Here is a 72,089-nt window from a genome sequence, read left to right as displayed (position 1 = left end):
ATAATATCTTTCAATATGTAAATATCCTGGACAATTTGTCATTGAACACCTGCAATGTCAACATTTTTCAGAATGCCATTGGTCTTTTATTCCATTCCACTACTGGTCAAATCCTGCAGAGTAAGGCTAATGAATATATCCACTATTTCTAGCAGACAAAGAAGAGAAGACACTTGGGTCTCCTGCACTACATCCATGCAGGATACAACTATGGACTTCCATGGATAGTCTATAAAGGAAATGAATGTTATGTGTTGCTGGGTGAGATAAGGGTTCCCATTGTAAAGCACATGAAACATGTACCACCAGTGAGGCTGGTTGATTGCTCAACACCAACACTGTGGGCACCTCATCTTTTGAATGTGATAGACAAAGCTATTCATTTATTATTATTTTCAAAAACAAAACAAAGCGAAAACCTCTATAACACCAGCATTAAGAAGAAAATATGCTGGCACTGCGAAGCACAAAATCAGCAATACAATTACATCCATAAAGAATAATAAAATGCATAACTGATGCATAGATCAGATTGCTACATCAACATAACTGGATAACACCTCAGGGAAAGCCTAAATGAGCAAATATATTTTAAGTAGATGCCTAAATGCCAGTATTATAGGTGCCTGTCTGAGGTTCATTGGGAGAACATTCGAATTGGCGGGTGCTATCACACTAAAGGACCTGATCTTAGTAGACTTTTACTGAATCCTGGGAGCATCTCCTCCAAAACTCATGTAGAGCTTCTTAAACGGGTACTTTTATCTACTGTTGTGGGCACTGCTTCCACTCCTTATATGAGATGGTACAAAGGTATATGAAAACAGCTCCTTTCTTTCTGTTAAATGTACATCATAACCACAATACCGCTAGCTGTGCAGCTCACCAAATTATATTCAGCCAGTAAGTGTAGTTTGATATTATAAGTTAATAAAATCTCCTTGCCTTGAAACCCTCCCCCCATTGTAATCTCTGATCCTGGGCAGAAGAGAAAAAAAATCTAGTATTCGTGATTCCTGGGTGGTCAGATTTAAGTATCAGATTTTACAATAGGTTTTCTGTGCAATGTTAAGCAGGTCACTTTCTCTGCAGCACTTTTGCCATCTGTAAAATATGGATTATATGACACCAGACACTGCTGCCAGTAATGGGCCCCTAGACATGGAAATGGTAAGGCCATTCCGTATCCTGTCACGGGATATGCACAGAGCAAAGATGGTGCCCAGCAGTATCTTCTCATTAGGAAGCTGTCTTGTACAACAACAACAACAACAACTTATTATTTATACCCCGCCCATCTGGCTGGGTTTCCCCAGCCACTCTGGGCGGCTTCCAACAGAAAAATGAAATAAAATAATCTACTAAACATTAAAAGCCTCCCTAAACAGGGCTGCTTTCAGATGTCTTCTAAAAATCTGGTAGCTGTTTTTCTCTTTGACATCTGATGGGAGGGTGTTCCACAGGGCGGGCGCCATCACCGAGAAGGCCCTCTGCCTGGTTCCCTGCAACTTGGCTTCTCGCAACGAGGGAACCGCCAGAAGGCCCTCGGTACTGGACCTCAGTGTCCAGGCAGAATGATGGGGGTGGAGACGCTCCTTCAGGTATACTGGACCGAGGCCATTTAAGGGCTTTAAAGGTCAGCACCAACACTTTGAACTGTGCTCGGAAACGTACTGGGAGCCAATGCAGATCTTTCGAGACCAGTGTTATGTGGTCACACTGTTTGCTAATCTCGGCCAATGTTGTCCACTCTGGCTGGCAGCAGCTGTCTAAAGTCTTAAGCAGGGGTCTTTCAAATCTCCTTTTTACTGGAGATGCCAGGGATTAAACCTGGGACCTTCTGTAAGCAAAGTATATGCTTTGCCACTGGGCTCTGGTCCCTCGTTGCTCAGATGAATGAGCAAGCCTGGCCTTTAAATGAAGACTTTAAAGGAGTCAGGAAATATTTCACTGCTTGTGTGGCTGCACACTCCCTGCAGTTTCTTTCTTTGGCTAGAAGTGGATAGTGATGTATAGGCTGATTTCTTTTCTTCTATCCCTCAAGTTGCCTGTTCAAGACCAACTGAGCATTTGAGTCTTTGACTTCTGCAGAATTGGAAGCAATATTCTGGGCAGATACCTACCCTATTTGCACAAGGCCCTCTTCTATTTGTTTATTTAATACTATATTATTTATTTCACACACACACACACACGCACACTGCTTTCCCCCTCCACCCAAGAAGCTGCTTAAAGCAGCTTGGAAGCAAGAAATACAAAACATAGAAACAACAGCAATCCAACTATTAAAACACAAATTTGCAAACTAAGATCTGCGCCAAAAAGAAAAGAGCAGCACTTACGTTCAGCCCCTTAAACAGCAAGAGAATAAAAACATTGTTTAAAAAGGAATGTTTTCTATGGCCAGAATAATGAAAATAGAGAGAAGGAGAAACTAACCTCTTGTAGGCAGAGTACCAGGTTCAAGGGGCACGGACACAGAAAAAGCCCTCTGCTGCATTGCCATCAATCTTGCCTCAAAATGCAATAATACTTGCAAGCTGCGGATCTCCCGATAGGCAGATTCAAATTAAGAGGAGATGGTCCTGCAAGGAACTTGGTGCCAAGCATAGCAAAGTTTGTAGGTAACAACTGACACCTTGAATTGCATCCAGAAAGGGGCTGGAAGTCAGTAAAGCTGATACAAGTAAGGGGCTCACATGATCCTAAGACTTTGCCCCGGTCAAGATCTTTGCAGCAACATTCTGCAGCAATTGAAGTTTCCAGGTGGTTTTCAAGGACATCCACACCACACAGCTGCATGCTACTCTCAGAAGATCAAAGCACTTGGCCAAGAACATCAAGTATCAAGGACAGCTGTTTCATGTAAGGTTCTCCAAGATCCTCATTTTCCACTCTGAAATTCATTTCTTCACATTTCTACATGTCTGTGTTTTTTTCATTTAACCCTCACAAAAATTTATCAGCATTTTTGTGTAAACCTTTCTTAAGAAACGTGATTTTGTATTCAGTTTTGGTTAAAATACACAATTTTGCAAGGTATTTCCCCTAACAGAATGTATTTCACAACCATGTGCATTTTTATGCACACTTTACCCAATTATTGTTGTACACTATACTTGGCTGGAGAACTGCAGTGGAAAATTTGGAGAAGTGCAGAGTTTGAATGACAGCCATGTTTTGGTTCATGTATAATTTCAAAAAGTACCACTTTGGGAAGTGCACCTTCAAATGCAAACTGAATAGATTTTGTTCCCTATCCCTAACAGGCACAAACCCTTGGGAGATTTTGCCACCCACTGAATGCATTTTTATTCCAACAGACCTTCCTTGAAGGATAATTCTGGCTTTAGACTTTTCAGGACGCAAGGGAGAAACGTGCTAAGAGGAATGCACGCTTGGCAAATCCACACCGTGATCAACTCCCGCCTGGAAACCAATGTCCCCACTGTGGAAGGACATGTGGATCCAGAATTGGCCTCCACAGTCACTTACGGACCCGTTGTTAAAACCGTGTTTATGGAAGACAATCTTACTTGGCTACGAGTGATTGAAGAAGAAGAAGAAGAAGAAGAAGAAGAAGAAGAAGAAGAATTCTGGCTTTGCCACTGTCAGTTTTGGGACAATGGAATGCTATTTAAAAGGTTTATAGTTGATCACTGATATATTCCATTGCAAAGTATTTTTGTTTTGTACATCATTTTGAGGTTCTTTTGAATATAAAGAATTTTTCTACATGAATACTACATACAATTTTCTACATACTTCCACATACATAAATACAGCTGCTGTAATCTTTTTAGCTTGGGGAAACTCTCTGGAGGACTGCCTAAAACAGGCCAACACTCCCCTAAAAAAACACCACCAACAACAACATCATCATCATTCCCAGGCCTATAGGAGCTTGAAAAGAGAAAGAGGCTGGCGTGGAGAGATGACAGGGTGCAAGATGGTGGCAGCAATTGCTTCATCAACAGATGATGGCAGGAAGTAAGTAGAGTTGCTGTGCTTCTCCTCTAGCCTACATAGTCTAAGGAGAGATATCAGATCACTGCTACCCAGCATACAGGGGACAGCTCTCATAGCACACTATGGATGAAAGGAGGCTACTTGACAGTATCTCTGCATCCTCAAATTTCTTCTCCTTTTATTTGGTCAGCCCTGTTGATTTCTCAGGGGGTTTCTTCCACATGTTTGACTTGTGAAATTCACCAAACCCGAAAAGGGAGGCTTGCTCTGAAGAGTCCACAATCGGCTGCAGTTTCGACGCTGTGTTGTCATTATCGTGACCATTTTACGTGGCATGGATCTCCTTGCTCTCATTAGAGCGCTCACAGGTACTTACCGGAATATTTCTTGACAAGAAAGAGGCGTCAGATTTTTGCCAGTGACATACTTGTCAAGTTTGACACAATGGTGGAGATTGGTTTATTTTTTTATTTATCTTCTAATCCCACATGCCTCTGTTGCTGCCATATCCCTTAGTGGCTCCTCTTCTTACAGCCAGGTAGTTATACGAAGGATATGACAAGGGATTTCAAATGGCGCACAATTAAGGTTCAGAATGAAGAATACAGAAAAGCAAACCTGGCTTCATTTGCTTGGCGCTTGCGAATCTTCCTTTGGGGGCCTTGGGTTTGTTACTATCCCAATAAATAATTTCACATTAAATAGCTATCTTTTCAATAAAAAAATAAAGGTTAATCATTTTGTAAAGTTAGTTCTAATAACTGAAAAGCTGTCAAGGAGCAGGGGTTTCCAAAGATGGGGTGCAACCTTAGCACCATGGGTTGTATCCAACTAAGAGTAGATTCACTGAAATTAATGAACGGAAGTTAGTCATGGCTATCATTTCAGTGGGTCGACCAAGAGTAGGACAACCCTATCCTGTCCCCCATACCCTGTCTCTCCTCACTCTTTAGTGTGCACGTGAAAGAGACTTTCTGAGAAGAGCACTTGGAAGTACTTATTCTACAGAACGGAGCGAGCTGGAGCAAAAACCAAACTATATTTAACTTCTTCTCTTTTAGCTGGTGAACAGCATTCTTGGAAAGATGCTCAGAGAACACCAGCAGCGAAAGAATGCAGAGTAGTTTTAAAGAAACCCTGAGCTGCTCTTCATTCCCACTGGAAATAATGAATTGGCTGCACTGGAAATCTATATTTTTAGATTACTTATCTGCAAGGTTTCAGAGAACTGAATATGCAATTAACTTTTCATACTTTCAGAATCAGCTGTACTCTTGCCATTCAGCTTACCTTTGCCTTGCATGATGAGCTCATCATCACACCCCAAAGCAAGACAAAAACCTCCTTCAGTAGACAAAGGGAAGCTTCTTAACTTGAAAAGGGACAGGATTTGGTTCTTCATTTTGCCTGTGGTGGTGTTGACTTTGAGCAGCTTTCTCCAAGAGCTCTCTCTCTCTCTCTCTCTCTCTCTCTCTCTCTCTCTCTCTCTCTCTCTCTCTCTCTCTCTCTCTCTCTTCTAATATAGCACCAAAGAACCTAGGAGTCATGGTATTAAAAAAAGAGAGATACATTTAATAAACACAGTTTGAAAATGCTAGGTTCTAGTGTGTTTTTAAACCTGGATAATTAATTAAGGAATATTTACTTTCACCAAAGAAGTAGCAATTTGAAAGCTTGCTTTTGAAATGCAGGACAAAAGGCTTACTAACAAATGCAGATGACTTCATGAAGATAATTCAAAAGTCAAAATGCCTCATTCATTACACTTCACACTTACTGCACAGCATAATTTTTTCCCTCTCAGGCTACACAGTACCTTCACTCCTGCTTTCACTTAAATGAAATGCCAATTCTAGCTCTTAGGTAGAATAGCGGTGTTTGTTTTGCATACTTCTCTTTATGGAGGTTATGCGGGAAAGAAGAAGGAAGAGCAGGCATTTTAAGAACTTTGAAAAGCAGAATTACTCCTGCCCAGAGATGGAAAGAAGGCACAGTCCCTACCAGAGAAGAATGGCAGATTAAACTGATGGACTATGCAGAAATGGCAAAAAAGACCCAAATAATTAGGAATCAGGAAGATCAAAATTTCAGCAAGGAATGGGAAAAATATATAATTTACCTTAAAAAAAGAAAATAAAACATTGTAAGTAATTAAAATTATTAGTAGGATTGGAATGATGCTTGTAGTTAAAATTTGGACTATAGTTCTATCTGAGATTTAACAGAATTAGATTAACAGAAGATGCAGGAGAAAAAGTTAGCGGAAGGACCCACAAAAGTGGAGAAAGGAAGTCCAGGGGAACATATGGAAATTGTTTTATTTGTTTGCTTGATGACTGTTTTGTGTGTGTGTGTGTGTGTGTGTGTGTGTATGCAGAATTACTCCTTGTATAATTAGAGTTAGGTAAAACTGAACTGAACGAAGCAAAGCAGGTCTCAATCTTGTGGTCATACTTTCCCTTTCTCTCTCTCTTCAGAAGCAATACTAACTGAAATATCTGTTACTCGTTTAAATGACCCAGTCTTCAGTTCTCCACATTTCTACACCAGTTTGTTTCCACCCGCCCTCCCCTCATGAAAATTCTTCAGCGAATGTCTCCTAATACAGTGGTACCTCGGGTTACAGACGCTTCAGGTTACAGACTCGGCTAACCCATAAATAGTACCTCGGGTTAAGAACTTTGCTTCAGGATGAGAACAGAAATCGTGTGGCAGCAGCGCAGCAGCAGCAGGAGCCCCCATTACCCAAAGTGGCATCTCAGGTTAAGAACAGACCTCCAGAACAAATTAAGTTCTTAACCCGAGGTACCACTGTATTTACATTGGTATGTAATTCTGCCTCACATACACATTTGCAAAGCAATATCACCTGAGATAAATAATTTTTATGCATGCTTTTTATGCATATTTTATCCTAGTGCAGTCATACCTTGGTTTAAGTATGCCTTTGTTTGAGTATTTTCAGTTTAAGTACTCCGTGGACCTGTCTGGAACGGATTAATCCACTTTCCATTACTATCAATGGGAAAGTTCGCTTCAGGTTGAGTACGCTTCAGGTTAAGTACAGACTTCCGGAACCAATTACACTCATATCCCGGGTTAAGTACACTTCAGGTTGAGTACTCCGTGGACCCGTCTGGAACGGATTAATCCAGTTTCCATTACTTTCAATGGGAAAGTTTGCTTCAGGTTAAGTACGCTTCAGTTTAAGTATTCCACGGACCGTCTGGAACGGATCAATCCACTTTCCATTTCTTTCAATGGGAAAGTTCGCTTCAGGTTAAGTACGCTTCAGGTTAAGAACAGACCTCCGGAACCAATTGTGTTTGTAAACTGAGGTACCACTGTATATGCCTTTTTTTTTGGTACGTATTACTTGGCTGGAGAATTGCAATGCAAAATTCAGAGACATGAACTGTGTATTGTTCCAGAAAGTATGAATTAGGTAGGATTGCCTGTAAATGTCAGCTGAATTGAAGTTATCCCATCTCTGATTTCAGCCATGAAATTGAAGGGGAAAGTATCAGAAAGAAAAGGACAAATTGCGGTCAGATAAGAAGTTTACAACCCTATCCAAAGGCCACAATGAAAAACAGTATACTTTATCCAACACTGTCATTCTGCCTGAGGAAGACTTCCACTTGCGCAACACAACCTTCCATTCTTCTTCTCTCCTGTGCATCTCCATGTGTGTCCACAAAATCTGCTCCAGAGGGTTGAGGTGTTGACCCCACTGAAAAATAATATTCTCTAATCAATAAAACTGCCACCAAACCACTCCATTATTGTGTCCCATATTAAATGGAAGAGTTGTAAGTATTACAGTATGAAAGCAAAAGGCCAAGCTTATCCATTAATCTAACTGACTTCTCTCTAGCTTCTCAAATGCATAAGAATTGAATGCAACAAGTCCTACGAGTTTAAATAGAGCTCCCAACATAAACCCTGGATTATCTTACCCCCTTTGAGTAATTTTGTGTGTGGTCTATTATTATTTATTGAATTTGTATATCACCCATCAATCTCAGGGCAGTTCACAACATAAAATTACAATATAGTCTATTCCTTGTTCTTTCTATCCCTGCCATGTAGAAACCACTCTGTTCTCTCAACACAAATCTCTCTGCTCTAGCTAACATCTCTCACGCTGAGCTGGTCTGCATGTTGAGTCATTTTAAGACCACCTAGGAGCATGAACCCCTTCCCCCAGATTACTAATAAGATTATTCTATGGCTGCAGAGATACAGTGATTTGACCTTGTAAACCAAAAATTGACCCACTAATTAGAGGAGAAACGGTTTTGCCACATGGATTCTCAACTTTATTCAACTTTGTTTCACTGGATAAATTTGTTGATACATCAGCATGCTTACCAGGGAGTAAGTCCCATTGAACTCAGTGGAGATTGGTTCCAAATAGACATGCATGTTAAAACTCTGGTTTCAATAAATCATGCTGGGATTTTGCAGCTCATTATTTGTAAAAAGAAAATTTAAAAAATCCAAAAGAAATGCTGTACTAATTTTTCACACTGAAAAATAGGGTTGCATGGAACTAGACACCCTGACTTCATATTTTCTGTAAGTTTGTTTCAATCACTGCCTTTGTTTGAACAAGTATTGATGCAGTATTGAATGATCTACCCACTGGAGAAATGATCCACCCACTCTGAACAAGTGTGTATTTTTCTATAGCTATTTATTGGCTGCCCACTACCATGGGAGGCCCATTTCTTATGGTAGTAATAATTTTAAATTTCCCAACATTCAAAAAGCACCCAAGAATTGGGCTTGCTGCAGATAAATAAATAAATGTGACTGCCACTATCCGGTTGGAGCTCTGATTCACCTCCTGCCAAATACAGCCAAATCAAAGCAACTTATTTCAAGGTGGGTGAGCACACAGACCTCCATAGCTCAGAGTTCATCCCACAAGTCGTGAATAGGGGCTTCTGTAATTCAGGACTGAAATTATCACAACCCTAGAGAAAGAGGGAATTTATGACTCGTGGCCTTCCCAATTTGGCTCCTGAGTCAACCTGCCCCCCCCCACCTGATGCCATATGTAGTGCCTGGTGTGGGGCAGTTAAGGACAAGGTTGTTATTGTTTAGTCGTGTCCGATTCTTCGTGACCCCATGGATCAGAGCCTGCCAGGCACTCCTGTCTTCCACTGCCTCCTGCAGTTTGGTCAAACTCATGTTGGTGGCTTCGAGAACACTGCCCAACCATCTCGTCCTCTGTCATCCCCTTCTCCTTGTGCCCTCAATCTTTCCCAGCATCAGTGTCTTTTCCAGGGAGTCTTCTCTTCTCATGAGGTGGCCAAAGTATTGGAGCCTCAGCTTCATGATCTGTCCTTTCAGTGAGCACTCAGGGCTGATTTCCTTCAGAATGGATAGGTTTGATCTTCTTGCAGTCCATGGGACTCTCAAGAGTCTCTTCCAGCACCGTAATTCAAAAGGGTCAATTCTTTGGCGATCAGCCTTCGTTATGGTCCAGGACATGGTTATGAAGGAACAATTGGGAGCTTAGGCTGTGCTTGTGCATCTTCCTTTGAAATGAACTCACTGACAATGTCAATCAGCTGACAGGTGTTGACTGTGAGCCCCACCAGTGGCAGTAAGGAGTTCTTTATTGCATGCCATCCAATCAAAAAAGGTAAAGTTTGGGGAAGTGAAATATGGATAAGGAAGAACAGCAGCGATGTATACTATAAGCAGTTGCCAACATCACTACAACATGTTTGCATGCTTTATCTGTCTTTGCAGGGGTAATGACATCCATGCCAAATGTGTCTTTGCAGCTTGCTGGATACTAGCAAAGGCACCAGGAAATAACTGAGTGGTGGCAGCCAAATCAGAAAATGCAGAATTAAAAGGCTAAAAGCCTTTCCCATTTTTTTAAGTAAACATCGTCGGGATGTATGCAGATAATGGAAAAAAATGGGGTAAGGAAGACAACTGAACAAAAATGCCTCCAATTTGCCATCCTATTCACAAGTGACAGGTTTTTTGGGGGGAGCCTTTCAGTAACAGAGCTCTGGCATTTCCCCTCAAATGACCTGTATGCAGTCATTTTCTGGCAGTACTGTTTCCTTAGAAGGTTGCCAGTCACTGCCAGCTGGGAGGAGCTCTGGTGCTACTGACTGCAGTAAAGTTGGTCCTCTTCTGCTCAATTTCCCCCCTCATTTTGGGGGACAAGAATATTGCTAGTATCCAGTTTTGAGCCAAATGTTTTCAAACAGGAGCTTTCAGTTCAGTCCGAGTCAACAGAGTTTAACACTGATGAAAGTAGTCTGACTCCAAACCAGCAGCACCACTCTTTACCACTGGAGGCGGAAGTGAGGAGAACATATTCTTCTTTATGAAATTCATAGATTGTACAATGCTGGGCAAAGTCAGTACAAAACACGTTCCTGCTTTCTTTTAAGAAGACACATCCGTATAAACACTGGTATAGTTTCAGACTGCCTTATTATTTAAAAAATTATATGGAATTAAGAAAGCAACAATTCAATGGATTAAAAATACAAAAGCACATTGGAGGTGCTTTTATGCAACTTGCCTAAATTTACCCTAAAACATGGACGAGCACCTCTGGCCTAAAAGCCAAATTAGGCCCCCTGGGTTGTGCATCAATGGGATCAATAATATGGAAAGGTGGATTTTGAGGAGGAACTTGAGGAAAGAACAGAGATGGTGCCATGTACATGTAAAGCAGGAGTGATGGGCAGTGTAGTTTAAGGACGCAGAAAACATTTGGTTGGCTGAGGGTGACAGAGTGGAGGTCAGACAATGGGAAACAGGAGTGAAAAAATAAGGTGGGGGCAAGGTTGTGAATAGCTTTAAAAGAAAGGACAGAATTGGGAAGCAATATTCCCCACACACTGCAGTAATCCCATATTGGTTTTATTTTCCTCCATAGTTGTTAGGTGCTGTTAAGTGTCAAACTCTGTCACTGATTAGGACAGTTGGCCAAAGGAAGCACCTTCAAATTTGCCAGTCTAATCAGAAAGATACTCCACTTGGGCTATTGTGGGAAGAAATAATATCTTCCCACCAGCAAACTCTTAAAATGTTAGGAAAAGTACTAAACAATCAAGGCAATGAATGAATGAATGGATAATCAGTGCCAGCAATGCTCTCGCTGGTGAATGGGATAGGACTGCCCTTCAGCACAAAAGGTGTGGTTGGAATTTTAAGGACTTGGGTAGATGTGTGCTTTGTTGTACACCATCCTCGGATCCTAATTCCTGCCTCATGAAGATGAAAAGGATCTCATCATTTCTACCCAGAAATAATGTGAGGGAACTTTGTTTTTCTTTATCCTTTTGGACAAAGACCTGGACAAAAACTTTTTAGACAAAACAACACATAAGGTACTTTGTACTTTGCTTCTGGAATACATTGGCTCCCAGGTATAATTAAAAGCTATTATAATCATCCAATAAACAGCTCCCAAGTGGAAGTGTGTGGCGAGAACAACTGTGCTTCTGAAATCATGCTTATGCTTAGCAAAGCCTTATCTCTCAGCTGAAAAGGACATCTGTCTAAAATACTGTAAACAAAAATATGAAGGTTGCCTGGCCCTTTTGTCATGGGGATTGATGGCCATGATCTGCACCGAATGTTGTTTAAGCACAGCACATTGAGAAATAAGCAAGCACCTGCTTTTAATTTCTTTGGAAATTGTCAAGAACATATATTGAGATTTATTTATTTGTTGCATTTATATTCCAACTTGTTCTCCAAGGAGCTCAAGGTGGAGTACAGGGTTCTCCCTGCCCTCAACTAATCCTCACAACAATCATGTGAGGTAGGTTAGGCTGAGAGACAGTGGCTGGACCAAGGTCACCCAGGAAGCATATTGGTCAAGTGGGGATTTGAACCCTGGTTTCCCAGATCCTAGTCCATCACCCTAACGGCTAAACCACAATGGAATATATGACACATACATGCCATAGAATCATAGAGGAAGGCAGGCTCATGTAGGCCATTGCTTGATGCAAGAGACCCAGAGCTACAGCATCCTCAACAGATTGCTGTCCAATCTCTGCTTGATGACCTCCAGCAAGGGATACCCCCCCCCCAAAATCAGGTAATATTATATTGCATATAGTACATTATATTACAGGACAGATTTGGTGACTATCCACGTGTTCTTGATTTTTTTGGAATTGGCAGCATTTACATATGACAGTATTGACATCTATCAAATTCTGGACCGTCACTGTAAGATGCACATGTGCACATGCACACTCACAGATACACTGCTAGCTCATCTTCACCATTTGCAACCAAGGGCTGGCATGAGAGACTAGGGAGAAAGGACTGGTGTGCCTAAGGGAAAAGGAAATAACCCAGAATTTCAGAGCTATTTCTAAGTGTATCCAACTGAGACAGAAAAAAATAAGGGGAAGCAGAAATATATGTGTGTGTGTGTGTGTGACCAAGATGTGCTATTGAAACAGCACCAAAATCCTATGCTGTCTGGAGTGCTAATGAGCCCCAAACTTAACAACAAACCTTAGCGTAATAAGCATATTTGCATAATCCAGTTTTCTCCCTTGCAATTACAGATAGCAAAGTCTTGCGTCCATAAGAGGATAGAGATTTATTTTACACCACCAAAAAGAGAAATAAGTGGGAAATGGCACTTCACGAAGGACGGCCTAGGGGATAAAAAATTAAAAATGACGAAGAGCAACTGCCAATTTACCGATAGAAGTCTCAGCAAGGGTAAATAAATGAAGCTTAACCGAGGTTAATACAGAAGCAGAGTGTGTAGAATTTAAGTTTTCAGGAATTGTATATCTGGAGTGACCAAACGTTCTGACCATGCCGGCTATACACAAATGACTGTGAAGCTGTAGATACACATTCTCTCCTTTTACACACACGTTATATATGCTAATAATGCAAATATACTATTAAATTATTTACAGATTGTAAAAAAAAACCACAGGATAGATAGCCAGTATATACAAACATTTTTAGGGAATGCTGGAACAGGGGGGCAGAGGGAGCCAGACCAAAGGGAGGCTGAACTTCCATCCCCGATGCTGAAGCAAGAAAAGACTATTTCAGTCAAACTACGTAATTGACAAAGAAGGGAGAGAGGTGCATACTTTTTCTAGGATAAAGCAAATGGATGCACCATCTTGCTTGCTCTGCCTTAGGAGCAAAGTTTTGCTGTTGACAGAGGAAAAGAGCTGACCTGCACTGAGCACTAATGTGTGAGGTGAGAAAGATCAATATTGTGCTACAAGTCTGATTACATATGGCCACAAAACTGAGCATTAAGTAACCGTGTGACAACCATGTGATTTGGCTAGGCAGCCCCTGCACTTCCTCCTGCTTGTGCCTTCTTGTGTCAGGAACCAGGGAAAGTGAACATGATGCCCGTGGGGGAATCAATTTGCACAGGCCACTGAAGGATGTGGTAGAATTTCAGATAGTATCATTTTAACGAGCAGGGAGAAAGAGCCATGGTTTTGAATGCTCCCTATACAGTAAATTAGCACATACAAAAAAGAAAAGAAAAGGTTTAGCATAGTCTCCCTACTTGCTGTGATCATTTACTGTCAGCAGGAATATACTACGCTATGTAGTCTTCATAATACAATCTCCATCATTTAATCTCCTCAGTCTACCATCTTATTGTTTGTGATGTGTAGATTGTCTACCAGTACTTTGGAAAATGGGAGTACAGTCATACCTTGGTTGACAAACACCTTAGCAATCAAATGTTACGGCTCCCGAATGCCGCAAATCGTGTCCTCCCTCAAAGAGGGCACGTGTTGTGGTGAGACCTGGTGACCAAACCCTTGTGTTGTGGATGGGTACGATTGAATAGCCACAACACCCGATTGGTAGGTCCCTTGATGCTGGGTTTTATCTGACCACTGGGACGCTAGCCAAATAGATCAAGGGACGTATATACGCCAATGCACGTGACCTTGAGCTTTCTCTCTTGGTCAGTGCATCGGAACACCCGCCCACCTCTCCCTATATTTAGGGCTTGAGCACTTGACCTTGCTATGCCATCGTGTGTCATTGGGACAGGGGCATGGCAGGAATTTTCCCCACTTGGCTGATTGACTGGTGCCATTTGGGTTTCGCCTGCTGCTAGCAAATCATCACAACTTGTAAGGTTGCGGATAGGCTCTGGTTCAGGTGATAGGGATGGGGGAACGGTCTCGGCATGCCTATGTGAAGGGGTATTGTGTTAAAGGAATCCAGGGACTCAATGGTTTGGTCAACCCTGTGAGGGATTGTGTCCGTGCCTGAGTCCAGGGGGACATCTGGATGGTGGACATAGCATGTCCCCGGCTTTCTGCCATTCCAGGTGTTCACCCTAGGCTGATCTATGGTAGAGCCCTGGGTCAGCGCTACCTGCAACGGTGCAGGGAGGTAGTCGAACCATAGCTTATGCAACCACTCACTTGCTGTAATAAATAAAGTTGTGGCCTAAATTCTTCTCCAAAAACCAAACCAAAAATTTGAGTCTTGTGTGAATTTCTTTAAGGGGGAGGTTTAAAGTTTGGAACACGCAAACCCAGAAGTGAGTGTTCTGGTTTGTGAATGTTCTTTCGGAAGCCAAACATCTGACGGGGCTTCCGTGGCTTCCGATTGGCTGCAGGAAGCTCCTGCAGCCAATCAGAAGCAGTGCCTTGGAAGTCGAACGGACTTCCGTAACGGATTACGTTTGGCTTCTAAGGTACGACTGTATCTGGCCCAGAACAATTCTGCCCCTGATATTTACATTGGCTGTGTGACCTGATAAGGAATTTGAGGTCAGTTCAGTGAGTATCAACTACGTATGTGCACAAAGTGAGAAAAGACTTTCTAAGTAGCATAGTTGGAGAAAACTATCAGTTTGTGGACACGAGTCTCAGAGAACTTGGTCATTGCCCTGATCACTGCCAAAGCCATTCCAAGCTAGAGGATACTGGACTTGACTTACTGCAGCAACTCTTATGAATGCAAATTTTTAGTAATCTGATCTGATAAATCTGAACCTTCCTTTATGAAGTGGGATAATCTAGCATCTGGGGGGGGGGGAGAATCCTCTCCCTCCTAATCCTCGTGTTTGTACATCCCTCGCAGCAGTCCTGTGCTGTGAACTTGACAACAGAAACCTCGCTGCCAATTTGTATGCACATCCCGGCCCTGCCAACCAATTGCCACCCCAATGGCTTCTAATGCAGATCGATAGATAAAAAGAAAGATTATGATGGTCTATAGAAAGGCAGCGAGTCCTTGCATTACACATATGACATGAGCAGGCAGCAGCCGTTCAACCATTTTGACCAGGAAACCTTGGGGGTGGGGTGGGGGAATCCATCTGCTTGGCCCCAGTGAAACTAAAGGGAAGGAGCCAGGTTTCTTTGATTAATGTTGACTACACACAGAAGCCTTCACCTCAGTCTCTATGGGTTTGTTCTCATTTGGGTAATTGCAAGATTTGTTCTACAAACATTTCTCGTGCGCTTTTGTGTATGTGTCTTCTCTCCCCACCGTCTCCATTGCATTGCTGTTGTATGGCTCCTCATTGCAATTCATCCGCCTGTCATTTTCGGGTGTCACTGCCTCCTGCCATGCTGATTAAAAAGCAAACAAAAAGAGAGAGGGGGAGATAGGGAGGCAGAGGGAAAAATAGCTGTATAAATAAAAAATTACACTCTGTCACATTTGGAAAAGGGACCTGTGTTCAAAACAGCTATTTTTATTTTACATTTTAAGAAAATGCCTGTTTCCTGGTTATTACAAGCTTGGAAGGGGAAGGAGGTGGGGAGGAAGAGAAGAAACAACTAATGGCTTGTTTTTAGTGATTAAGTGGTTAATGATTTAATGAACTAAAAAAAAATCTCATTTGTTGCATCCCTTGGATTTAGAAAAAAACCTCAAAGAGCTGATTTTCTGTGTACCTCAGTCCAATATTGCTACCTGCTGGGATATGAACACAATCTCTAAATAAATTGCAAGTGGCCGTGGGCAAATGGAAGAGTTTCTCTTTGATCTTGCTAGAGAGAATGAAGTCAAATGTTCAATCAATCAATCAAATTCATAACTTCTAGCTACAATCGGCCTGACAACAGCCTATTATTTATTTTTAAAATCATATATTTCATTATTGCAAAACACACAGGCTCTCATGGGGGTGGGGGGGGAAGGACTAAATTATTGATAAGCCTTATATGTGACTGAGTTTGTTGTTTCTGACATGCTTGTCACTAACTATTGTCAGGAAGAATTTACTAAGCTGTTGAGTCTGAAAAGTTGGCAGTGAATGTGTGTTGTGCCAAATTTAAACTGGGTAGAGTAAACTTTAATGGCCTCTTTCTTATAGAATTCCTAGTTGGTAAAGACAGCTGAAGGCAGAACAGCTTTCTAGTGTGGGGAAAAAACATACACACAATACTCTTTCAAAAAAGAGAGAGAGAGAGGGAGCAATAATAATCGCTCCCTACCTTTTGTTTTAATTGCTGGAAAAGAGATTAGTTTGTTCTTTAAAACCTATGTACCTAGAAGAGGCAGGATACTATTAATTGATTTCCACCTTTCTGGAGAAAATCGCTCTCAGTTTGGAGAAGAATTATGAAAACCAAAACGTGGAGACGAATTAACCAGCAAAAATATCTCAAGGGTCTCTCTTTACTGGAGTATCTGTCAAAAGCAGCAGAACTGCTGCAAAGAGGTGGTGAGGAGAGAAACACTTTATAAAACAACAAAGTAAGGAGATTTACCTTGGGCACATTGGCAGAGGGAGATGGGGTGTCCACAAATGCATTAAAATGGCTGCTTGCAATCTTGATTAAATATGGCATTCCTAACCTGGGGTGACCTCTAGATGTGTATGTTAGCGATTTTGTGAAGGGCAATCCATTTGTATTTTTATAGAGCATCCGGAGGAATAGATCCTCCATAGTTATCCAAACCAAATGGGACGCAGGTGGTGCTGTGGGTTAAACCACTGAGCCTAGGGCTTGCCAATCAGAAGGTTGGCGGTTCAAATCCCTGTGACGGGGTGAGTTCCTGGTGCTCGGTCCCAGCTCCTGCCCACCTAGCAGTTCGAAAGCACGTCAAAGTGCAAGTAGATAAATAGGGACCACTACAGTGGGAAGGTAAATGGCGTTTCCGTGCGCTGCTCTGGTTCGTCAGAAGCGGCTTTGTCATGCTGGCCACATGACCTGGAAGCTGTACGCCGGCTCCCTCGGCCAATAATGCGAGATGAGCGCCGCAACCCCAGAGTCGGTCACGACTGGACCTAATGGTCAGGGGTCCATTTACCCTTTACCCTAGTTATCCAAATAGCATTTCAACACTTAGTATTGGGTGGGGTGGGGTGGCTGAGAGCATTGCATTTGTATTCTCTCAGCGGAATGTAGTGCTGCGGCAGGACGCCTCTGGTTTACCAGTTGCTGGGGAAGAACAGTGGGAGATAGCTCCCTATTACCCTCATGTCCTGATTGTAGGCTCTCCAAAGACATCCCAAATTTGCAATGGGATGATGGGGTAGATAGGCCTTTACTCAGATCCAGAAGTTCTCTGCGAACTGGAATATAAGCTGTGGCCATTTGAATTGTTTCAAGTTATACTGGCTTTGCATACACTTTAAAATGCTATCAACTAGGAAAAGTTAACCGTTGATTCCTCTTAAGCAGGCATCCCCAAACTGTGGCCCTCCAGATGTTTTGGCCTACAACTCCCATGATCCCTAGCTAACAGGACCAGTGGTCGGGGATGATGGGAATTGTAGTCCAAAACATCTGGAGGGCCGAAGTTTGGGGATGCCTGCTCTTAAGGAAGTCTCCTGAGTTGCCAGTGGATAGTGGCAATGCAGCAATGCATCCATATACAGTGGAAGATGAACTATGTTACTGCACACTGATCCTGTTCGGGATTTACCATAATGTTCATCTCTCCGATAGAGCTATTTGCCCTATTCTGTTAACATATTCTGAACTTCTGAGGCTCTTTACCTATAAATAAAGCGGCAACGTTAGGCATATTCAGGCATTTGCATGGCGGCACTCACAAGCTCCACCTCCTAACACCCCTGTATGTGTTGCTGTCCCACACAACCATCGAAATCAGGTGGTCAGAAAAGCCTGCCCAGGACTTCTGCTTGGCTTTACATGCAAGTAAAACCCTCAGTAAAGCTAGGGAGCATGATAAAGCCCCCTGCACACCTTCCCCATTCAAAATAGTACACACAATGATGCTGGAGGTGGGCACACCACTGCCCCCCATCCACACTATGGACATTTGTATCAGATTATATTGTTCTGTTCTGAACGCCTTTAGACAAAACTCATACACAGAACAACAACTTCACACGTGGAAGAATGGAAGTGAGGAAGATACAAAGAAGTTGTAGATAATATAATGGTGAGAGATAAGTGTTGTTAGAATTAGATATAATTGAGTAAAAAGAAAAGACATAGTTGGGAATGTAAAGTATTAAGAATGAAAAGGTATAGAAATAAGTTAGTATTAAATAAAATTTAGATATTATGTAAGATTTAGAAATTACTGTACTAAAGATGATTTATAATGGAACGCAGTAAGAGGAGGAATGAGGAAGTCAATAGATTGGAAATAAGGTATACAAGTGAGAATTTTTGATTTTTATGTTTTTTGTTCTTTTATGTGTGTTTCTTGTATTTCTGTATTTTTGTATTTTGTATTTTTGTATTTTTGCAGTTTTATATATTGTGTAGAGGGTGTTTTGTAGATGTATTTTGTTGTTGTTATAAAATCTTAATAAATATATATATATATTTTAAAAACTTCACACGTGGAAGACAGACATCCTGGCCAGGGCCACAGATAACCCACCTCTGTGGTAGGGCATCACATAAAAATAATGCACACACAGGTAAAATCATGACTGGTTCCAGGTTTTGTGGGCAAAGTGCCATCCACCAGTGGGCACCCTTCCTGTGCGGTCCTTGCTGCTGTCATGGTGAGGGCAGAGTTCCTTTCCCTTGATCCTATCACTGCTGTAGAGACAGGTAAGCAAGTAGGCACTGCAAGGAAGAGGAGCACAGTTAGGCTCCTCCAGGGGTTTGGAATAGGCCCCCTTCCTGGAGTGTGGGTCTCTGCAGGTGCCCATGATAGCCGGACTATAGTGATGGATTGCCTGGGGGCATTTTCATCCATTCCAGATTCAGGCTCTCTTTTCCTACTGGAAGTATGATTAGGGTGGTTTAATGAGGACTGAGCACTTCTTGTATTATGCTAAAGAGGTGGAAATGATCTTGTAGAAATAAACATGTAAGCACCACTAGTACAGCCCAAGGCAGGCTTCTTTTCCTTTCTTTCCTGCCAATGTTGACAAGGAATTCAAAGAACGGCTCCATTTATTTCCCAAGTATTTATTTTCCAGGACTTTTCCGGTGAAGGGGGAAAAATACCTAGTGATTTAGAATTCTAAAGGCAAAAATGAAGCCCTGTGATAAAACTCTGAAAAAGTGAACACAACAAATCTGGGATGCATTCCTTCAATAGCAGTAGCATCCTGCCACTACAACATGGCCTCTGTGTTGTCATTGGATTTTGTCACAATGAGATAGCTGCAGAAAATGTCAGCAGCAGGTAGTTTCTGGGGAAATGCCCTTTCATCTTGTGTAGGCAAGTGATTCCCAAATGGTATAGTCCATCATCGTCCGCTGCAGGATTGTGTGGGAAATACATGGCAAAAAGGTAAAGGCTATAGTAACATCTACATCCACTCCGAATAGATGTCACTCAATGTTGTGTGTATTGTTGTTGTTGTTTAGTCGTTTAGTCGTGTCCGACTCTTTGTGACCCCATGGACCATAGCACGCCAGGCACTCCTGTCTTGCACTGCCTCCTGCAGTTTGGTCAAACTCATGTTCGTAGCTTCGAGAACACTGCCCAACCATCTTGTCCTCTGTTGTCCCCTTCTCCTAGTGCCCTCAATCTTTCCCAACTTCAGGGTCTTTCCCAAGGATTCTTCTCTTCTCATGAGGTGGCCAAAGTATTGGAGCCTCAGCTTCACGATCTGTCCTTCCAGGGAGCACTCAGGGCTGATTTCCTTAAGAATGGATAGGTTTGATCTTCTAGCAGTCCATGGGACTCTCAAGAGTCTCCTCCAGCACCATAATTCAAAAGCATCAATTCTTTGGCGATCAGCCTTCTTTATGGTCCAGCTCTCACTTCCATACATCACTACTGGGAAAACCATAGCTTTAACTATACGGACCTTTGTCGGCAAGGTGATGTCTCTGCTTTTTAAGATGCTGTCTAGGTTTGTCATTGCTTTTCTCCCAAGAAGCAGGCGTCTTTTAATTTCGTGACTGCTGTCACCATCTGCAGTGATCAAGGAGCCCAAGAAAGTAAAATCTCTCACTGCCTCCATTTCTTCCCCTTCTATTTGCCAGGAGGTGATGGGACCGGTGGCCATGATCTTGGTTTTTTTTATGTTGAGCTTCAGACCATATTTTGCGCTCTCCTCTTTCACCCTCATTAAAAGGTTCTTTAATTCCTCCTCGCTTGCTGCCATCAAGGTTGTGTCATCTGCATATCTGAGGTTGTTGATATTTCTTCCGGCAATCTTAATTCCGGCTTGGGATTCATCTAGTCCAGCCTTTCGCATGATGAATTCTGCATATAAGTTAAATAAGCAGGGAGACAATATACAACCTTGTCGTACTCCTTTCCCAATTTTGAACCAATCAGTTGTTCCATATCCAGTTCTAACTGTAGCTTCTTGTCCCACATAGAGATTTCTCAGGAGACAGATGAGGTGATCAGGCACTCCCATTTCTTTAAGAACTTGCCAAAGTTTGCTGTGGTTGACACAGTCAAAGGCTTTTGCATAGTCAATGAAGCAGAAGTAGACGTTTTTCTGGAACTCTCTAGCTTTCTCCATAATCCAGCGCATGTTTGCTATTTGGTCTCTGGTTCCTCTGCCCCTTCGAAATCCAGCTTGCACTTCTGGGAGTTCTCGGTCCACATACTGCCTAAGCCTGCCTTGTAGAATTTTAAGCATAACCTTGCTAGCGTGTGAAATGAGCGCAATTGTGCGGTAGTTGGAGCATTCTTTGGCACTGCCCTTCTTTGGAATTGGGATGTAGACTGATCTTCTCCAATCCTCTGGCCATTGCTGAGTTTTCCAAACTTGCTGGCATATTGGGTGTAGCACCTTAACAGCATCATCTTTTAAAATTTTAAATAGTTCAGCTGGAATATCATCACTTCCACTGGCCTTGTTATTAGCAGTGCTTTCTAAGGCCCATTTGACTTCACTCTCCAAGATGTCTGGCTCAAGGTCAGCAACCACACTACCTGGGGTGTACGAGACCTCCATATCTTTCTGGTATAATTCCTCTGTGTATTCCTGCCACCTCTTCTTGATGTCTTCTGCTTCTGTTAGGTCCTTACCACTTTTGTCCTTGATTATGGTAATCTTTGTACGAAATGTTCCTTTCATATCTCCAATTTTCTTGTTTAATGTTGTTTAATGTTGTGTGTATACAAAGGCAAAATTCCATTAATGGCTCTTCTTAAGACAGCATTGAGAAACCATATATATACTCTTAACCATATATGCTCTCAGGGCTGTATGGGGTGTTAGAGGAGGGGCAGTACCTCTGGTGGGAGACACATTACGCTCATTCTGGGGATAGTTTATCCACCTCTGGTCCCTACCCTGCACTCAGCTCTCACCTGTGGCTCTTAGAAGCATGTGACAACATGCGATAGCAGCCACAGCCCGGGAACGGCTTTGACTGGCTGGCTAAACCAGGTGAGGATAGCCAATGGGTCTCAAACCCTCAGTGAATTAGGGACTTCCCCTGCATGTGGAGATAGGCTTCGGTGGATTTAGCAAACAAGACCAATAGTGGGTTCAAAGGTCAAGAAGGCAGTTTCTTCACCTGCTGTAGAGGGAAGTGCGGGGCAGGTGGGGTTCATTAACCTGGGAAGATGACCCATCTAGGAGAAGGAAATCTCTTTCTCCTTAGGCTTTTCTCTCTCTCCTGAAGATTTCCCACAAGGTAGCGGAGGTTTAGGATCAGTGAAAACACTACACACACCTGAGTGGAGTCCCTAGGACTGCTGGAAGGGACATTGTACGCCTCATTCTGGCAACTCCTGCAGCCAAGCTGGTGCCAAAAGTATTGTGCTGCTTTCCTTTGGACCACATCAGTGAGCCCAAGAGGGAGATCCTGTCGTCTGTGGAGCCCAGGATCTTCATATACACGGCCCAGGTTGCGCCCCAGGGAGGTCACTTCAGTGCTGCTAACACAGTGGTTTAACTTCACCTCTCAGGATAGATGGATACCAACTATTCTCAGCCAAATTGGTAACTAATTAAGCATTCTCTTAACAGGCAGAATATAGAATAATATTTGAAAACCTTCTCTTGGACCTACAACATGATAAATGTTTATAAAGTTATTTAAAATAATCTTGGTCATCCATACCCTTCCTCAAGCATAATTCCAAATTAATGTCAAATTTGAAGGTGCATAATTCATACAAATGCATACCTTGATAAGGACATTTAAACCAACACAAATGGACTTACATTGGGGAGTGCCACATAAAATCCAAAGCGTACCCAAAGGGTTATCGTGTATGCCACACACAGAGAGACAGAGACACTCTTTCAGTTTGAATATGAATGATGTGAATTTTCATAACAAAGATCCTAATTGGAACCAATGTCCTAATATATCAGACCAAAGACATAGGCAAATTACGTTACATTATTTCATTATGACACACATGGGTTCGATTTGTTTGGGGTAAAAGGCTGCCAATCATTTCTCCCAGTGGTGGAATTAACTTGAAAGCGACAAAAGGACAGTGTCTTAAGTACATTAATATGTATAACCTGAACTGAAATCAATGGGACTTCCCACGATGTTCAGACAAATAGCAGCATTTGGGTGTAGTTTGTGGTTGCAAGTGCTAGGATCTGTCACACACCTTTTAACCTGGGTATTACAGGGCATAAAGGTAAAGGTAAAGGGACCCCTGACCATTAGGTCTAGTCGTGGACGACTCTGGGGTTGTGGCGCTCGTCTTGCTTTACTGGCCGAGGGAGCCGGCGTACAGCTTCCAGGTCATGTGGCCAGCATGACTAAGCCACTTCTGGCGAACCAGAGCAGCGCACGGAAACACTGTTTACCTTCCCGCTGGAGCGGTACCTATTTATCTACTTGCACTTTGACATGCTTTCGAACTGCTAGGTTGGCAGGAGCAGGGACCGAACAACGGGTGCTCACCCCATCACGGGGATTCGAACCTCCGACCTTCTGATCGGCAAGCCTATTATGACATTCATCTGAAAATGTATGGAGGGAGAAGAGCTCCCTATCCTACTCCACACCCATTTGCCCCATCCACAATGACTGCATACTCAACCCTTCATGCACTGGGCAGAAGATCTGAAGAGGGATTCTTAACACATTCAACTTACAATAGCCGTCATGATCAGGAATCCCTTTTATGGAGGACTGGTGATGATACAGCGAGTTCTAAGTGTGTTGTCTTCTGCTGTTTATGCGTGAATACATTACAAGCTGAGTAAATTGTAAATTGTGGATTGAGTAAACTGTAAATTCATGACGAGGCCTGGAAACTTCTCTTGCCACTCCATACGTCCAAGTCAGCTCTCCTGGAGCCATAGCTGCCAAGTCTCCCGTTTTCCCCGGGAAATCCCTGTTTTTCCAGCTGTTCCTAGCTGAAAAAACGGATTTTTTTTGTTTCCCCCCCGGTTTATTCTGGCGCGGCGGCCATTTTGGAACTGGGCAAAGCAGCATCAAAAGTCACTTCTGAGCATGCTCCGCCCAGTTCCAAAATGGCGGCAGCGCTACTTCCAGTCTGCTATTTCCGGCCCGGTCCCTTATTTCTCTGACAGCAACTTGGCAGGCATGCCTGGAGCTGGCCTCCTGGTTCATAGCTGTTTCTCTGAAAGGGACAACATGCCAGGTATTGAACTGATACTGTAAAGATTGCACTAAGCATGTTGATCTCAGTGCATGAAGGCCAGTGATGCAGCTGGTGGAGATGGAGATGTTGGCTGTAACTTCAGATGCAAACAGTGATTGCTGTAGTATATTAAGGAATTGCTTCTTTTCTGAAAAACAGAAACATGTAGCAAATGATTGATACAAAATAAAGTTGTTTTACTGCACAATCCTATACATGCCTACTCAAAAGTAAGCTCAACTGAGTTCAACAAGACTCACTCCTAGGTAAGGTAGAATTGCAGCCTTAATATCATACAGTGCTTTAATGTTTATATTTTACTCCAATTGTCATTTAAAAACAGAACAATTATGAATAAAAGAACAATGACAAAACATTGGGTTCATTTTCTATTTCTTTTCCTGTACACAGGAAAAAGTAAACACCAAATGCTTATGATTGTAACCCATGTGTGGAATTATATTGAAATTTTACAATAAATCCAATTCCCCCCCCCCAAAAGAAATCTTAGTGTTCTGCTGAAAATCCATTAATGAGAAAAGAAATCACATTTGAAGATTATCAAAAGAAAGGGAAATTTTGGGTGAAATTCTCCTGGGAATGATATGAGTGGTGTTTTTGTTATTGTTGCACTCACCTTAGTTTTGAGTTGGTTGAAGGGTTTTGTGAGTGTTCGCTCTTTCATTCTACAAGTAATCTCTTGGGTGGCCTTTATTCTGTAACCTTGGTTGGCCATGCTTTCTGACAATCCCATGCTATCTTCAACTGGGATTTCCTGACTGGAAGACAGGAAGTACAGAAAGGCTTACAGTGAACCTGATAGCTGTTTGTTATTGTTGTTTAAGCCTTTTTTTACTGTTAAAGAAATTAGTGTGGATATTTTAAAAAAAGAAAAAGAAAAAGGAAGCACTTCCCTTTAAAAAACAAAACAAAACCCAGCATCAGTGAGTATACTGATCACAAGTGCCTTCCTGCCCTTCAGTTTAAACCAGGCATCCCCAAACTCGGCTCTCCAGATGTTTGGGGACTACAACTCCCATCATCCCTAGCTAACAGGACCAGTGGTCAGGAATGATGGGAAATGTAGTCCCAAAACATATGGAGGGCCAAATTTGGGGATGCCTGGTTTAAACCCATGGGAAGCTACAATGTTCTCTCATGGATTTTTTCAGATCAGGAAGCATGTTCAAAGTGCAGTCTGCAGAGTGCTAGAAAAATGTTTAATAGAAAGAAAAACCACACACACAAACCACCGTCAGTCATTATGTAGTTATAAGGTAAGCTCAAATCTGCACTTGCCAAAATTCAGAAGAAAACCTAAAGGAATTCTGAAGCACCCTGAGATTGAGGCAGAAAAAAATTGAAGCCTCTTGTGTGGGGGAATAAAACTTTCAGGAAACCGAGGGACAAGTTTCGGCACACTACTAAAAATAATCACCCCGCCCAACTCACAATGGCTTAATATAACCACACATCATTGCCCTTAATAAACATTTAATTGATTTTATAGGATTTTTTCTACATATCTAATTGAGCTATTTTGGTATACAGGACTGTTGTTTCTCTAGTGGACACAAAGAAATAAGTGTCTATGACATGTTAGAGGGGCACAAATTAGCTCAATGATCCTTTATGCCTGCCAACAAACAGGGTGTGTTTTGGGCAGTCCAACACTTTGCATAAAACGGTATTATGAACAGCAGAATGTTTCGCTTTCATGTAGAGACTCAAACCAAATTTGGATTGAAACACAAAGGGAAAACACATTTCTCCTGACATTTAATGCCGTCCGATGACATGCAGCATCATTGTGTTTTCTTTTATGATGCAAGTTCTATAAGTGATACCAGTTGTCATCAAACATCATAAAAAGCTAAGCATGCCTCAAGTCATCAATATTTATTGTTGTTTTTCAACAGAGCCCTGGTTTGAATTTGGTGCAGATGGGTTTCATTCCCCCCCCCTGGAAAACGTAAACCAGCCCTATCTAGTGTTGAGTGTCAAGCTGGAAAAGATCTGCCGACATGATGCAATTGAGACGCTTGGGCCGCTGAGGCAACAAATATCCTCTCTGACACTTAGAAGTGTGGGAGGACAGAATAAAGTTGATGAACTGGGGATATCAAATAAATATAGGTCTCTCTACCTCTTAATTCCTCATTCAATTATTCATTGTGCTAACATGGATATCTCATCGGTGACCTGTGCCCTTTCAATTTCCGTCAAATAGGTATAAGAATATTTATCAACGTATCCAGCAAACAGGTATGCAGGCGGTTGTACGGAATCCCCAAACAATTATCACAATTGGCAATAGAATGTGCTATTCCTTTCCTCAAAAAACTAGAAGCAAGGACCATACACTTCCTACAATAGGCACAGAGCAAAATAAGAAGTGCTGCTGTGGTTTAAACCTAAGGTAAATACAGCTCACCATTATGATAGCTTAACCAAGGTTTGCATGTAATCAGTTGGTCATATTTTTAATCTAACCAAAAATGAAAAAGAAACATAGGAAAAAGAAGAAATCATGAGAAAAAGAAGAGCCGCCCAGAGTGGCTGGGGAAGCCCAGCCGGATGGGCGGGGTATAAATAATTGTTGTTGTTGTTGGTTGTTGTTAGCCCAACAAGACCAAAAGCAATGGAAAAATGTGGCTAAAAATATTGTAGACATATGGATGCAGACACGCATATGCAGAGCAATCTTAACCGTGGAAAGGCAGTGTAACACAGCCCAGCTTTACTTAACCCAATTCCAAACTCTTTTCAGGAGGAAATTGACTTATACTACAGTACATACTGCTTTTGCCAGCTAAGTTCCACCAAGTTGATGAATCACATGACTGAGCTGAAAGGGTTTTGAAAGAGGTGCAAATCTCTCCTCTCCCAGTCCTGCCCCAACCACACCCCTAAAATGCTCCTTTTGGGGATCAGGTTTGCCAGCTTACATTTCACCCGCTGAGTTTGTGCGAGGGACTTATTCTGGCACATCTCAGCTGAGGTACAGGTCCTACCCAAGATCCAGGAAAGCCCAACCTCTGCCAAATATAAAATCGCTCATCCCAGCAAATGCTGGGTTTGGATTGCACCATGATGGGTTAACCAATAGGGCCGTGCATCCCATTTGGCTGATTCAGGGGGATCTGGGCATCACAGCCCCAGATTGCCATGTGTCAGGTAGCCCAGTGCAATCCTGAGTTGTCAGGGGTCAGGGCATCAGGCAAGAAAGAGAGGCATGCATTGGGCAGGAGGATGCAAAAACCACAAGAAAGACCATGAACTGGCTGCATCTTCCTGGGTGACGGTAGGGCTGGTGTGTGGTGGATGTCTTTGGATGCCAGGCTGCAGTGTGCAGGTTGCTTCATCTTCACAATGGGTCTGGTCAGAGTGATCTGGGGTCCCTTGACTGGGGTTCTGGGTTGGCTACCCTGTGGATAGCCCTAGTATCAATGCAGTACAAATAGTACCGGTAGCTAAAAAACATAAGCAATGAAAGAAGATAACACTCCAAAAATGTTGGTAAATAGTAAGAGTATAGAACTTCCAATTCTGGATTATTTTGTACAAATGTTCCAGTGCCAATTCCAGTTCATCTCAATGACACTTCCACAGCAGGGAAGTATTATTTGTATTATTATCCTGTTTGTTGACTGGTTTACTAATTAATCCATTGGCTTGAAGTGGCTTACACACTACACACTTAAAAAACACACAACCCAAGCAATGACTAACCATACAAAAATAGAATAATTGACCTATGATGCTTAAAAGCTGCAAATTATAAAAAATTGCACCTCACTCCAAGAGCTTGGGGTGGATGATACCATATGCAACAAAACATGGAAAATCCACATTATAAAAAAATCAATTGCAAAGCTCATCATTTTCCCTCCTCTTTTTTGCAGTTGAAATCCTCATAAGCTTTAGAAAAACCAGCCTTTACTCACTGTATCACAACTCCCCATCTCTATGTGACATTATTTCCCATCCTTTGGTTACAAGCAAAAGAAAGATCTTTAATTTTGAACCTTTTATTATCTTTCTCCTTTTTCCCCCTTTCCAAAGGGGTAAGTGAGCAGCTCTCTAAGGCCTAACACCTCTTGCTTTATTTCCCTTCTTACACTGGACACAGCATACAACCAAGTTAGCCTCTTGCGCAGCAACACATTGATTTTTGAAAACCGTCCTTTGTTATTGTGTGCACGCATACTGTGTCCCCACTGAACTCCTCATTCATTACCTGGCAGAATACTTTTCTGACTGCAGCCACAGAGCACTAAAGCTTTGCTCCTCATTCACACAGGAAACGTTCTGCTCAATAGACCTGCATGCTAGACGGTGGGTGGTCCAGTAGGCCGATGTGGTAGACTGAAACCCAACCTGTATGGAGCCCTTTGTAATCCAATCTGCCCCTTTCTCTTTTTCCCTCTCCATCATCTTTACTGAAGACAGACCTGAATGTTTTCACAAGAATTCAGTTTGACACTCAGAGGGGATGTTCTGTACATGTGGAGGGAAGTTTTTGCTTCAAAACAAAGCAGTAAACAAGGGTTCTCCATATATCGTAGAACTGTAGAGTTGGAAGAGGCCCCGGAGGTCGTCTGATTCAACAGCAGCTCAATGCAGGACCTGCAATGCCAGATGAAACTACAGCCATACTGAGAAACAACAGGGATAAAATTAACTTTCTGCTAGAAGACTGTGGCCTGTTAGCTGCAAAGGCTGGTGGATTTGCCTTGTTATCACCAAGAGTTTAAAAACCATCTTAACATCATGCAGGAACTTCTTAAGCGAGGAGTTAATTTCAAAGTTAATTTTATCTCTGTTACAGGTAGATAGCCGTGTTTGTCTGACGTAGTCGAAACAAAAAATTAAAAAAAAATCCTTCCTGTAGCACCTTAGAGACCAACTAAGTTTGTCATAGGTATGAGCTTTCGTGTCCATGTATCTGAAGAAGTGTGCATGCACATGAAAGCTCATACCTATGACAAACTTAGTTGGTCTCTATGACAAACTTAGTTGGTCTCTGGAAATAATTTTTTATATTTTTTATCTCTGTTGTTAGCAACAGAGATGGTCACCCAGCCTCTGCTCAGATGGAGAGCCCACCACCTTCCACAATTGTTCCATTCTCAAACAATTCTGTTTGTTGGGAAGTTTCTAATGTGAATGTTTTGCCAAACTTTGCTCCTTGCAATTTACACCCATTGGTTGGAGTTCTGCCTTCTGGAGCAACAGATATTACATCGCCTACATCTTTTGCATGGCAGCCCATCAGGTATTTGAAGACTGCAGTCATATCTCCTCACAGAATTCTCTTTCCTGTGAAATATCCCCAACTCAACTGTTCCTCATTGGAATTAGGTTCCAAACTGTTTACCATCCTGGTTGCCATCCTCTTGGTAAACCATAACCCTTTCAAGAATGGAATAGAGAGGGCTTAACTGCTGATGCGACCATTTTACAAATTAGGGCTTGTTTGTTTTTCAAAAACATAGAACCTGGTGTGTGGATGGTGCCATTACGTAGAAGAGAAGAAGAAGAGTTTGGATTTGATTTCCCGCTTTATCACTACCCGAAGGAGTCTCAAAGCGGCTAACAATCTCCTTTCCCCTTCCTCCCCCACAACAAACACCCTGTGAGGTGGGTGGGGCTGAGAGACTTCAGAGAAGTGTGACTAGCCCAAGGTCACCCAGCAGCTGCTTGTGGAGGAGTGGAGACACGAACCCGGTTCCCCAGATTACGAGTCTACCGCCCTTAACCACTACACCACACTGGCTGGTGGCACTGGGCTTAGTAGTTTTGTCTGGGTGGGAACAGGAGTTCCCCACTGCTGTTTTGTTCTTGTTGGAGAGAGACAACAAAGTTCTTGTCTATCTTTCTGACTGGTGTGTCCTCAAAGTATTGCATGACATGAGATAAACAGCAGTCCAGGAAGTGTAACTCCAGAAGGAAGTCAGCTGTTTGTCATGGGAAAAGAAGAGGGCTTCATCTCCCAAATGTCTGTGGAACTTTCACCTGTTTTGAAAGGGGTCTACATGTGTAAGACAGGCAATGAAACCAGAAAAAGCAGGGCAAGGAATGCAAAGAGGTCACATCATCAATATGGACCACTTCTCCTACCAGGTGTTTCATTCATGCTCTGCCATTACACAAGAGAAAGGCTCAGTGTTGAAAAGACAAGAGAGCAATAGGAAAAGCACTGCCAATGTTTGGGGCATGATGTTAGGTTTTATTCTCTGTAATAACAGAGAAAATGAAAGGTGACAATTCCAAAAAAAAGAGTCAGTGCGGAAGTACGCTGTTCTAAAGCGATTATAAAATGGGAGCTTAACACTCCAAAAGGACATCTAATATGCAGTGGCAAGATCTGCTCCCACAGAATGAAGGCATCCTCAAATAATGCTTTCACCAGCAAATACGGATGTGATAAAGAAATGAACCTCAGTGATGCCTGAGTTAACTGGATCTCTGTTCACCCGCTCCTTTCCACTCTGTACAGTGGAGGAGACCATGTTCCTTTAACCCTTACTTTGATTGTTAGTGTTGCGAATAAGTGAAATGATTTGCAAGGTTTTTGCTTCTTGATGTTCTTTAAACCATGCTGTGGGCTGATGTCGTCTTGCTCCTTCCATATTCCCTTTATCTGCTTGCCCCTTGGCTATGGAGAAGTAAGGGCATGGGAGGCAAGCTAGCTGTCTTTGTCCTCCCCCCCCCCCAGCTCCCTTTCTTCTGCTAGCTGACTAAATTGATTCATATTCTTTCTAAGTAACACAAAGTGAGCGGCAAAAACCTCTTTCTTCTATGCGCCAAGCCTCATGTTTGGGCAATTCCACGGGTTCTTCCAGTGGCTTCCATCATCTAGAGACACGACCTGTTTTCTGTGCAGGGAGTAAATTGAGGACAGAACAGTTTTTACTCAAGCCTTGTTAAGTTCAAGTCCTAGACATCAATTACACGGAATTAAACAACAACAACCCAGGAAGTCTTTAAGGTTCTGCAGACCAGTGGACAAGGCCAGTGATGGTCCCAAACCTTGGCAGAAAGAAGACATGAGTTGTATTCAATATATCACTAAAGTGAATGTTCTTTCAGTGCAAGGATTTTTTCTTGTGCAATAGAACAGTCTCCCCCTCTCCTTCCCCTGCACCCCTCCAATCTGTTCTTGGGTTTCCCTCAACCCTGTGCATGGATTTGGGCTAATCATTGCACAAATTCCCAGTATGCCTCTAAATGCCATTGAATCAGTTATTTCATTATCCCCAGGGGCTGCAGCAGTTACACTGGAGATGTTAAGAGCTTAGCTTCCCATGCAGAGTGCTTCTAAGCAAGAAAGAATGTGTGCACACTCAAGGAAAATGCACAGGTGAGTTATAACAATACGCATGAATAATAATCACACACCACCGGGCAGTTTTTTAAAGTTCCAAATATTATTGGACTTCCAATAGCTTCAGCCAGCACAAGTTGGTGGTCAGAGATGGTAGGAGTTGATGTGTCTGGTGTCTGGATTTTCCTGCCAAGTTAAAACTTACCTATTCTATCAGGCCTTTGGAGGAAATCAATTGGTTGTACAAGATGTTAGGATTTTACTCTGGGGTGCTGTGTTATACCGTATTATTATTTATTAATTGGTTTTAATCACTGAGTACATTATATTTATGATTGTTTTATAATATGTTGTTTTTATAATACCATACAATACAATACATCACATTGTCAAAGAACATATGGAGTGCCACAGGTTAGCTAGCCCTAATTTACAGCAAGGAGATAAGCACTGCCATGTTCTAATTTATGCGGATCAAGATACATGACCTGTAAAACATTGGCAACCCTCCAACCAAACCACAGTAGTGATTTTCTTCTACCCGCCTGCTTTTTAGTTTCACATTAATCTGTTTTTTCTTGACTCAGGTGGCATCATAATATATAAAACATCTACAGACAGAAAGGAGAAAGGAGAAGAAATCGCCAAACACCTTTCATGTTCTAATATAAATCAATCTTCCCTTCCCTGTAAAGGCCTTGCCTGAAGTGGGAAGAGATTAAAATAAGGCGTTAGGCGATGAGATATGTGAAGATATTTTGGAGAGAGGTGGATGGCAAAGCATTTGCACAGAAGGGAAAATAAATGCATGTAAACCCTCTGGCATGTGCACAGCAACCTGATTTCCTTTCCCCTGTAAAGGATTATTAGCTACTTGACTCTGCATGGAAAGCTAAGCTCTTAACATCTCCAGTGTAACTGCTGCAGCCCCTGGGGATAATAAAATAACCTACATCTATAAAGGTCCCCGTTTAAACATGTGTTTACCTAATGTAAGATTCAAATCCTGGATTACACAGCCTGGATTGTACATGCTAACAGCTGCAAACACAAAATGTAAACAATGGTGTTTAATCATGTTAAACACTATTGAAAGACGCCCATCAGTGGATAGGATTGGAGCTGAAGGCAGAGAGCTCTTTACTCTGACTGTTGGCTCCATGAAAACAATGTAAACTGTTGGCAGAAAGAAAGAAAGAAAATCTGTTCAGCGCAAGACCTTCCTATCCAACATCCTGTCTCTATACCTGCCAACAATTCAAAGAAGTAGATTTATTTGGGGCAGGTGCAAGTTCTGTTTTAGAGGATTTCATGCACTACTGAAAACTTTTTGATCCAGCTGCAGACCACTGTGATCCCACATGGGCTCAGTTTGGCTGACAATAACCAATCCACACAGCTGTAGTCGCATGGCAAGGAGTGTTGCAGAAGACAAGTTTCCATCTACTGTAATGGGATGCTTTTGCAACAATCAAAGCAGACTAGTTACCTTTTAAGTAACAAGAAACTAAATAAACCCCATAATCTATTAAAGGCAAAAGCCAAAGCTATTGTGCCCGATAATCGCTCTCTGTGCAGAAAGATGCTACATTGCTGTTTGTGGTGGTCTGAACCTTGAATCTCAGGGAATATTATTAGAATAATGGTTTGTAGTTCCATTATTACTTCCAGAAATATGATTTTTTTAAAAAAATTCTTTTGGTCCTGGTTAAAAGCCCTATGACTCTTCCCAGAATCCTTTCTAGACTTAAGGTAAAGAGGCCTTTTTTCCAGAAATCAATATATGTGGAAAAAGTGTAACCTGTTGATCACATGAGATGAAATTTACCATTAGGAATGCAAATTGCCTGGAGTAAATATTCACAATACAAAGGTCGGTAACAGAATTTTTTTCAAAAGGGCTAGGAGCTGCTGTAAAGTTCCCTGAGTTTCTATTTCAAAGGGGTTCGAGAAATTAACTTGCAAAGCTTGTAGATTCATAAAGTTGTTAGGGCCCATGAGAAAGGGGTGCAAGACAAACTTTAGAAATTAAAAAAAATTAGGGGGTGGAGTACTTTTCCCTTCAATAAATACTATGTGTCTTAGCTGTACTTTTCAGCAAAGTCTTAACTAATTTCATAAAAGTATTCTAGTGGGTTTGGTGGGTTTTTTAAAAGAACTTTTTTGGTTTTGTTTTATAACATTCACATTATCACATCTAGGACAGAGCAGCCTTCACTCAAACATTGCTTCTCTCTTTTTTCCTTCTCTGTCTTTTCCACTAAGGAATTGATAATATAATTTTTTTGTACTACCATCCAATGTAATTTCACAATTAGCCTACAGCAAAAATTAGCCCTTTATGTAGATTTATACATAAAAATGGATCTGGTGTTGTTGGGACTATAGTAAACACTTTTAAAACAGATGTAGCCTGAGGTGAAGCTATTTCTTATGCTTGTGTTTAGAAAGCAAGGGATAAGAATGTATAAAATGAATCATTCCTGAGCGGATAAAACTGAAAATGCCTATTAAATTTTCTTTTTATCTACAAGCATGTGTGCAAGCAACACATCATACTGTTACTTGTCACTACATGGTGAAATGAGATGTAATTAATTTGACAGTTTCGTTATAAGCCACGATGGGTAGCCTATGGTTATGCCGACTTGGATGCTGAAAATGCATTCATGGGTAAGTATTGATTGATTGCGGAGGCTTCAGTGTGAACATTCCTTTCCCCTGAGTAAACCAAATGACTTCAGTGAGATCTCTTGTGAATCAAGGGTATCAGGCCTATGTCCAAAATGGTGCTGTGCTCAACAATCTGTTGCTATGCCCACACCATCCATTTCAGTGTGTTGTTGTTTTTCACAAGAGGTGCACATGATAGACTTAAGTGTAGGACAAGCTACAGGTTACCTGTTTCATGACTCATCTTCGTCTTTCAAAAAGTGGTTGTGGATGGAACCAATTAGATCGTGGACATGGACATAGCTGCCAAGTTATCCCTTTTTTACAGGGATTTTCCCTTATGCTGAATAGGCTTCCTCGCGAGAAAAGCGAAAACTTGGCAGCTATGGACATGGGGCAAGGAGGGTTCGGCAGGGGGGGTTCATCCTTGGCCCCCCACAATAATTTCCCAACCTAATTGCCCATTCCTGAAGCAGCTACAGGCTGAAGGCGCACACAAAAACACACCACACAAAGAGAGAGTGAGAATATGAGCAACCACTTTGAATTTCCAGTGATGGAACTCCAGCACAACATGTAGTTGTATCCTAGGTTGATAAAATCTGGTGGTTTTTAGAAATTTGCAGGTTACACTTCAGGAAGCTCTGCTGCTCTTTGAGCAGGGGCAGTTTGTTGGAATTCTCCTCTGAGATAGAAGGTCTCTCATCTCAGGGTTGCCACATCCCCTGCTTTACAAAATACAGTACTCCATTTGAAGGACAGTTAAAGGACAGTCTTCTAGATGAAGACCTCTATTTGAGTCGTCTGCTTGAAGGGCTGCTTGGTCCATATCTGGATTAAAAACAAAGAACCGTGAAATGGGATTGAAGGGTCTTGAAGTTGCTCATTCAAAGTATTTTCAGCTATGGTGGGATGCATTGTATAAATTAAATTACAGAAATTATTTGTAAGTTTGCATCTATAAATATAAATTAGCACATGCAGAACTGTTCTCTTTTTTTCTTTTTTGGTGGTAAATAAGTGGCCACCCTACATCAGCTCACCATTAAAATTAAGGATTGGTGATAACAAGACCTAATAATGGCATAGTAAGTGGACATATTGAATATTAATTAACAGAATGGCTTGGAAAAATTGCTTATTGGATGGGAAGTGCTCATAGCTGCCAAGTTTTCCCTTTTCTCACGAGGAAGCCTATTCAGCATAAGGGAAAATCCCTTAAAAAAAGGGATAACTTGGCAGCTATGGAAGTGCTTACCATCAGCTGCAAAACTGTATGTGAAAATAGTCCAACATCTCTCTCTCTCTCTCTCTCTCTCTCTCTCTCTCCAACATCTCTCTCCAACATCTCTCTCTCTCTCTCTCCAACATCTCTCTCTCTCCAACATCTCTCTCCAACATATCTCTCTCTCTCTCTCTCTCTCTCTCTCTCTCTCTCTCTCTCTCTCTCTCTCTCTCTCTCTCTCTCTCTCTCTCCATAGTAGTAGCACCTGAAGCTACAATTAGAGTTTAGCTCTGTAAGTTCTACTTATACTTCATTCAGCCACTCATTTCTCGGATCTTTACATTCTATAAATCACCCACAGTTCCACTCAATGAATTCCTTAGGACAATGAATTCCACAACCTGGTGCCCTCCAAATGTTTTTGACTACAAATCCTTTCAGCTCCAATCGCCGTGGCTGTGGCAGCTGAGGCTGATGGGAGTTGTAGTCCAAACTATCTATTTGGCATCAGGCTGGGGGAAGGTTTCCCAACCTGGGATGAAAACCTTATGCCTTCTTCAGCTGCACATTAGCATCTCTTTTAGAGTCAGTGAGCTCCTTTTGGTCAGTTGCTTAAACTGTTTGCCCTTCAAATGGAGGTTCAGTATTTATTTATTTTTAAGACTTCTGATCCTTTTTCTGACATGGATTTAAACAACCTGGGGATTTTTCAGGCACAGATTTTTTTTAAAAAAAGAAGAACAAAGGGCCAAGAGAATGAAGGTTGAAAATAAACCATGAACTGTCTTATGGGGATGACTTTTCCACAACAGAAGCAGAACATGCACATTTTGCTTTTTCAAAGTTCTATTTTATGTTATTAAAGAAAAAAAAGAACTGCTTTCATAATCTTTCAGGTTGCCTTTGAACCCAATATTTCAATTCTCTCTCTTAACCCGTTCTTTATTTTTGTTGTTTTTAATATGGTCACATATCAATGACACTAAAATTTGTTCAGCGTGAATTAAGCACATATGTTGATTAAAGTGCATTTAGATATAACAAACTCTTCAACAGTCACCAGGATGTGCATGCTCTATGTTAAAGGAATAAACATGGCTTCCTAAGGCTTCCCAAAACATCTCAGGCAAGATCTCCAAATAACCTTTATTATAGAAATTAGAACATTCCACATTCTCAGTTATGTATGTTGTTGAAAGAAGGGATTATAGAGCAGAGGGAATACTACTGCACACAAAATCACTCTGAGCAACCTTTTTTGTGTGCAAATCCCCAATTAGATCAGGAACTGTGTTATAGACAGGCAGTGCAGGCGTGGTTTCTTACACCATTGGTGTGTACAAGGTTTCTATTGTGGTATGTTACTCCATTAATTTCTGTCAGTAAAAGGCTCATTAGCTGCCGTTCTCATGTTGGAGAAGGGGAAATGGAACCTAAGCAGGATTGCTCAGGAATGCCTCCAATCCGGGGCATTCTGGGCTGAAAATCACTGCCACCAGGAGCAGCAGCTGAAATCACTTCCTGCAACAACCATTGGAGATAGATAAGTCCATCCTTCATCTGAATGATGTAAGTGGGGAATGGATACAAATCAGGGATGTGCTTAGGGGGCTCGAGCCCTGTGGGTAGTATCCAACAATGTCATCATGTTAATGCAATGACTTCCACCTGTGTAACAGAACTTCCTTTCCATCTCCTCGCACCCCATAGTTCCAGATCTGCTCCAGAGGGTTAGTGGGGAAAACAATGAATAGGTTTTTTTTGGGGGGGGTACAGGAGACATGTGGGGAGAGGAAGCCCCATTGGACAGGCTTTGTACTGGTGGGATTACTCCATTGGATACAAAATCAGGCCTTTTGTTCCTGCTTGGCAGGGGTTGGACTGGATGGCCCTTGTGGTCTCTTCCAACTCTACGATTCTATGATTCTGTGATTCTCAGATCTCTTGTCTCTTTCATCTCATTTGAAAAACCCTTTTAATGGCTTAGAGGGCAGCTGAGTACATTGCAAAGCACAGTCACAATCCATCCTGATTTGGCTCATAGGCATATGTATCTATTACAGTGGAACCTCGGTTTATGAACACCTCAGTTTACGAATTTTCGGTTTACAAACGCCCCAGACCCATCTGGAACGGATTAATTCACTTTCCATTACTTTCAATGGGAAAGTTCACTTCAGTTTATGAACAGACTTCCGGAACCAATTACACCCATGCTTCGGGTTAAGTACGCTTCAGGTTGAGTACTCCGCGGACCCGTCTGGAACGGATTAATCCACTTTCCATTACTTTCAATGGGGAAGTTTGCTTCAATTTATGAACGCTTCAGTTTAAGTACTCCGCGGACCGTCTGGAACAAATTAATCCACTTTCCATTACTTTCAATGGGGAAGTTCGCTTCAGTTTATGAATGCTTCAGTTTATGAACAGACTTCTGGAACCAATTGTGTTCATAAACCGAGGTACCACTGTAATTAGCACATGAAGTTTTATGTAAATCAAAGGCATGTGAAAAACCTACTCCAACTATATATGCAGGACTGCTGACTGGCAATATCAGTCTGCCCACCACCACTAAATCTGGGGCAGTTTACTACATCTAACAAATAAATTTGTAGTTTTGAGAAAAAAGGCAGCCAAGGAAGAAATAAGTGGATAGGTGGCACTCATTTTTTTAAAAGTGCAATTTTCTTGTAGAATATTAGAAACCTTTGTGGAAAGTGGGGAGATAGCAGCAGTGCCGGGTTTATGCATAGGGTAAGTAGGCTGAAGCCTAGGGCCTCTAAATCTAGGGGGCCTCGCCAGCCCTCCTGCTCCCCAGCGGGCAGTCTCCCCTCTCCCAAAATTGCAAACCCAAGACTTCATGGAAGGACAGGGCAACACAGGCCCAACAACTATGAGACTCAGGGCTAGCCAGTGGAACCCAATTTGAAGCAGTGGGGCACAACTTGAATTTTTTTTGGGGGGGTAGTGCCCCAGTTCACAGCCAAAGTCTGCAAAATCTTATAGATATAAATAAAACCCATCTAGATTCCCCTGGTGCAGGGGCCCCCTTAGGAGTGACCCACAGGGTCCAATTTGGCCCAATTGCTCCAATTGCCTTAAGGTCAGCCCTGATGAGACTGTCCAGGGGTTGGACTGACAAGCCCTGCACCTTCTAGGTCCCTGGTGTCACTATTCAGAGCACAGACTCAAGGACTTGTTAGGGAAATAAAGGGAGGGCATTGATTGGAAATCAGTTTTGTCACCTCTTCCCCCCGAACCCCCAAGACAATGAGCCCAGCCACCTTTTATTCACAGTCGCATAAGGACTATACTACAGTATGGCCATAAACTTGTATGTTCAACTGCTGAAATATACACCCAAAATGTAGCAATGGAGATTTATGTTACTGCTTTATGAATGAACACTGTGTTTTATGAATGGACTCTGTATTTTGTGAATTACCTAAGAGTCACCAATAGGGAGCTCTAGAATCTGACAGCTAACCAATTGGGTACTACCAAACAGCGACCCCTATTGCTGAAAGCAGGTAACCAGCAGGGAATGCTTCAGCTCAGCCTTTGCACTGTTGACTGAACACCCCCTGCTGTGCAGATAATGGGGAAAGCTCGTAAATTGAATCCCTTTTGGCATTCTGGCCAACTCTGTTACGTTGGTGTAAACCCTGGTGCACCAGAAGCACAGAATAGCAGCAAATAAAATCCACTCATACGTCAGCAACTGGTAAGACTTGTCAACCAGTTCTTCCAAAGTCTTCCTAAATTATAAAGCTCCAAAATACAGGCCAAAAGAGAGCAGGTGTGGGAAGAGCGAGGCATACAATGGGCACCACTAGTGAAAAGGCCCTGCTCCATGTAACTCCTGCCCTGTCATTTGATAGAGTGCCCGCTTGTCTTCCATCTTGACGTGGAATGTTCTCTATTGGAGTCTCCCAGTCCAGTACAAAGACCATAAGAAGGGAGAGCAGGGACCTTGGAGTTCCCAACAGCTGTTAAGCATGCAACCAACCAACCAACCAACCAAGCACACAGGTCACCTTTGTCACAGTCAGGCCAGGCCTGCACCCAATCTTGTTTTTGTACAATCTTGTTTGTCCTCAGTAACCAAAATTATATTATCAACATATACAAGCAGAAAAGTTGTTTTCCTTCATTTGCAAGAAATCGTACAAAACAAAGTGGCACTAATAAAGAAAAGTTCCAGGGTGGCAACAGAAAGTAAACTAAAACCACTTTTGAAGTTCATCAAAACTATCCAGCAATATCAAGTTATAGGAAAACTGGTGCTATTAACAGTAATCCTTCTAGTTGGTTAATTGGTTCGGCAATTTCCATGCACATGACGTGTGATGCTAATTATTTTCCCCAAGAGTTAAATGATAACTAATCAGAGGCAGCTACAGGAGAGCTATGAGATTCAGGTGAGGGTTAGATGCCTTGTCAATCCCAGCAGGTATATAAGAGGACGACCCGGCCTGCACAGTGTAAAAAAAAAAAATCAACTTCAGACCAAATTAATATAATATATTAAATAAAGGAGATATTCATTAGCATTAATATTTTCACTATTCAAAAATCTCAGGCTTTTTTATACCAGACCCTTCTGCCCAAATTGCAATATTGATCCAGAACATGTTTTCCTCTTTTAAGAAATGGTGGGTATGATCAAAGGTCTGATTCCTGGATGTTTCAGATAACTACATGTAGCTTGTTTCTATGTGTGTGTTTGTAAAAAAAAAAAGGCTAAGAGGGCAGCTCTAATGGAGCATGGGTGGATTCCTGCCTCCTGGTGAATTAAACCACAAAATTCAAATGATAACAAACAGCTCGCAATATAAACACAAAATAAATATTTTTAACACAAACAATGTGTTATTAGCCAAGTCCCTTAATGTGGTTTGTCTTGCCAAACACCTTGTTTCTCAGTAGTGGTTTGGTGGTCTGCTGATCAATCAGCCCTTTGAGGAGTTGCTGAATATCTCAGGGAGTATGCAATAACACATACGCTGTGGTAACACCAGCCTTCATGTGAAAATATTTGCTTCACTGGTAGCCAGATGTTTCCTGCACAGGCAACACAGGCACACACAGAATTCTTGCTCTCTTTCTGCTAATGCTGTTGTGTGGCTTTAGGTTAGGAATTCGATCACTTTAAACATACATTTCAGACATAATATAGTCACTGCTTTTGTTCTGGGGGTGCACGCAGGGGTACGCATACCCCTAAACATTTTGTGTACCTAAGTTTGGCCTCATTGAGGGACAGTATTTCAATATGAGTAGGAAAATGAGAGTACCCCTAAACATTTTAAATAGAAAAAAGCACTGAATATAGTATTCATATTTTCAAATTCATTGTCATATCTATAGACTCATTTCCAGAACCCTGGTGTGTTTGATGCTTTTATCCCACTTACCTTGCATAGTGTAGCGGCATGTTGCCATTATAGATCCTTTCTATAGAAACACCTTCTTACCATAGCTGCCAAGTTTTCCCTTTTTTAAAGGGAAATTCCATTATGCTGAATAGGCTTCCTCGTGAGAAAAGGGAAAACTTGGCAGCTATGCTTCTTACAAAGCATCACATGACATCAATGTCTGGCTGCTGAGTTCCTTGAGTAATCCTCCTGTGCATGATTTTAAAGACCCATTTGGGGCTGGTGGGGTGATGGATGCAACTGCAAAATCACCCTGTGTACAGGAAATGCACTATATATGAAAAGACCATAGTAGTACCTCTATGTGAGCTGCTCTGTTTGTTTATATATATATATACAGTGGTACCTCGGTTTATGAACACAATTGGTTCCGGAAGTCTGTTCATAAACTGAAGCGTTCATAAACTGAAGCGAACTTTCCTATTGAAAGTAATGGAAAGTGAATTAATCCGTTCCAGATGGGTCCGCGTCGTCGTAAACCGAAAATTCGTAAACCGAGGTGTTCATAAACCGAGGTTCCACTGTATGGCAATCCCTTCCTCTCTCTCTCACACACACACACACATGCAAAATATAACTAATGTAAAAGCATGTGTCTTGTAGGCAGGTAGCAGGACTAGGGGAAGGAAAGTCAAGGGCTCTTGTCAACCCATTGAAAGGGCCCCAACTCAAACCACTGCACTCTGGGCCCAACTGCTGAGTCTCAAATGTATAAATAGTAAACCGTGTGCACATCTGTAGTTTTAATCTCTAGTTGCATCTCATAATGGTGCCATGAAGTGTCAACACAACAGGAAGGGGGAAAGCACTCCAGCCACACCTTTTGGTGTAATTCTTCAGGTTTGGATTTGATTTGATTTCCCTCGAGAGCACAGTATGAACACCAAATGAGTTCTGAGCTCACCTCTGTTGCTTCTGTGAGGTATTGTGATTCTTTCTTTTCAGAAAAAAAAATATTCCGACTCTTGTTGAGTGGCGTACAAAAAAGAAAAAAAAAAGAAAAACCCTCCTACTAAGAGAACTAGGACCTGGGGAGCCAGAGCAGAGGAGAAGCCGTTGCGTCTAAAGTTCAGAAATAAAAAAAATGACTTTTTCTTTTGAGCTCTTGTTCCCTGATGTGACACTGTGATCAGTATCAAATGCTCGGTGGCAAGGATTTTTGTCAAGCTTTCCGCGCTAAAATAGATTTAACCTACCAGTTGCTCTTTGTGGATTTAACAATGTGTGTGACAATAAAGGGCTGCCACTGCTATATTGTTAATACATGAATAGTCCCATTTCTATATAGTTATCTTGCCCTCTGTAGCTTTCCTGTATGAAATGTTTGGCTCCATCTCCACAGAGAGAGGCTTCTTGATACATGTTGCGATTTTATTATTTTTTATTTTTAAAAACCCCAATACAATTAGTGAATATGCAAGGGCAGTTAAGATGAAAGTAAATTAAAATGTGGGTGGGTATTTCTTTGACTTGTGTCATGTATTTTCTCTGCTATAACACACACACGCGTACACACACACACACACACACACACACACACACACAGTGTGTGAGAGAGAGACATATATGTTGTGTATATATATACCCTGAGATTATATAAGGTACACTTTCCCTGAATGTAGTGAGGTGACAGTTCACATCAACAGCAGGAAATGTTACAAACCATACTTTTTAATGTATGGAACTAGGCCCAATACAGAGGCTACAAAATCTTCACTTTGGAAAAATAAGAACATAATGCAGAAAAATGATGGGCTGGAAGGTTTGTTGCTACACCTTTTCCCAGGAATATCAGGAGTCAACTTAGTCCTCCCATGTCTATCTTGATGCAGTGTGGTCCATGATGTGATTTCCCCCCCTTCAGCCTGGATAGGAACTTCAGAAAGAAGTCAGCTGAATACACTTTAACGCAGAACATACCACTGTAAATTCCTGTTTTGACGAAACTGAAATTCTAAATGAGGTTAAAAGAAAAAGAAAAAAGAAAGAAATTCTAAATGAGAATAGGTGATACAACATCCTGCCTGAAGAACCTCTGGTGCCTACTGAAGACATTTTTTTCCCCATTCCCACGGGCACTTGAAGTCTGATTTTATAGCTTTTTACCTTTTTTTGTGTTGTATTTCTTGTACATCACTTGTACATCACTTGTGGTGTATAGATTGTCACAATAAAATAAAATTAAACATGAGTTTTAAAAAAGTTACCACGTAGGGAAAATGAGCCCTCAGGGGGGCTGTATAAAGCAGCCTGCAGCATGACCACAATCTTTGCAGAATTTTTGCGACTGCCACATAATTTGGTAGGGTTTTCCCTTCATCTTCTCAGAATGCTGTTTATAGCAAGTATATATACTGTAACCGGAGTCAGCTGTACTTAAACAGACTGACAACCTGCCTTAAAACAAAACAAGTTACAGGTGATCCATTTGAAGGTATGGGGAGACTAACAGCGCGCTTCTCCCTTTCTCGCTGGCAAAAGATCTCGACCCCTGTGTTTTTGGGGGCGTTTTGTTTCCTTAACAATCAGCAACTTGTTATTAAATCAGAGCTGGCGGGGAAACGGCATTCAATTAAGGGAGATCAGAAGAGAAAGCTATATAAATATCTCCTTATATTATACAGAGGGCTATAGTTAATCAATCCCCGAGAACAAAGAGCTTGGCTGGAGCGGAGAAACAGCCCCTGCCATGCGAAGGAGCCCTGCTGAGGTAATGCTAGCAAGCCGCGCTATTGACAAGGAAATGTCTGTGAGGTAGAGGCATCTCCCACTGAAGACAAGGCTGCTCAGGCCTCCAAGCAAATACCAGTCCCTTGGCTCTCAGAGGCTACCGTGCCTCTAAAGGATCTCAACAGCCAAAGCCAGCTGAAGGGGCAGTAGTTCTCTTAACTGAGGGAGAGGAGAGGGGAAAAAAACCACCCTTATTGATTATGCGTTCAATGAAAGGTCAAGACTCCCTTTGAGGGTCACCGTCATTTCAACAAGCTCCCTTCTTTTCCTCTCCCTTTCCTCCCTCCCGCCCCTCTTTTCTGTCTCTTTGCAGAGTTATTTTTTTGCCAGGCTCTCCAGGTGGACACCTGGGGTAAGAGTGAGCTGCAAATTAGCTAATCACCATTAATGCGTTGACAAAACCTGCCAGCCCAACATCCCTCCTAATGGCTGACAAATGTCAGGGTGACTTGTATGCTTTTTTTGTTAATTGAATTGGTTAATTAGGTCCCAGAGGCCTGGCTGCTAATTATGAGCTGCTACAGAATGTGCACATATCTATAGATGTATCTATGTATATATATATATGTTATCTATAGATAATATATACATACACATACTGATACAGGGAAGTTAATAAAAAAAGTAGTAAGCATGTGAGTGGGTCTTTCTGTCAAATAACATACACACACACACATATATTCCTCTCTCTCTCTCTCTTTCCTTTATAGTCTATAGAGTTACCTTTGCCTAATTCCTGACCTGCCACATGTTACTGTCTTCTTGATGTGTTTTTAAAAAATGAGGATAGAGAAACTCCAAATCTGCCTCTCTCTCTTTTTTTTCAAGGGGAGCATCTGCTCAGTCAGCTCCACATTCATTAATTATCAGCCAATTAGTGACAGAAAAAAAGCCCTCCCGATTTGCATCTTAATTTGTTACTTTGTAAAGATTTTTTATATATATATCTAAAAAAAGTTAAATACTCCCTCCGGTTTGCGAGCTGCAGAAAGTGAAAAAAAAGGGGGATGGCAACTTCCCACCAAGAAAAGGCAATTAATCATTATACTTTGCACTTCTGTGGAGGCTTTTATCCCCAGATCTCAAAGCGCTTGGCAAAATTAATTCATTAAGCCACCTGGCACCCTAGGGAGCTGGCAAAGAAGCAGCAAGCTCCTCGGGGCAAGAAATGCCTTTGTGTGTGTGTGTTGTACAGCCCCAAGGACAGTGCTGGCTTTCTTTTTTAAATAAATAAATAAATAAATAAATAAATAAATAAATAAATAAGAATGAAGAATGCACATTTCTGTTTCAGTACCGATAAACTGAGAGAAAAGGAGGGCTCAATAGCTCTTCCCTTGCCCGCCCACCTGCCCAAAGTGGGAAGCCAAACATTGTATCTTCAGAAGGCCCGCACACCCCAAAAAGGGTGATACAGTATTGTAAGAAGCGTCCCCCTCATGTTGGTTTTGATCTGTTTCAAAATTCCTCACTCCCATCAAAAAGAGTGACCTGCTGCTCACCCTATATTCATAGGATTGTAGGGCTGGAAATGCCCTGGAAAGGCTGATCTGTTCAAATTGGGAGCTTGAAGGCATGAGCTCCGGTTGTATGATGGCAACAAGAGTTTCACTAGTTTAAGGATTGATCATGCAGACTGGGAGACAGAACAGGGGGCGATTTCCAAGGAGCATAATATGTGATTGTCAAAGGGCCATGTGGGGAAAGGAGTTCTGCAGCAGAGGCCCTTCTCCTGGTCACTGGGGAGGAAGCCTTTTCCATTGTGGCCTCCTGTTTCTGCACCCTTCCTCAACAATGAAAGGTGGCAGCAACCATTTTTTGTCATTGTTAGAAGACCATTTACAACCTTTTACTTCTTCCAGTAGCACCTTAGAGACCAACTAAGTTTGTCATTGGTATGAGCTTTGTCTGAAGAAGTGTCCATGCACAAGAAAGCTCATACCAATGACAAACTTAGTTGGTCTCTAAGGTGCTACTGGAAGAAGAAATAAATTGTTTCGACTACAGCAGACCAACACGGCTACCTACCTGTAACCTTTTACTTGTTCTTTCCTGTTTTTATCATATTATAACCACAACTGCTACCATTTAATTTTTTTCTTACTGTTGTTTAAATTGAGATCTTTATTGTTGCTGGCTTAAGTGTTCATAGACTTTTTTGTTTGATGTAAAAATTTTTTTAAAAGCAATCTAGAAATGTTTATAGAACAGGTAAAATGGTCAATTGTTTATTGTGAGGAGCCCAATCCTATGTATGTTTACTCAGAACTAAACTCCAATGAATCCACTGAGGTTTTATTAGTCATTTAGTTGTGCCCGACTCTTCATGACCCTATGGACCAGAGCACACCAGGCACTCCTGTCTTCCGCTGCCTCCCACAGTTTGGTCAAACTCGAGTTAGTAGCTTCGAGAACACTGTCGTCCCCTTCTCCTTGTGCCCTCAATCTTTCCCAACATCAGGGTCTTTTCCAGGGAGTCTTCTCTTCTCATGAGGTGATAATATAAATTATAAGCATATAAATTTACTAATATAACTAATGCAGGGATTAGGCAAGTCAAGAGCATGTACCCCATGCAAGTAGTAGGGCAGGCATCCCCAAACTTCGGCCCTCCAGATATTTTGGACTACAATTCCCATCTTCCCCGACCACTGGTCCTGTTAGCTAAGGATCATGGGAGTTGTAGGCCAAAACATCTGGAGGGCCGCAGTTTGGGGATGCCTGCAGTAGGGCTTGATCAGCATATCACAATTATATGGGGGAAAGCTGTATGCAATTGTAACCCATTGCTATAAATCACTATAACAAAACTACACATGGTCAGTTAGAGAATTGAGAAAGAAAGCAGCCATAATTGGCTTATGGGCATCTAGCTTATATTAACTCAGAACTGTTTGGATGATGCCCACTGTTTCCTTTCTATACACCCCGAAGCCTTGAAAACAGATAGGTGTGAAGCTATATGTGTGTGTGATGTATTCAAAATGATGTGCGAGGTTCCTCAAAATTAAATGTTTCTGTATATTTTTGGTGTCTTTGTTGTTATATGGACCTGATATTCTTTTTCTGGCACCCATTTGAAGAAGATCACAGTGGAAGCTGAAGTGGAAGCAAAGACACAGCTAGCTCCAGCAAGACCCAACTTAATGGAGACTGTGGCTATAGCTAAGAACTTGGGGAAGGGGGGGAATTGTGTTCCTGTGTTTACGCTTGTATTTTACGCTTGTGGCAGTCATGTAAGCAGGGCTAGTGAAAATCCTTGCATCTGTGACTTTTAATATGAACCTACTTAATCGACTTCCCAAAATGGTAAGTGAACCAAAGCACAGCTATCCTTCAAAAGTTGTACTTCACTGGATTTTGTGATGCAATCCTCCTACTCAAAAACGCGCGCAAAATGTGCATATCAGATTAAGGGGTTATAAAAATGTGTACATTGGTGAAAATGGAATACAAGAAAGCAATTACATATGGGGAAATTGCTTGCAACAGTGTGCGTATTGGCAGAAATGCACACACTAAAACGCTCACAAACTTCCATGAGGACTTTTTAAAACAAAAATGTTTTAGCAATTTGTTGTGGAGATGTGGCTAACCTAGGTTTGGAAAAAGGAGAAATCAGAATTGATGGATTTGTCTAGTGATGACCGCCATACAGACATACCTGTACAGAGATCAGAGGTGAATTTTTGTTGTTGTTGTTGTTGTTTAATGTTGCTTATTACCATGTCTTTCTGGATACCAATCAAGATGCATTTCCTCAAACATCTTTCCTGAAAGCAGTTTGACTTTTGAATTGAGTCGTATATATTGCAGCAGTCATTATACCGTACTTCTTTTCCCTCCTCTTAGAATATGACAGCTAGCAGTTCATAAGTTCCAGGAGGCTACTGCCAGGTCACATTCAAAGGGAAAGTGCCTGGGCATCTGATACATTGGCTCTGTTATGATTTGAGAGAGGCGATGAAGGGCAAGCGAGAAGTGACAGGAATAGAAGAGGAGTGGAAAACTGGGAAGAAAACCTGTGAGATATTAAAGCCATTTTATTTCTGGATCAAATTCTTCCACAGTCAGTAACTTTTGCAGAGTGTTATGTACTGCTGTGTCTCTGTTAATGCCTCATGATGCACTGTATTCATTTGAAATGCTGCTGCTATTACGAATATTGATTGAAAGCATTTTGCAAGTGTGTGAGATATAACTGATCGCTTTTTCCGTTTTACAGATTAGGGGGGTGAAGTCCACAGAATTAATAAATTGCAGAGGAATTAAGTGAAATATTTCCTTCTGACTGGCAAGTCATTCTCTATTGGGAAGGGAAAATAATCATGGCTGTCCTATCTCTTGATGAGACTATAGGGTCCGAGAGGCTGTCTCCTTGTTCTCCTTCCACCAGCAGGCAAAGACCGACCTTCAAGAACTGATTATTATTATTTTTTAATGGAAGGACTTTATTAATGCTGTGCTCTTTTTATTCTCTGTACAGTGGTACCTCTAGTTACAAACTTAATTCGTTCCGGAGGTCTGTTCTTAACCTGAAACTGTTCTTAGCTAGAGGGGTGCTTTCGCTAATGGGGCCTCTTGCTGTCGCTGCGTCTCCGGCACACAATTTCCGTTCTTATCCTGGGACAAAGTTCTCAACTCGAGGTAACTCTTCCAGGTTAGTGGAGTTTGTAACCTGAAGCATTTGTGACCTGAGGCATTTGTAACTCGAGGTAAAGGTAAAGGGACCCCTGACCGTTAGGTCCAGTCACGAACAACTCTGGGGTTGCGGCGCTCATCTCGCTTTACTGGCCGAGGGAGCTGGTGTACAGCTTCTGGGTCATGTGGCCAGCATGACTAAGCCTCTTCTGGCGAACCAGAGCAGCACACGGAAACGCCGTTTACCTTCCCGCGGGAGCGGTACCTATTTATCTACTTGCACTTTGACGTGCTTTCAAACTGCTAGGTTGGTAGGAGCAGGGACCGAGCAACGGGAGCTCACCCCGTCATGGGGATTCGAACCACCGACCTTCTGATCAGCAAGCCCTAGGCTCTGTGGTTTAGACAACAGCACCACCTGCATCCCAACTCGAGGTACCACTGTATTTTAAACATGGGGTCCATGGGAAGTTAGGGGAGGACTTGCACCTCTGGTAGAGAACACATTGAGCTCCTTCTCCTATCAGCATGCAACAGTGGCCACGCTCCAGGAATGGCTTTGACTGGCCAGCTAAACCAGCATAGCCTATGGGTCTGAAACCCTCAGTGAGTTAGGGATGTCCCCACAGGCTTCGGTGGATTTAGCAGCAGATGAGACCAATAGTGGGTCCATCGGTCAAGAAGGTGGTTTCTGCATGTGCTGTAGAGGAAAATGAAGGGCAGATAAGGAAAGAGTTAAACACCCCCCCAAAAAAAGTACCAAGAGTGCTCATGCTTCCTTACAGAATGCTGTTTACATAACAAAAAATGCATGTGAATTGCACTGAAGCAATTAATGTTGCCTTTTCTCTCTCTTAAGTTGAAGTAAAACCTTCCCTCCTACTTTCTGGTATTATTTAGCATTATACTGTATGTATTAGCCCACTTTTAGCCCACTCCCCTTTCAAGCTCCCAGAGGTGGGTACAAGAAGATAAATAAAACCTATCTTATAAAAGCTCAAAACCATATGCAGTTCAGCAAAGGAGAAAGTAGGGAGAAATTAATGGGTGTTCCAACTGGGGGTCTTGAAAAGTAGGCTCGATTTTGCCTTTTTCTCCCTGCTCCCACTGCAGCAATGGCTATTTGTGTACAAGCCTACTATGCTCATTAGTAAATAAGTAAATGTTCAGATGGCCATTCAATAAAATAATAGAAAAATAAACAGGACAGAGCTGAAGGGGGTTGGTGGGTTGAACATGGCAGAACGAGTCCTAACTGACAATGTGGCAAGGAGTTCAGGAAGCACCTTCTGCTTCCCCCACCCGAAAAGTTTTAATCTTCTCTGCTCTGTGAATATTGATTGCCTCCACATTGACATGCCACCTGCTGAGGCTCCTTTAGCTATTGATAACCAATGCCATCCCTTCTAAAGTTCAAAAACGGACAGGCAGCTTTCATGTTTGTAAACAGTATTGATCTGCATAAATAAGCTCACTGTTAGAACGCGGGATTAAACAAGGACGAAGATAGAACATTTGTGAGATTAAATCCGGAAACAGTTAATTAAAAGCTGAGCGATAAACCCAGGCTATAGACAGTGGCCAATTAATGCAAATGCGTATAGTTCTAGGAAAAAATTCCATCTCACCACACACACACACACACACACACTTCCCACTTTTCCCGAGATACTGAACTTTAAAAAGAAACAACATTCTGTGTTTTTTAAAAAAGCTAGTAATGGCTTATTAAGAAATATTTAGGCCCAGTATGCTAATGTTTTCCATACAAACAGATTCAAAATACAAGTTCAGAGTGAGGTTAGGTTTGGGAGAAGCCATGAGAAAGACGCCCTACTCATGGACTTTAACCACATTGCCTCAGAGTGATGGCACTTTGGGCACTATGGAAAATTAAAATGGTGGGCAGTGGTGCTGGAGCCCTGACCCCTACCAGAAATGCCAGGAACTGTCACTGGGAAAGTATAGGTTCTGCCTTTTGTAAACGTCTATATTTTTGATATGGACCCAGGTGGCGCTGTGGTTAAACCACTCAGCCTAGGGCTTGCTGATCAAAAGGTCGGCGGTTCGAATCCCTGTGACGGGGTGAGCTCCCGTTGCTTGGTCCCAGCTCCTGCCAACCTAGCAGTTCGAAAGCATGTCAAAATGCAAGTAGATAAATAGGAACCGCTACAGCAGGAAGGTAAACGGCGTTTCCATGTGCTGCTCTGGTTTGCCAGAAGCGGCTTTGTCATGCTGGACACATGACCTGGAAGCTGTCTGCGGACAAACGCCGGCTCCCTCGGCCAATAATGCGAGATGAGCGCGCAACCCCAGAGTCGGTCACGACTGGACCTAATGGTCAGGGGTCCCTTTACCTTTATATTTTTGATAGCTCCGTGATGGATTCTCCTCAAGCAGTGACTGGAAGATTAGACTGAAGTGCACTGTACATTCAATGCTAACTTCAAAGCTCTTAAACCTTGAGTTTGAAAGCCACTCAAAGCAGATTTCAGAACAATATAAAACAAATGTTTATTTACCACATTGCAAAGGCTCAAAAAAACTTTGCTAGTGTGGGTTTTCCATTCTTAATTTTATATCTATGTTGAAATTGTCCGGCCCACCTGTTTCTCCAACAGCAATCAAAAACAAGAGTAAAACAAATATAATGGCCTAAACAAAAGTCTAGGAATTGTTGGCGATGCCACCACCTGCTCTCCTGTAGCTGCCTCTGATTAGTTATCATTTAACTGTTGGGGGAAATAATTAGCATCACACGTCATGTGCATGGAAATTGCCGAACCAATTAACCAACTAGAAGGATTACTGTTAATAGCACCAGTTTTCCTATAACTTGATATTGCTGGATAGTTTTGATGAACTGCAAAAGCATTTTTAGTTTGCTTTCTGTTGCCACCCTGGAACTTTTCTTTATTAGTGCCACTTTGTTTTGTACGATTTCTTGCAAATGAAGGAAAACAACTTTTCTGCTTGTATATGTTGATAATATAACATTATAAAATGGACCTCCTTCGACTGCCTACTTTTCATGGGACTCTCTTGTGGCAGGAGGGGGCTCGTGGAGGGGGGGTTGGAAGAAGGGGGATAATATGTTGTGTATGTTTTTCTTTATTATGCAAAATCAATAAAAAGTTATTTTTTTATAAAAAAAATGGAAGTAGTGTTCCGGTTTGCAAACTTTACCTTGGTCTATGAATGAAAGCTGAATGGTGGGAGGGCACCGGTGGCGGGAGGCCTCATTAGGAAAAGTGTGCCTCGGTTTAAGAACTGATTTGGTTTAAGAACGGACTTCAGGAACGGATTAAGTTCATAAACCGAGGTACTACTGTATTTTATCACTGGGAACATTTTATTGTGCATGCTTAGAGAACAGTTTCAGTGAACCCTGCAGAAATTCCCTCGTTTTCTGTGTTCCTACATCTTGTCTTAATAGATTGGGACTGACAGCAAGGAGTGTCCGAAACACCTTCCTTTTTGGAAATGTGGTACGAGGAGCAGGCATCAATCAGCTCAGCACCGCAACCATATAAGTCGGAGAGAAAGGGAGCAGTGGGGGAAAAAAGAGGAAAGGAAATGTGCTCAAGATCAGTATAGGGAGTGGAACATTGAGCACAGCTATTCCATCTGGTATCCAGGCTTAATGATAAGTTATATCAAGCTACTCCCCTTGGGGGATTCCACTTACAACATCATCTCTCCCACGGGATGAAAATATATCCATTGAACCGTCCTGGAAATTAAATGCTTGTCACTCTGCCTCTCTGTGCACCAGTGTTCAGACAACACAGCTTTTGTTCCCCCATTTTGAATAATTTTTTTCATTTGTGGCCAAATAATGGGCCAAACAGAGATTTTTAATCATAGAAATACAAGCTGATGAGTCACATATAAGATCAGCGTGGTCACCATAGGTGTCCTGATACTACTTGGGTACCACACTGCATCATTAGCTGCTGCTGTTGTCCACATGGTTTTAACCATGCCCGTCCACCCAAAACCTCTCCCCCAAATGGGTTACTTCCCTTTTATAGTTATGATTTGACCCAGTCAATGTGGGCACCATTTGAAAGAAAGCAGCTATCCAGCTTGGGATTCCAATAGTAGCATGAAAGTATGGTAGTAGCATGAAATGTGATTTGTCCCTTATACATATATCAAATACACAAACTTGCCATGATCAGCATGTAAATAAATAAATTAAATAAATAAATAAATAAATAAATAAATAAATAATATGGAACTTAGTTACACAGCAGAAGGAAATATAGGATTTTCAGTTTAAAGTAATACACCAAATGTCAAAATATATCTTATAATTTCTGTTTGCTATATCCATCCTTAATTCTTGTGTGGCTGATATATAGCTCCATAGAGCTTTACCTTGTTGGGATTCTTATCTAAGTCAGCATGATTAAATCTTAAACTGTTAAGGGCTGAAATACACAATTCTGAGAAAGCACACACACCCTTCTAAAAATCTAGACAACTTGCGTCAGTGTGCATGCATAAGCAATCACACAACCCACTCAGAAGAAACAGGGCTGGCCCCTACCATTAGGCACCACACTGCTTTAAAATGGTTCTATGAATTCATTGTAGAGTGACAGGTTTGACCCTCAAAAAAAAAAAACCCACAGAGTTGGATTAGAAGACAGGCATTTGGCCTGCATCTGCAGTTGTAATCGTTAGTCATAATTCAAGGTATACAGGCTGAAGAGCTTTGTGTTATCATAAGATCAGAATGTGTGCATGACAAGCACTACAGCTAGTACAGCAGAACCAACATTTTGGAAGGTGCACAAAGTAAGCTGTTTTGGAATAAAACAGTGCAACAAGCAACAAAGTGCATGTCCATGAGCTATATGTCCACAGATGTTATGGACCAAAATGTGTGTCTGTGTACCTTTTCTGGCTAAATATTACCAGATGTCCACTGGAAAAATGACATTATTTAAAGAGTGCTGACGTGAAAGCCCCTGAAAGAGTTAGTATTATGTTAGGTAAATGTTTTCCCCTCCGTATGTTTCCCCCTGTCTTGCTTGCTTTTCCCCCACCCAAAACTTACAGATGTTAGAACAATAAATTGAATGAATAGTTTCCCACACTGGAATGCCTGTATGCCAAGGAATGCAGAAGTGATTTCTGGCCAGTTTCTGACACTGATCTACAACTGTGCTGCTTATACTCTGTTGCTCTTGTATCAAGTCTTCAACTGCTCCCTGCCAAGAATTAAGTGCTTGTTCTATAAACCTGGTATAGATTATCACTTAGCTGTATAGATGTATCTAATAGAATTAAATAGTTTGGCTTCTGACCAGCAACAGATGTGCTACATATAATGCAATAATAATGAGACTGAAAGCACCGTGCTGTGCCAAGGGAATGTTGCACAAAAGCTCACATTTCTTCTATTGCCCAGTCAAAGCTTTCTGAAAAGTCAGCCTGAAAGTCAACAGTTTATTTGAACCAAACAAGTGTTACCGCTTTCTTGCATCATGTTTAAGGTCAAATACAGGATCGGTTTTCATTTCTGTTGACCAGTAGTTTGATTTGCTTGGATGCAATTCTGCTTTTGGTTGCAGTCCTTTGCTTATTTACTTTCTTTGGTCAGATTAGGTGAATTCTAATTTCTAAGCCTTACAGTTCTATGTAACCTGATCTTTTAAAAGTGTTGCATGAAAAAAGAGAGACTCAAAATAGATTTATGACGGTGGGGGGAACCCTATGGGTAGAATCCAAAATCTCTGTACACAAATGAAGACACTTCTTGTCCTAGACAATGTGTGTGTGTGTGTGTGTCCGTCCATCTGTCCGTCCTGGCCGATTGTCTCTCACTTTGCTGCATCACAGGCTGCTTCAGACTGTCCCCCAACCCTACAGTGGACTGCGCAGAAGACTCTTACCTGAGAGAAGGTTTAACTGGCAACCAGCGGCAGAGCAAGCCGATCGGGCGCCTGGGGTGGTATGCGTGCCCTGCGCCCAGGGGCAGTGCCATCCGCCTGTGGGGCAGTGCTAGCCAGGGCAGGACGCTCTGTGGGGCCTCTGAGGAGTCTGCCTGTCTCCTCCCACTCAGCCTCCCTACAGCTGAGGGGGAGGCAGCGGGCAAACCGTTTGGGGCAGCACGGAGCCTGTGGGCACCCAAGCCACTGCGAGTGCCGCACGGCATTTCGTCACCCCCCTCAGTGGTGATACCTGGGGCAGTCCGTGCCCACCGCACCCCACTTCCTCCGCCCCTGCTGGCAACAGCCCCCTCCTGAATAAATGACTAGAAATGCCTTCCTCTACATGGGAATGTTTGGATACAACATCAACAAGTAGTAATGGGCACTACAGCTGCTGGTACTACAGATACTAAGCATACTGTTACCAAGAACTGTGGACCAACTACACTGTTTCTACTAACCCAGTTTTCAGCCTTCTGCTTCTCTAACTCAATGCATGTCTTGTAATGTTAATTGCGCATGGTATTTAAATATCCATTAAGTCATTTTCTTGCATTTTATATACTGCCCTTATTTTGTCATGGAACCCAAGATGTTGTGCTTCGAGTCACAAGAGGCCACCCATCCAGACCTATATTAGTAATTTACTGGAGAAAGTTGTGCTACTAAGATGATTTAGTTCTTTGCTGCAGTAGCAGGTGTTTGTTACTATACTAATGCACAAAATGCACCTTCTCATATTAGTAGCAACAATCGTCGCTATTGTCATTAGAGCAATTGTACTGCATAGAGTGAAAATAAGAAAAGTCCAGCAAAAGAGATCACTTAAGGTAGCAGCAGTTGTTATTGCTTCCATAGGTCTTATCCTGATGCCACTGAAATATAACTATAAAAAGATTTGGTTACAAAAACATAGAATTATGACTATAATGAAGTCAGTGATTTCCGAGGCATGTTTATTGTTTCTTAAAATGAGTCATAGCCTCATTTGAGTTGTTTAACTGAGATGAGAGAGATACTTATAGCACAGTAGATGCTTTTTCAGCACTGAAAATGTTCTGCTTTCAGAAGAGGTGGTGTCAGCGAAGTTTCCATGAAGGTTTTTCACTGTTACAATATTCTTCAGAGTGCTGGGTAAAAGGTTACAACAGCACAGTACCATAGCAACCTACTAGGATCCTTTACAAGTTGTCTGCTCTACAGGCTGAAAAGTTTGGGGATGGAATGGTTAAAAGGTAGCATATCACTGGTGTGTGTGTGTGTGTGTGTGTGTGTGTGTGTGTGTGTGTGTGTGTTAAGGGTTGCCTCCAGGTTATCAATATTTTGTGGGAAGGATTCAAGAACACACCTGGGAATCTGGGATTTGCATGATTAAGGAGGTTAAAAACTTTCTGATTCTCTAGCACAACAACCAGACTTTTAAAAAGAAACATATTTTTTGCAGTTATGAAAACGATGCCGAAATGCATTGGAAAGTATGGAATAAGCCACTGATGAATGAGGAAATGGCCCACAAGCTAATCAAGGTGAATGTAGGATGAATATTCATTGTCTTATAACCTCCTCATGAACAAATCAGAAGTACTCAATGAAGATTGGATATAATCTAACTAACCGGTAAACTTTGTGCAAACAGATTAGGATGAGTGCTCAATAAATGGGTCAGGAAGAGAGGTCCTAATGGGAGAACGGCTATTTTGAGTGTCTACATTGTTATGAAACTATTGAATGCATCTGAACACAGAAATTCACATTTCTGTGAATGGTTCACACATGACGTAACTTTTCAGACACATTTAAAGCACACACGTTCCTCTAAAGAACCAGTTAAACTGCAGTTTGTTACAGGTGCTGGGAACTGTAGGTCTGTGGGAATTGTGGGATTCTTTGGGGGAAGCTGTGTGCTTTAAAAGTATGTTAAATGTACTTTAAAAATGCAGTGTGGGTGGGACCTGAACTGAAAGAATGTACATCTCCCTTGCCAGTGAACGATGCAGAAAGATGCTATTCTTGTTTCTTTTGTTTTGTATTTGCCAACAGATTGCAACTACAATACTGAACAATGATTCATCTCAATTATTTTACAAATAATTTGTGACTAATGAATAAATCCAAAGCTGCTCACGCATAGACCTGAAGGCTAATTTCAGGCAATGAATTATTCACTGAACACTATTAAAATGAAAGGGGCGAAAAGGCAACCAGCCATTTGGGCAAGGCTCCTGACAATTGTCCCTACCGCTGTAAATCATATCTGCGGGAAAAGTCAGCGAGAGAGTGACAAAGCTAGAGTGTGACAATTGATTCAAACTAATTGGAAGTTAAATTAAATGATAATTAGCATTAATCAATAGTGAGGTTGGCATGCCAGCGCATCCCTCCTTTAGGCAATTCAACTCCAATCCCCTGTGCGCCAATAAGTCTGGTGATCTATGAGCCCTGTGTGTGCCGCTGCCATCAATAAAGAAGCATGTCCCTGCAGCATTGACCTGGAGGGGGGGCGGGATGGAAAGAGAACATTTCAGCGAGAGGCAGCTTTGCCATCAAGAGAGGTGGCCGCTGTGCTCTTCCTGCAGCTAATTGCAGCCCACATCAAAGCACAGGGTGCCCTCAAATGACAGAGGCTGGTAGCGGTGTCTCTATGCCCACCCGCTTTCAAAGAGTACATCACAAGGATCCCTGGCTCAGCATATTATTCTGCTTTTGTTAAGAGCTGTAGTTTCATGTATTTCTCTCGCTCTTTTTCTTGAGCGTGTGCGGTGAGAATGTTATTGAACGACGAGCGTATGAGGAATCCCCGGTATCTGCACAGACTCTGCTCTGATACCGTCACCACTGAAGAACAGGGGCAACAGCCAGATAGCAAACGTGAGTGTAGGGCCTACACTCACGTTTGCTATCTGAGGGGAACTGGGGACTTGGTGCTGAATTCTGCAGCAGGGCCCCAGGAACAGAAATATCATCTGAAAGGTAAGGCTACACATTTGCCCAAACTCCCACTTGCCTCCAAAAGATACAAACTGTGGTAAGGCCTTTATGCTGAAGGTGTGTGTGAAGGGGCATTTTCATCAGGATTTCCCAATAGCAGTGATTAATGAGGGGGAAACGACAATATTTAATATATTTCAAGTCTGGCTATGTTGAAAAGGATGGGCAAAGGATCTGCTTAAAAGTATATTTGAGTATCTATCTTGAAGTTAAGGGTTTGATGTGAAACCTAGGATGCAGAAGGTCCTAATTTCTGTTCAGGATTTAGCCCTGGGACATGTTTTCAGTCCTAAGACTCAGTCACAAAACATATGAAGCAGTAATGAAGAGGGTGCAATTGAACATGCGTGGAGTGCAAAACAATAATCATTTCCTAAATATCTGGGATTAGGGAAAACAGCTCCCAGTGTAGTGGGTGTACGATTTCCAAACACATTTCAGCTCCAGCACCCTTCATTTTAGAAGTTAAGCATTATTGCTCAAACACTCTATCATTTGTGGTGCTTTCCCCAAGACTTAAACTCCTAGTGAGTTTTGCCCCTGGGTGAAAAAGACAAGTTCTAACCCACTTCTCTGGAACAGGTGCTTGGATTCTATGAAGTAGACTTTGTAAAGTTTGAATGGAGATACTTTAATGGGGCTACAAAAAACTTAGTCTATTTCCACAGTAGCAGTGTGATTGTGCACTTCTATACATCTCTATGTAAAAGTTTGCCCCATTAGTACTACTACTACTACTACTACTACTACTACTACTACTACTACAGGTTTTTCCCTTGTGCCATCAAACTGTTAAATTCGTAGTTGGGTAGTGGAAGGGGAGGCCAGTTGTGGGGTGGGGTTCCTTTGCTGTGCTGTTGTATTGTATTTTGAGCGGAATAGTGTTTGTATGAGGTACGTTTTTTACATTGGAATGTAGTTGAAGCAAAATTCCAAGTATGCTTGGTACTTGGCCAATAAATTATAAATAAATTATTCCTATTATTATTATTGTTACTGTATTATTATTATTATTAATTATCATCATTATTAAATGTATATACTGCCATTCATCTGAGGATCACAGCGTGGTTTAAAATATAAAAACAAAAAAATACATCCCATAGTAACCAGAGTAGCAAACAAAAACTATAACACCTCCCCCCAGTTAAGAAGACCATAGGTTGTTTAATTAGCCAAAGGCCGGGGAGAAGAGGAGGGTTTTTGTCTGGCATCTAAAGATATGTAAGGAAGGCACCAGGCAAACCTCCCTGGGGAGAGCAATGCCACAAGTGGGGAGCCACTGCAGAGAAGGCCTGTTCTCATGTTGCCACTTTCTGAACCTCTCATGGTTCAGAAAGAAGGGCCTTAGAGAATGAATGGTCACAGGTTCCAGGTTGGTACATATGGGACAATGGAATTTACTCCTGGATAACTGAGGTGGCACTGTGGGTTAAACCTCAGAGCCTAGGGCTTGCCAATCAGAAGGTTGGCAGTTCGAATCCCCACGACGGGGTGAGATCCCATTGCTCGGTCCCTGCTCCTGCCAACCTAGCAGTTCGAAAGCACATCAAAGTGCAAGTAGATAAATAGGTACCGCTACAGCGGGAAGGTATAGGGACCCAGGTGGCGCTGTAGGTTAAACCACAGAGTCTAGGGCTTGCTGATCAGAAGGTCGGCGGTTTGAATCCCTGCAACGGGGTGAGCTCCCATTGCTCGGTCCCAGCTCCTGCCCACCTAGCAGTTCGAAAGCACATCAAAGTGCAAGTAGATAAATAGGAACTGCTCCGGCGGGAAGGTAAACGGTGTTTCCATGCGCTGCTCTGGTTCGCCAGAAGCAGCTTTGTCACGCTGGCCACATGACCCGGAAGCTGTCTGTGGACAAACACTAGCTCCCTCGGCCTATAGAGCGAGATGAGCGTCGGAACCCCAGAGTCGGACACGACTGGACCTGATGGTCAGGGGCCCCTTTACCTTACCTTTACAGCGGGAAGGTAAACGGCGTTTCAGTGTGCTGCTCTGGTTCGCCAGAAGCAGCTTTGTCATGCTGGCCACATGACCTGGAAGCTGTACGCCGGCTCCCTCGGCCAATAACACGAGATGAGCGCCGCAACCCCAGAGTCGGTCACAACTGGACCTAATGGTCAGGGGTCCCTTTACCTTTAGCTGAGTATAGGATTGTAGGATTCGTGGGGAAGCTGACAAGACAAAATAGACACAGCTTTTCAGGAATGCCTCACTGATCGTGGTTGGAGCTGACACCCTGACTTACTCCTTTTTCATGAATTCCAGACATCCATGCACCTTCTTTGGGTGGTTAAGAGCAGAGCTGTGTTACACTTCAGGCTTCTGGAGGCAACAAAGAATTATCCTGCATGTATTATTGGCTTAGGCTAAGTTTAAACCCCACCGGTTTACTATCCTTAGTATCGCAAGATTGTCACGAGAGCGCTTGCACTAAAATTGCCAACCAAAAGCTTTACTTTTCTGGTTTATCAACACAACAGTTATTAACACTGGGCTTCAGTGCCTATATGATACCAAGTGACAGAATAATTTGGCCACGATAAGGAAATTTTGTCCATGGTATGATCATTTCCCACCTATTTTGACATGTTGGCACCTACTACTATCCATACCAGGTAGTTCAACCATTGCTACTGTGTCCTTTTTTTCTAGCAGATCAAGATAATCAGGTGACAGCAAAAACTGCAATTTTTTTAGCAAGGGCAATTAGAATAAGATCTATTATTTGATTATTGATGTAAACCTCCAGAATATATTTTGTATAGTTAAGTTTTTGCCTCTATCTTCAGTACATTTTATTTTATTGCTGGTGCAAATAAAGATTATTATTCTTCTATGTGGTAATGTTACACATGAATCTATAAATATTATTCTATTTCAACTACAGTTGAAAGGAATTCTTCCTTTGCACATTTTGACTTGCATTTAGAAAGTGATTGTGTGTATCATCATGGCACAATGCAAAGAAGTGCAAGTCGCCAGCCTCAACCTTTGAATGACCAAACATAGGAAGAGAACTCAATCCTGTTGCCAAGTGTATATTTTTTAATTTTCCCTTTTTCAGGTGTTATGATTCTGAGATCAGTGTTTGTGTGCATATGAAGGTATGCACCTAAGACCCATTTTCTACATAATGGCCGTATCTGCCTAATGGGATAGGAGTCAGCCCAGTTTCTAACCCAGGCACCCCCCAAACTCCGGCCCTCCAGATGTTTTGGACTACAATCCCCATCATCCCTGACCACTGGTCCTGTTAGCTAGGGATCATGGGAGTTGTAGGCCAAAACATCTGGAGGGCCGCAGTTTGGGGGTGCCTGTTCTAACCACTGAGCTATGATTCCTCCCCTAAAAAATGAGCTTTATCTCCTTAACCTGTACCTGAAAGGAGCTAAGGTACTACTCTAATACCTTACCCATAGCTGCCAAGTTATCCCTTTTTTAAGGGATTTTCCCTTATGCTGAATAGGCTTCCTCGCGAGAAAAGGGAAAACTTGGCAGCTATGACCTTACCACATATACAGTGTAGTTGGCAGGCTCACCAATATGCCGCACATCTGCAGACACACATAGAACTATTAGAGTAAAGTGGTAATTAGCTGTCTCCTGTGTGGATCAGGTGGTGGAAATATTTATACTTTAGTAAAGCTAGCAGGAGTTCACTGAGTGCTTTATCTAATTTAATAATCGGTCACTTATGAGTCTAGGAGATAGAACACTAAACTTGGAATCAGATGTTTGTGTTCTCTTCTTCCATTAGATGGTTCTGAATTTTTAGCCAAATGATCATGGCTGTGGTCACCAAACCATGTTATTCCAGAATAAATGGCTGGAGAATTTAGACTGAAGTTTCCAAAGTCCTCACACGAGTTCAGCATCCTGTTCCACAAGAGCTAGTTTGGGAAGTTCCTTACATTTGCCCATAGGAAGATGTCAAATTTTTTAAGAGTCAGCCAATTTGCAAAAGAAGCTGAGGCATGTGTTTGCAAGCATCCTAGCACTGGTCTCTCCTTGCTGTTTCCTTATTTAAAACACCACTGTTGAATACTGCCATGCAGAAGAATAGCCCTTCCTGCCGTCTCTCTATTTAAGAAAGCCCAAGTCGCCGTTTGTAGATATTAATAGTTTAACATGTAACCAGATTACTGGACAAAAAACAAATAGCATGTGGCCCGGTCTTCGTACAGAAGATGCTTTGATGCATCACTTGCAGCCCTTATGCTTCTGTATGTCTCTCTCTCCGTCTCAGTCACCCCCCACCTGCACCCCCAACTCCTCCCCATCAATATACTGCTTGTTCAGCCTCACACAGATTATTCATTACTTGGTATTGAAGCTTCTACTCCAAAGAATTAACATTTGGATTTTATTTACCGGCTAGCGGAGTGCCAGGGATACAGCTGGGCGTCATTGCACAAGCTATTTTGATGGGGAAATCAATGACAAATTGAGAAAAGAGGAGGATCAAACAACGAGCCCTATGCGATCACTGTTGGAAAACATCACATCAGTGATTCATTGACTTTTGACAAAGGAGGAGGTGGAAAGGGAGGGAAAGGTGAATCCCCTCTCTTGAGTCTCACACATAACTACCCAATCCTTCCTATGGTTGAAAGTCATAGCAAATTGTAGCTAAACCCAGCTTCATTTCCCCCCAGCACCAGCACCTCTGCCGAAGGGGGAGGGCGGACACGCAAATGTTTATTGTTATTTTGATGGGATTTCACTCTGAGCGGGATTTGAAAATAAAATACATTTCCTGTTGGAGACCACGGGCTGTGAGCTGCGAGGGAAAGCGCAGACCTTGGCTTGGCTCAGCTCTAAATAATCACTTATGTTCCAAGGAGCTATTCTTATTGGCGAGGTCTCCCCAGCACCTGTGGTTAGAAGAGCCCTAGGCAAGTCCAAGCACTTCATTTAGATGTCCCTTATTACAATCAGTCAGAGCCCATTCCTTGCAGCCACAGAAAACTCAATGCTTAGCCTGCATGGTTAAAAAAAGACGGGCAGATTAAAGGGGTGGGGAGGAATCGAGGGATACACATAAGTATGAATGGTGTTGTCTAGGGGTCAGCAAACTTTTGCAGCAGGGGGCCGATCCACTGTCCCTCAGACCTTGTGGGGGGCCGGACTATATTGGGGGGGGGGAAATGAACAAATTCCTATGCCCCACAAATAACCCAGAGGTGCATTTTAAATAAAAGGACACATTCTACTCATGTACAAACATGCTGATTCCTGGACAATCCGCGGGCCAGATTTAGAAGGCGATTGGGCCGCATCTGGGCCTTAGTTTGGGGACCCTGATGTTGTCTGTTTACAACAGCTTTTGCTGTAGTTTCAGCCACCCATGGGTAAATGACTCAGTGACACTCCTTACATTAGCAAAGTTTCTTTGTGATTTTTAGTTGGTTCTGAAAAAGGTGTTTTTTCTTGGCACTTCTTTTTATTTTGTTTCTAATGTACTGCCTGGAATTTTGATTTTTGATTTTATTTTTAAATCTTCTATTGGGATTCCAAATTTAGATACAATGCTATATATGTCCAGTATAATGGAACTTTCTTCCAAGTGTGTGTAGCAAATATGGAAAATTTCAGGCACAGGGGTGAATGTGGTCCTCTAGGTCTATCTGGCTCTTGAAACTTCCCCCAGGCCATGCACACCTACCCCTCAAACTGCATCCCCCACTGGCCTTATTTTACACCCCAATGCTTTTGTGTTGCCTTCCCCTGCATTAGAATTAATGGTATAACTTTATAAACCCCAAATTATGTTGCACCCAGACAGGAAAGCGTAATGCACATATGCCATAACACTAAGGGTATTTGATTGTTGTTTCTGCAATGCTCAGGCTTCCGTTGACTACTGTGATATCCAATTACTAGTTTTACTACTAGTTCAGTGAACAAAAGAGGATATGTTCTGTACAATAGGCAAAGGAGGGTAAGTGAGCATCTATTATTAAATTCTTTTGACTTTTGAACTACACTAATAATTTATTACAACCCCTGAGCTTTTAGGATGTAGTGTGGTATAACATTAGATAAATATACAGACTAGCAGCCTTAGGATTTACAATTTCTATCAGAGAACAGTAGAGTTGTTTGGGAAAGGAATCTTCAATCCACATTCTTGGCTCTTCCTCCCCCCCCACCCCAAACCGCATGATCATTGGGCTGAGTGGAACAGAGCAAAAACCCCAGCAACACAGAGAAGGCCAGAGACGTAGGAGAAATGATCAGTTAGTTCTCTGAAGAGAAAGATCATGTACAAAAACATCCCTAACCATGCTTAGCAAGAGCTCAAATATCTTCTAAAGCCCTTCTGGTGCAAAAAGGGTGAGTCTCTATTGACAGGCTTGCATTCAATCATTTTTTTCTTCTGAGGTGGACCAACGGTGATTGTTTTCGCTGCTGGAATTTGATTCTTGTGTGTCTGTTTGCGATTCTTCCCTGTTTAGAAGAGAAAAACAAAACCCCAGGATACACACTGGAATGTGTACCCCCAGGTCTGGTGTTTTAAGGCTTTGTTTAGGAGCTCTAAACCCGCCTTGGCTTGGACAGGTGTTGGAGTGTCTCTGTCAAAGAGTTCGGTGAAACATCTTTTCTTCTTTTCTGATAAAAGAGAATATGATAGTTTCCTTTTTAGCAGAATGATCTAAGATTTTTTTTTTTACGCTTACATGAACACAGGTGCTCTTCTAAATGAGAGAAAGGTGGTTTGTTTGTTTTCGCTCTTTCTCTTAAAGGGCAGGACGTAACCCTCAGCTATTTGGACCCAAGTAATATTACAGCAGGCTGTATTGCAGTACGAGGATGCCAACTTTCGATGCCTCAACATCAGCATTCATATTAAAAACCAACCATAGCTCTTACCTGCATTGAGTATGGTCTCATTGTAGTAGGCTGCTTTGGGCCATAATTTTTGGTGGAAAGGCAGCTACAAATAAAGGGATGATTATGGTGAACTCCCTTCTCTTAAACTTAAAGAGCCTCACCAACAACATCTTGACTGTCAGAAAGAGGTAGGAAGATGATATTGTTGGACACCATCCCAACCTCCCAGTGGTATGAGATCCCAAGGGTTCTGGGTTCTTACACGGGGTTTGTTTTTCCTGTGGCATCTTTATGATATCTGGTTTATTCACACATATATACAACCTGAGCCTTTGATGGAGATGTTCACAGTATCAATACCCCAAAAGCGTCTTGTTTCTCCCATAGCTGCAGCCTTGGATTCAAACAAAAATCAGACATTGTTCTTTCTGAAGCTTACTGCTTTTTCTTCTGGCACACATACTGCAGCTCAACTCTGGCTTTTCCTTCTAACTAACCATGATTTGGGGGAGGGCCCCCACCCATTTGTTGTCTCACTCAGAGCCCCATTCCTTTGTTTACCTTAATACCCCATCACCCAGGCTATTACCAAAACAACAGGAAGCTATTCTCTTATATTTTAACACTTGCTGGATCCAGGATCTCACATACAGCCTACACCAGGCATGCCCAAATTCCGGCCCGGGGGCCACTTGAAGCCCCCGGGCTGGTTTCAAACAGCCCCCCCAGGCAATTTTGAAAAAGCAATCTCTTGTGGCCCCCAGGCACCTGCCCACCAAAGCCCTTTCTTTTTGCGGGCTTGTCATGATCTCTCCCCTCTGTGCGGGGGGCATGGCGAGCCCCCGTGCCATTAGGGAGTCCCCAGCTGTGTCACTCCTTGGGTTGACCAAACTGGTCGGCCGGGAGGGGGTCGTGGATAAATAAATAAATACTACAGTACACATTTGGGACGTTGATGCTGCAGCAATGGCAGTGGCAGAGGAGTGGCTGCCGTCTTGACCCAGTGCCGTATTTATGTATAGGCTAAGTAGGCTGAAGCTTAGGCCCTCTAAATCTAGGGGGCCTCGCCAGCCCTCCCACTCCCCAGCGGGCAGTCTCCCCTCTCCCAAAATTGCAAACCCAAGACTTCATGCGAGGGCAGGGCAACTCGGGCCTCTAAGTCTTGGAGGCCTCACAAGCCTGCCCTGTCCCCAGTGCCACAGACTCTCCTCTCCCAAAATTGTAAACCCAAGACTTCATGCAAGGGCAAGGCAACTCAGGCCCAGTAACTATGAGACTCAGCGCTAGCCAGTGGGGCCCAATTTGAAGCAGTGGGGCGCAACTTGATTTTTAAAATACCTTATAGATATAAATAAAATCCATCTAGATTGCCCTGGTGCAGGGGCTCCCTTAGGAGCAGCACACGGGGCTCAATTTGGCCAAATTGCTCCAATTGCCTTAAGGTCAGCCCTGATGAGACTGTGCAGGGGTTGGACTGACACATAAGCACTATACTACAGTATGGCCATAAACTTGTACATTCAACTGCTGAAATATACACCCAATATGTAGCAATGGATATTTATGTTACTGCTTTATGAATGAACACTGTGTTTTTTGAATGGACTCTGTATTTTGTTAATTACTTAAGAGCCACCAATAGGGAGCTCTAGAATCTGACAGCCAACCAATTGGGTACTACCAAGCAGCGTCCCCTATTGCTGAAAGCAGGTAACCAGCAGGAAATGCTTCAGCTCAGCCTTTGCACTGTTGACTGAACACCCCCTGCTGTGCAGATAATGGAGAAAGCTCGTATATTGTATCCCTTCTAACATCCTGGCCATCTCTGTTATGCTGGTGTAAACCTCTGTTACAGATGCCAGGTCAAGTCCTCCATCCACGATCAAGTTATGGATGGCAGTGGTCTTATTAATCATTGACCTAGCATTGCACAGCAAGACCTTCAGGTCATGTGGGTTTCCCTGTTGATTCTAGTATCCATCCGGTCAAGACCACACCCGGAGGCAGGGATAGTCTTCAAACAATGACTAAGCCTGCCTCCTCGGTAATGACATGGCCTGGTCTTAGCATAACTCCTCTTCCTGCCCATGATCATGTCCCAGTGCATCCCCCCCCCCCCGTGGAACTGTTGGCTGGAGCCCACTCCCAGGCAGCCCAGTATCATGATTAGTAGTCACTGATTGTCAGGGACTGGCAGGACGCAGACAAGAGTGCACCGGGGTAAAGGGGGCTAAAGTCTGACATGGGAGAGTGGGGCAGTGATTTGGGTAAAACAGCACTGGCCAAGAGGCAAGAGTCAGAGGCAGGGGAGGCTTCAGAGCTGGAAGGTGGAGCACAGGATAGGTCAGCAGCAGGAAGAGGCATGTCAGGCAATTGAAGGGCCAGGTGCTTCTCTTGCACAACTGTCTCCCAGAATCAGCAGGGGATTGAAAATGAATGAGCAGAGGAAGTTGCCACACAACTGCTCCATGGAGCGTGGACCTGGGAATTGTTGCCTCGATGCTAGAAAGTTGGCTGAAGTTAGAGTAGAGCTTTTTAAAATCTAGAATGGAACTGAAAAAAAAGTTTCGTCACCCAATGAAGTCAAGGTTCCAGTATACAGTAAAGTGGTTGGGGACTACTTCAACAGACTAAAAGGCTAATAGCATACAGTCTGAGGCACTTCAGGATACACTGCAGTAAAATAGGAGAGCAATCATACAGAATGTCACAGGAGATGTCATGAGTATTTGTGACAAGGATGAGCAGCATTCTCAGTGACAAATAAGTACATTTCATTGCCCTTGACCACCCTATTTTCAAACAATTTCCCATTTTACTTAAGTGCTTCTTATTGTTAGTTCTGCATTTGTAAATAGCAACACATTTCTTACACTTCATAGCCAAGTTGCACATTACAATTGCTGAAAATGCTTTCATGCTATGTGTGAAATATTTTTTTAGGGGAGGCTGTACTTGAATGACTAAGAGGTTTAAAAAGAGTTTGAAAATATTTTGACAGAGTCCCTGGAAGAATAAACTACACAGTCACCAACTAAGGCATTGCCAAAGCCTTGCTCCCCCAGTACTTTCATTACAGTTATCATTATATTCTCTGCTCATGGATTTAGGATATAACAATGATTTATTCTAAACTAGTTCCTAGTGTGCTAAACTGCTGAAGAACATTCTCTTTTCCAGATAACGCATTTGCCTGCAAACAGTGTAGCTATGCCATACAGAGTGGCTCTTTTGCCGGCCTTCCCAGAACGCGTGTAAGATCAGGAAACCAAGAAAATTTGAGAAATTTGGTTATTGCGAGAACTCATGCCAAATAATGCTGCTCCTCAAGAGCTATGGGCAATTTAACTAAACCTCTCATAAGCATCTGTACTTGTGAGTCTTTATCCAGACAAAGCAAAAATTGTGAGCTGTTCCATTGTAATTTACTTGACTTCAGAACACCATTCAAGACTGATTATTCTAATGTTATTGCCATTCATCTTGCAATGGGATGTTGCTGTTGTGTTTTTATACTGTAAACTGCCCTGTCATCTTCAGATGAAATGCAGTAAATAAATTTTAATAATAATAATAGGGAAACCTGTGTTGGATACTTTTGTATTCCCCAGCTAGCTATAATTCAAAAACTGCCCTTAATATTGCCATGGGAGGGTGCTGCATGACTCATATTCTCAAAAGCAGCAAGGTTTTATGGTTTTATTGTCTCTTCAAACTAAATACATGTCCTATCTTCCTGAAGCCACACTGATAAATATGTTCCCGGTTAAGTACCATTAAAAGACATGACTATCCTAATTGCTAACTTAGCTATTCCTTTCCTGCCATTTTTGTGCTTGGTAACGAACAAAATAACAAAATAACCAGAAGGATCCACTTGAAGTTTCTAATGACTGGTCCCAAACCAGTAAAAAAATATTTAGCTTTAGTACCCTAGTCTGATTAACCAAGAGAGCCAGTGTGGTATAGTGGTTAAGAGCAGTAGACCCGTAATCTGGGGAACTGGGTTCGCGTCTCCTTTCCTCCATATGCGGCTGCTGGGTGACCTTTGGCTAGTCACACTTCTCTGAAGTCTCTCAGCCCCACCCACCTCACAGAGTGTTTGTTGTGGGGGTGGAAGGGAAAGGAGAATGTTAGCTGCTTTGAGACTCCTTCGGGTAGTGATAAAGCAGGATATCAAATCCAAACTCCTCCTCCTCCTCTTCTTCTTCTTCCCAAAGCAAAATTCCACTTTCATAAACATCATTTTGGGTAAGAGAGTTTTTTCCCTAATGAAGGTTATATGTGCCAGAAATCGTCAGTCCTGGGAAACCATTGTCTGAGTTTCCTGATTTTCTATCCTATGAACTTTCTAAGTCTTAGAGCTGGCTCAGCAAACTTCAAACAATACAGAGCCAGATTAGAGAGTTGGATTTGTGTGCACGTCCTTTTAGAAAATGCATTGATGCTTTTATCTTTCATTACTTACCAATAAAAATATCCTTTTTTTGTTCCAATAGCTCTGAACTGGTACAGTTCCTCCAGTTAAATAATATAGCCTTATGCCTAGGCCAGGGCTGGGGAATCTTTCTTAGCCCAAGGACCATGTTCCTAGGCTCTGTGCATCAGTCATGGGTGTGGCGAAATTGGGTGTAGAGAAGTGTGAGCAGCATTGCACTTACCCTGATAATGAAATGGTGTTCTTTGAGTAAGAAGAATTCCCTTTGCCCTTGCTCTCATTACTCACCTGGGTATTTAGAAGTACTCATTCTTAAGCATGTTTTTCTAAGGACAAAAACTATGGCTGCAATCCTGTGTATGCTTAACCTAGAATTGTTCTGCACATGAGCAGGCCGTATTTTTTTCCAGGAGGTTTCCAGTATTTTCTCTTGCAAATACAATAAGTGAAATTAGCACTAGATGCGCCATTTATGAAGATGCAAGAAACTGTCTATGCTGGCCAGAAGAACTGCACTGTGTGCTATAAAGCCATTGGCTACATGGATAGATCTTTCCTGACTTCCCCACTGAGCTCTCTAAAACAGACGACATATCCTGCAACAGCACTTTACTGCAACAACATGTTACAAAAGCTAATATTGCCTTTAGCGGCACATGCATTAGAAATATGATTGTTGATATGCTAAGTGATTTTTTAATAGACCTTGTTAAACACATTTGCTTCAGAGACCTCAAGCTATCTATCACCAGAGTGGTTTTCTTTCTTTTCTCTTTTTTTTTAGGCTTAGTGAGGTGAAATACCTTTCCCCTGTAGACTTCCCCTACAAATTGCTTTTCAATAATCCAAGCATAGCCATGAGGATAACCTGCTCACAGCCCTCTTCTGCATGACAATGGGAATTCACAAATGTGTCACCTGCAATTATAACTTCAGCCTTGACATGAGATGGAACTAAAGATATGGTAGCTCAGCCTAATTAGAGACAGTGCTGAACTGGAGCAGGGATAGGCCCTTCTCCAGCAGGATGAAATGAGAGATGCACAACCGAGAAAGAATAGAGAACTAGCTATTATTTGGGAAGAAATAGAAGATGGTAAGAAAATGCCAACCCAATTTACAATTTCATTGCAAACCAGAGAGAGAGAAAAATCAGACAGGCCTCTCCGCTTCGTGTTTACTGCAAGGAACCCCCTCCCTCCTATCATGTACTGCAGCTGCAAATTTCTGTGTAACTACATATTGCTGAGGTCATGTCTTAACGAAGACCAAACTTTATTGCAGTATGAAGTTTCACAAGCCTAAAATGTGTAACAGGACATCCTCTAATTCATTTCAGTAAATGAAGCTGAGCTTAGATTTCATGTGAAAAAACACAAAAGGCAACCATTTACACCATGTGGTCAGTCTCTCTGTTCCCATCAAGAGTCTATCTGGAGCATATAATGGATACACAAAATGTTGTCATGGGTTTGGGTGGGGAAGATGAAGGCTGCATGCAAGATCCTACTAACCCCTGGATCCAGCAAGTGTTAAAATGTAAGCCAGGCTAGCTTCCTGTCTTGAGGGGATTGCCTGGGTGATGGGCCATTCGAGAACAAAGGAAAGGGGGCTTTGTGTGAGATGGCAAATGGTCCCTCCTCAACTCAGAGATTCTTAGCACTGAAGACAGTCTATCTGGCTTTCCATTTGATCCTCACAAGTTGGCAAGATAGTTACGCTGACAGGTGTTACTGAGGAAATTGGCCTTGTTCCCATTCTAAGTATCTCCCTAAGCATGTTTGTTATGAGCAAAATACATCTTGGATTGTTTAGAGATATGGTTCAAATTAGTTGGCACCCCTGATACAACAGAAACACCATGGCCAGCTTGTCTTTTTGGCAACCCAGTAAGTCAATGCATGTTTGGGACATTTATGTTTATGATGTAAGCTTTTAAAACACATCCCACTGTATCAAACCTCTTCTTCTGCCCTATCCTTTCGCTTTAAAGTTTGTAACCCAGATAGACTGGAAATGTGGCATAATAACAAAGCGTTACAGCTCACCTTGAAAGATAATAGGGCAGCCAAGAAACAAATTCCTATAGCCAGCAAATATCCCAGCAAATGCATAGCAGAAATGTTACTATTAGTTAGAAAAGTGTGCAAGAGAGACTGTTTTACCTTACAGGGATTGAAATGGCACCTCCAATCGTAACTCACCATCTTGACAAGATTTGAGGTGTGAATAAGCTTGCGTTTTGTGATGCCAGAAATCTAGACTTTGCTTCTTTAATAAGCAGAGACTCTAGGCCTGTGTAATGCCTCCCTCCAAGCCCTTACCTTCCAAGTTCCGGACTGCAGAATCCGGGACCGGCAGCCACTTGACACCGGAAGTTGTGTCGATGTAACTTCCGGTGCCGCTTTGCCCTTCTATGGGCACCCAAAATGGCCGTCGCCGGCTTCGAAAGTCGCTTGTACACATGTCAGGAAGTGCGCCGACGCAACTTCCGGTGTCGCTCCGCCCATCTATGGGCACCAAAAATGGCCGCCGCCAACACCGGAAGTCATGTCTATGCACTTCCGGACATGCGTACATGCGACTTTTGAAGCTGGCGGCGGCTATTTTTTGTGCCCATAGAAGGGCAAATCGGAAAGAAAAAATGGCCGCCGGCAGGAGAAAATAACGGAGAAAAACGGGAGATGAAGTGATACTGGGGACCACGGGGAAAAGGTAAGTAAAAAAAGGGGTTTTCCCGGGGAAAATGGGAGACTTGGCAGCTATGTCCAAGCCTCTATCCAAGAGAAGTCTCACATTGCACAAAGCAGACAGGATCTGCAAGTGTTTCACTTCCCTCAAGAAAAGAGTGTGAAGATACTGGGGCTGTGGGTTTGGGAGTTGTTGGGTATTCTGTCCTGCCATGTGATACCCCAATTCCTCCTTACGAAGCTAACCACTAGTATAAAATCAATTATATATTGTACAATTCGATGTCTCTGTTTTACAATTAAAGGTACATCCTTAGGTTGATTCTAGCAACTCGAATTCTAGGAAATGCATTTCTACAATTCGTTTGATTTCCTTGTTCTACATCTTCTCCTGCCCTGCACAATTCATGAATCATATTACTCCCAAAACTGGGAGGAAGGCAAAGCAATTCTGGAGGAAATTTGATCAAATCACTCAGCACTTTTCTGGTTGATTGACTCAGCAAAGCTGGAGAACTTGGTGTGAATACAATAAGTTTCTGTCCAATAGCAGGTATTCAAACCATTGTAAATATTGTATAACAACAACAACAACAACAAGTAAAATTATTCCCAATTTATCAGCCTAGACCAAAGCATTTGTTCGGTGGAACATGCAAAGAATGGACAGTGTGTAATAAGCCTTCATTTAATTGAGGAAGGAAACAGCATTTCAAATGTCAACATTTCAATATGGAATACTGAAATTGCAGTTTAATTCTAATTATGATTAGCCCTGTATGATTGTTCTCTCAGAGCAAGCTGATCTTCCTCAAATATTGAAAATGGTTTTTCCACCATTCAACCTAGATACAGATCCAGTTTAAAAATAAAACATTATCTTCCCCATCACACGACAGACTGCACTAGCAGAGATGACCCAATTCCTTGGTGCTATCCTAGGAAGTTGGGCTCCTTCAGGGTCCAGAATTTGATCTTTGCAAATTATTTTTAATGGGATGAATTATGACACATAAAGAAGGAAACCAGGGCAGCAGGGGGGTCTAATTTGGGGTGGGAGGATCCAGCCCCTGCAATTTACTGGGGAGATGTATTGTCTTTGCCTCCCATTGTTTCTTTCTTGGAAGTTGCCTAGGTAAGGAAACAGGAGAGAGAGAAAACTCTTTTGCTGGAGAGGTGCTGACATATAATTAAGATAGCGCAAGGAGGCT

This window comes from Zootoca vivipara, chromosome 5, assembly GCF_963506605.1.
Source record: "Zootoca vivipara chromosome 5, rZooViv1.1, whole genome shotgun sequence".
NCBI classification, from domain to species: Eukaryota; Metazoa; Chordata; class Lepidosauria; order Squamata; family Lacertidae; genus Zootoca; species Zootoca vivipara.
This window is presented reverse-complemented; position numbering follows the sequence as displayed.